The sequence below is a fragment of the Gossypium hirsutum genome, chromosome D01, assembly GCF_007990345.1.
Source record: "Gossypium hirsutum isolate 1008001.06 chromosome D01, Gossypium_hirsutum_v2.1, whole genome shotgun sequence".
Taxonomy (NCBI): domain Eukaryota; kingdom Viridiplantae; phylum Streptophyta; class Magnoliopsida; order Malvales; family Malvaceae; genus Gossypium; species Gossypium hirsutum.
In genome coordinates, this window is record NC_053437.1 from 5,864,913 (window position 1) to 5,937,001 (window position 72,089).

A 72,089-nucleotide genomic window follows, 5' to 3' on the forward strand; every position below is an offset into this window, starting at 1 on the left:
CATTTCCTATTGGCTATTTGGATAAGGAGAGTGTTAGCTGATCTTCAACAAGAGTAGAAATGTGCGACAGAGATATTTTGTGACAACAAATTAACTATCTCCATGACAAAGAATCCAACATTTCATAGTAGAACAAAGCACATCAATATTCATTATCATTTCATTCGTGATTTGGTAGCAAAAGAGGAGATATCTTTGGAGTATAGCAGCATCCAAGAGCAGCTAGCAGATGTGTTAACAAAGGCTTTATCAAAGGAGAAGTTTAGCTATTTTAGAAGTCTACTTGGTGTCTGCAACTTTGAATTAGGGGAGAGTGTTGAGAATTAATTCAAAGTAGTGGGTTGTTTAGTTGACCAAGTATCTCGGTAGAATCTTTGTTAGTTCCAGATTTTCAGTTTAATTGAATAAGTTGTTAGCTATTTTTATGTTAAGGTAGTGTCTTTCTAAGCCTATAAATATAGGCATTTATGCTTTGTTTTATTAATTCAGTGTTCACCAATAATAGAATAACTTTGATGCATATTGTAATTGTCTCTTTCACGTTTCCTTCTTCAACAGCCCTTGCACTTGCTTTATGGATTTATGTTATACTTGTGCGAGAATATGTACTCTCTCTTTTTTTTCATGTTTGTTCATTATTATGCAATATATGGGGCTTTTGGCGTGTTTTACCTTTGATTTGTTTGCATATTTAATGGAATTTTATAACAATGATATGTAAGTGGAAATCATAATTATAAAGCAAAAAATTTGTATTTAAAAATAACATACAATGAATAATAAAATATATAGGTTGAAATTAATTAATAAAAACACATGAAATAATAACAATATTAAAATTACAAAAAATTAGATTAAATTGTTTATTATTGTGTTATCATCAATCTTAAGCCCGTATCGAGTTAAGTTGTAACATTAACTCAATCAAATACATTATTAATATAAAAAATTTATTATACGTGTATGCGTGTGGAAACCATGTATTTAGAACGTATGATGACGTTTATAAATAAAATACAATAAATAAAGAAATATAAAATTTTAAACTAATAATGCATATGTGTGAAATTAAAATAAAAAAATAGTTTAAATTGTGAGTGAAAGGAAATCGAAATAGGTAAATACATCATTTCAAGAATATTAGATGTACTTCAATTGTTTACTATAGCATTATTAAGTTTCTTGAATTAGTGTTGCATGTTAACTTGATATCAACTCAATCGATAATATTATTAATAAAATTATAGTATACCCACAATGTGAGTGAAAATAATTATATAATATATTTATTAAGAATTCATGTAAAAATCATATGTTACTTTAGTTAAAGTCAAAAGATTATTTATTTAGTATTTTGGGTTCAAATCTCATTGTAAGCATAATTTTTTTTTCTAGATTTCATATAAAAGACAAAATACCTTTAAATTAATATTATTGTTTTTTTTAAATAAAGACATTTTGATAATTTAATAATTGACTTGGGATCCGATTATGGGTAAACAACAACTCAATCAAAATCTTTATATACAATTGATGGAAATAATAATAGAAATATTAAAGTAAAACTATATTTGAGTGGTAAATTAAAAATTTTAGTAATACATTTGGTTTGAGTTCAAATTCTATCATATGTATATTTTTCTTGACTTTTAAAATAAAAAGACGAAAGTATCCTTAAATAACATAACTTATTTTAATTATAGAAGGGCATTTCTATAATTTCCTTAACCGAGTGATACCAACTCAATCAGGAAGTTAAATAATAGTATAATAGTAAGTATAGATATACAATTGTTGAAAGTAATAAAATGTGCATAATAAAATTAAAATGTTGGCATAAGACAATGGTCAAATTTCAATTTTGGCATCTAGACTATGTTGAAACTTGATATGTAATTTATATACTTTAATTTTGACATAATTTAGTCCATTTACTTTTATAATGTAATTAGTTAGTCTAAATAGTTAATATTATTAACTATTTCAATCAAAATGCATATGTCAATTTTTCTTAAAAACAATACAACTCTAACAAAAAAAAAAGTATCCTGACGATTCGAATGAGTGTTTTTAAGAGAAAATCCTAATAAATATTTTCAACGTTATTTTTATTGTTACGTGACTACCAATTGATTTTTTTTAATTTTAAAATGCCATACCAAAGAGTTTAATAGAAGGATTATATTTGAAAGTAGAGGATTATATTTCTAAAAATAAAAATAAAAGGACTAAATTACAAACATGAGAAATATACAAGAAGTTAAAACATTTTTGAATTTTTGAATTTTTACTCTATAATTTTATACAAATAAATAATCAACTTAATACGAAACTTGAATCGAGAATTATTTTAGCAATTACATATAAAAGGACGATGTAATTAAAGAAAAGAATTCGGATGTCTCTTAGAAATTTATGAATAAAGAAAAGACTTGCAAATTTTGGCAGCGACTAGGAAAGTGAAGATGGGGCCAATAATTTGAAATTTATGAATAAAGAAAAGTCATTAGTCAGCGATGTATTAATTTGAAAAATTCCACAACTTTTCATTTTTAGTATTAAAAATAAACACATTTTTATTATTTTACTCATTCATTATTACTTTGTCATTATATAAATTTATTTTAATTAATGTAAATAATTTTCATTTTGATCACTCATTTTATTTTTTATATTTTTTATATACTTTTAAGAATTAAAAAAACTTGGGCTTTTACAAGAGAAAATTTGGGTTAGAAAAATTATTTTATCTTTTAAATTTCTATTATTTTTTTCCTTTTAGAATTAATTTCAATTTTTTTTCTTAGTAAAAGGAAAGTTTTGCAGATAATTATCTGGATTTTTATAGTAAGAACTTGAGTTTTTACAGGAAAAATTAATTGATCATTTCCTTTTTCTTTTCTTAGAATTACTTTTAGCTTTTTTCAGTAAAAGGGAAAGATATGAGGTTTTGTAGAAAGTTATTTGGATTTTTATAAGAAAATTCTGAATTTTTACGGAAAAAATTATTTAAAATTTTTAATTTCCTCTATTTTATCTTTTCAGAATTAATTTTAGATTTTTCAGTAAAAAAAATTATTGTTTTTCGATAACTGGAAAAAAGTTGTGGTTATAACATTTAGGTTGCCTTTCTTTTGTTTTAAAGAGTACTAGTGCTCCTTTATTTTTGTCACCTTTCTTCTTTTTTTCTTGTTTTTCCAATTTAGTGTGAATGGTGAGAAATTGTAATAAGAAACTACAGATCTCGACACCAAAGGGTCGATGTTGGGTTGGAAAAAAGACCATGACTACTGTAATTGCTATTTTTGTTTCATATTATTTGAAATGACTTAATGTTACGTAAATTACATCATAGCACATTTGTTCACACAAGTCATCATTTTTTTAATTAAGATTTGACTGCCATTTATTTGATTTTTTTCTTTTTACAAAGTCAAGGTACATCGTAGCACACTTAGTTCATACTAGCCTTGTTTTTCTTTCCTCTTTAAAGACTACTTCTACTCCATTATCTTTGTCACCCTTCTTTTTATTTTTGTTGTTTTTTCCAGTTTAATGCGAACGCTTAGAAATTGCAACAAGAAATCACTACATATTCCCACACCAAAAGGGTTGATGTGCGCTATGCTAGGATGAATGACCATGACTTTTGCAATTACTATTTAGTTTCCATATTGTTTGATATGACTTGAAGCTACATATATCTCTCACTCTCAAAATAAAATTTACATAATAGTACACTAGTTCACACTAAATTATGTTATATTTACTGAGAAAATTTATGTTATACTAAATATTAATTAAAATCAGTATTATATTAAAATAATAATAATAATAATAATAATAAACTTGAGGGGTAAAATGAAATTAGCATGTTCTATCCCGATTATGCAACTGGTTAGATGTTAAAATCTGTATTATATTAATAATTGTACAAGCCCAAATATGCCCGGGCTCAAACAAATAAACGGGCCTACATGCAGAGCTAAAACCCAATACAGTGGCCCAAAAATCAAACCTAAAACCCAATGTCACAGCCCAATACAAGCCCAAAGCTTAACCAACTAAGCAAAAACCCTAGACCTTTGCTTCAGCGCAGCCACAACAGCCCTGCGCACCGCCCCCTCCGCAACAGTAGCCGCCATTTGCGCAAGTTGCGCCTCCACGTGCGCCACTCCTCTACGCACGCCATGCCTTGCGCATCGCACCTGAAACAACAAACAAAAACAAACCGCAACAAAATAATAGGGATAGCAGAATAGATTTCATTTTTTTTTATTTCCATTTTCGGCTATAAAAGGAATATTTTCATTGTAAAGTGGGGGAGAATTGGAAAAACAGCAACAGAAATAGAAAGAAATACTGAGTTTGCAAAGAATATTTCTTTTTTCTTAAAGGTGAATCGTTTTTTTATTTTTTACTTTTTTACTTTTTTTTCATCTATTCTTTTGATTTTTTTTTGTTTTGTAAAATAATAATACAAAGAGAACGAAGGAAACTTACCCGAGAGCGTCGCGCCGTCGCCATCTCCATCGCGTTCGGAGCTTTGGCGAGGAGGCCGACGAACGGCGGTGCAATGATGCTAGGGACAAAACCCTAGCAGAGCAAAGGGAGTTTTTTTTTACTTTTTTTTTTATTTTTTTTTCTTTCCTCTTTTCAATCTGATGAAAATGTTTTTTAAAAGAAAAATCTATTTTAAGTAATGAAGCAAAACGGCGCCGTTTCATCTAAGCCTTGACCCGCGCGGTGACCCGACCCGAAGGGGAGGATCCGCGCGTTTGGCTTCAAAGGGAAAATCGCGCATTTGGTCCCTCCCTTTTGTAGCGCGCTCTAGTTAAACCCTTTTTACTGGTTTTAAAATTGGACCGCATATTTGATGTCCGTTTCAATTTAGTCCCCTGTTGCGTAACATTTTGGAAAGAGGGGATAATTTCCCTTTTGGTCCTCCACTGTTGTGCGCGCATTCAATGTGGTCCTGTCTTTTAATTTGCTTCGAATTCACCCATTTTCTTCTTTTTAATTCAGTTTAACCATTTTTTAATTGTTTATTATTATTATTATTATTATTATTATTATTATTATTATTATTATTATTATCATTATTATTATTATTTTATAACATACAAGCATTGTTTTATATAATACATATACATACGCACGTTTTTAGCATACTTGCATGGTTTTTAATATATGATGTATATATATACACATATATTTATAGTATTCACATAATGTTTTCTTATATAATATATATATATATATATATATGCATGTTTTAGGTTACACGTCTACCTATACTTTATACATTTTTTTTCTTTTTTTCATTTTTTTAAAACTTCTATATATACATATACTGTTATATTTAAATTTCAAACTTTTTTACTTTTGTAAATATATACACATATACATATTTTTGTATTTTATCCTTATTCACGATTTTCAAATACATATACATGCATTTTTTTAGTTTTTTGTTTGATATATTCCATTCTATCTTTTTATGTATCCTTGTACATGTGTGTCAAATATATGCATGCACGTATTTGTGAATTTACTTGTATATTGCACTTATATATATATTTTGTAAATTTATGTATATATGCTTTAAATTAAAGGATCTGAATCATATTGTATATTAACTTTTTAACATACCCTTTTAAAAACATGTTTTGGTTTTTACTATTCATCAAAATTATTTTCTTGATTTAAAGGTTTTTTGAATAAAAGTATTTTTGGAAGTTTGGGATTTTCGAGGGAAATTGAGCCCTAACGTATTGGGTTCTGATTTTCTTTGTCAATCTTAAATGACTGAGAACATTTTTATTCAAAATGCATAAAAATCATTTTTGGGAACTTAACTTGTTGTGCCCTAACGTATTGGGTGTGGCATGTTACTTTCTCGAAATGAAGATTTTCGTATAAAATGAAAGTGATATTCAAGTTTGGGGAATTATGAGGAATTGTACCCTAACGTATTGGGACTCGATTTCTGTACATGACTTGAACAATTGGATATTCTTTTGCAAATTTCATCATTCAAGCTTATTTTAAAATCTTTTTAACTTTCGACACAAAAGACATCAAATAATCAATTTGGCACCGATTTTGGGCGTTATGAGGGTGCTAACCCTTCCTCGTGCGTAACTGACTCCCGAACCTGTTTTCAAAATTCGCAGACCAAAATAATTTTTAAGGTGGGCCGGTCACACCTTAATAAAGGATCGGTGGCGACTCCCATTTTCGTTTTTAAAGTCAACGACTAAATTTTTGTTTTTTCAAAAAATCGGTTTCGACAATAATAAACTTGCATTTTGGTTGGATGTTAGAATAATTATGAATCTTTGAGTAGACCAATGCATATTCTGAATAATACAAGTCAATTTGTATATGGTTGGAGAAGTTAATATATTTGTATGGTTTTGCATGACAAGGCCTTTCTTTTTTCTCTCTTTTTTTTTTTGGTAATATAAGTCAATTTGTATGGTTTGAGAAGTTACTAGCCAATGTAATTTACAGGTCTTACTGATGACTTAATTATTGCCACAAAACCATGTTTTAATTCAATAATTGAGCTACATTTAGTCGCTAACTAGTTGTACTATATGTCTAGATTTCATATTTCAATGCGTATATTTTATCAACTTAATATTTTAATGTTATTGATTAATGTAGGTGCAAAAAGTTAACTCATCTGAATATTTATTTGAAAATATTTGAATTTAAATAAACTAAATGAATAATTAAAAGACGTCTAGATCAAATTAACATATGATGCAATTTAAACTTGAGATTTCAAATTTTCAAACTAAAACTTCACTAGCAATCCGAAAATTATTCTTTTATACAATGAGCCTAAAACTACTTATAACTCCTTGCCGTTCTTACATATTAGGATAAGCGCGTTTCAACGCACTCGAACCTATGTATTCCCATTTTTGAAACAATATCAATGTTAACTGAACAACACTCCAAAAACTATTTAAACTCAAAAAATCAACTGAGAAATGTGTGTTTGGATTCAAACATAGTGGTGATAAAATTAGAATTGAAAATGACCATTAAGTAGATTAAATCAACCTAAAAACCCATTTAGTCAAAGATGCCAAAAAAAAAACCTTTTGACTAGAGCCAAATCGTATGCAATAACTTGTTTAAACAACTCATAGAATATGGGAAGACAATAGCTGATTCCAAAACTGTTGCACGGAAGCATGTAAAAGAGTAAAATTATTGTACTAAAAAATCACACTAAGTTCAATTCCCAGGAAAGAGAGGTGGATCACGAGGATCACTTAAGTACCAGGTCTTTCCTAGCCAGAATATCCCTCTATCGTAATTTAATAGCACAATAAATCACTACAATCACACTCGCAAAATATGCAAAATAAACAATAAAGAACACTAGAATTTTAACGAGGTTCAACAAGTTTTGCCTACGTCCTCGGGCACTACCAAATATATCTCACTCCAAAATACAATTGAAAATTTACAAATAATGAGAGAGAACAATGCCTTAAGTAGAGAATGACATATGTGGGATATTGAAAATGAGAAATAGTTAGGCCTATTTATAGTTGAGGTTCAAGGATCAACTTGAAAAGTCCCTATACAATTAGGGACCAAAATTGCAATTATCCCATGCCAAATTTCAACCCAAAATTTGGTGCCTTAAATGTTACGATTTTCGGTGCCAATATCCTAACACCCATATCTTTGAAAAGTCAAAGATTGGATGGCTGCCAACAATCTCCACCTTGAAGATTTGATTAGGATAATCTTATCTTCACACAATTCTTTCTGTCTTTGACAACAATACTTGATAGTGCCTTCTTCAACTGTTAAACTTGCAGAATATTAATCAAGTTCAAACAATATTCGAACTTGATTGTTGTTACACCTTGGTCATCATATCTGCGGGATTATCTGCAGTCTTAATCTTCTGAAGACGAATTTTCCCCTCATCAATAATTTCCTGCACAAAATGGAATCGTACGTCGATATGCTTTGTACGTGCATGATAGACTTGATTCTTTGCTAAATGAATAGCACTTTGACTATCACAATACACGTTAATATGCTCCTAAACCAATCCCAAGGTTTTAACCATACCTTGTAACCAAATAGCTTCCTTTACAACCTCTGTTACAACCATGCATTCGGCTTCTGTGGTTGACAATGCAACTGTAGAATGCAGCGTAGACTTCCAACTTATTGGTCCTCCAGCAAGTGTAAACACATAACCGGTGGTTGATCTTTGTTTGTCCAAATCACCGGCATAGTCAAAATCAGTGTACCCAATAACACCTTTACCAAGTGTAGTATCCTGCTTGAACAGTAATCCAACATTCACGGTCTTCAAAATATACCGTAGAATCCATCTCACAACTTGCCAATGTCCTTTTCCAGGACTATGCATATACCTACTCACTATATTAACTGCCTGTGAAATGTCGGGTCTTGTACACACCATTGCATACATCAAGCTACCCACTGCATTAGAATACGGAACTTATAACATGTATTCTCGTTTCGTATTCGTTGAAGGAGATAGTTGTGCAGAAAGCTTGAAATGAGAAGCCAACGGGGTACTTACAGGTTTTGTCTGCTCGTTCATGCTAAACTGCTGTAGTACCTTCTTCAAATACTGCTTTTGAGACAAGCTAACTCTGCCATGAGCTCTATCTCTACATATTTCCATGCCAAGAATCTGTTTAGCTTCACCTAGATCTTTTATCTCAAACTCGAGATTGAATTGAGTCTTCAATTTCTCAATTTCAACTTTGCTCTTAGATGCTATCAGCATATCATCAACATATAAGAGCAAGTATATGAAAGCTCCTTCTTGTAGCTTCTGAAAATACACACAATGATCAAATTTACTTCTTGTGTACCTTTGCCCTTTCATGAACTGATCAAATCGCTTGTACCACTGCCTCGGAGGTTGTTTCAATCCATAAAGTGACTTCGTCAGTTTGCAAACCCAATTTTCTTTATCAGCAACCTTGAATCCATCAGGTTGAGTCATATAGATTTCCTCTTCCAAATCACCGTGTAAAAAAGTCGTCTTCACATCAAGTTGAATTAGTTCAAGGTCATATTGCGCAACCAAGGCTAGCAAAATCCGAATAGACGAATGCTTCACAACTGGAGAAAACACTTCATTGTAGTCTATTCCTTCTTTCTAAGCGTAACCCTTTGCTACCAATCTAGCCTTGTGTCGAATTTTATTTTTACCAAGAAATCCTTCCTTCTTTGCATATACCCATTTGCATCCAATTGCCTTATTTCCCTTGGGCAGTGTCACCAACTCCCAAGTCCTGTTTGTATGAAGAGACTTCATTTCTTCATTCATAGCTTGCTTCCACTTTACACCATCAGGGTTACTTATTGCTTCTGTGTAAGTAGAAGGAACATCATCATCTGCAATTGGAAGTGCATAGGCCATTATATCATCAAAGTGAGCAAGCTTACCAATCTCTCTTCTTGGCCTCCTATATGTAATTGAATCTTGTTGCTGTAGAAGTTCTTGGGTCGAAACTTCTTCATCATTTGTTCCTTCAATATTAGCTGGATCATCATTAACCTTTTCAAGCTCCACCTGCTGCAAAGTACTACTGGTTTTGTCATCCTTTTGTGAATCCTTGTACTTTATCATGGTTGATTCATCAAAAGTCACATCTCTACTAAAAACAATCTTCTTTGCATCTGGACACTAGAGACAGTATCCTCTTTACTCCACCAGTTATACCTACGAATAATGCTTTCTTTGCTCTTGGGTCTAACTTAGATTCTTTTACATGATAATATGCAGTGGAACCAAAAACATGTAAAGAATCATAATCAGTAGCAGGTTTACCAGTCTACATCTCCATAGGAGTTTTTCCATTTATTGCAGCTGATGGTAACCGGTTAATTAGATGGAATCATATGTAACTACCTCAGCCCAAAATTTCTTGCCCAACCCAACATTGGACAACATACATCGAACTTTCTCCAGTATAGTCTGATTTATACGTTCTGCCACCCCATTCTATTGTGGTGTATCCTGAACAGTGAAGTGTCACACAATGCCCTCATCTTGACATACTTGTAGAAATGGATCATTTTTGCATTCAGTACCATTATCTAATCGAAGTCATTTAACCTTTCGAGCAGTCTGAATCTCTACCATCTTCTTCCATTTTAGAAATGTATCCAAAACTTCACTTTTTCTTTTCATTAGATACACCCATACTTTTCTTGAATAATCATAAACAAAAGTAACAAAATAGTGCATACCTCTCAAATAAGCCACTTTGGTAGGTCCCCACACGTCACTGTGAACATAGTCCAGAAGTCCTTTCATATTATGAATTGCTAAACCAAATTTTACCCTCGTCTGCTTGCCCAGAACACAATGTTCACAGAATTCCAATTTGCAAGAATTTACACCTTTCAACAAGCCTTGCTTCGCCAAAGTCTGCAAAGCTTTTTCACCAACATGTCCTAATCGCATATGCCATAACCTGGTAGCCTTTGAATTTGCATCTTTCGTAGAAACTGTTGATGTTGATCCAATAACTGTACTTCTATTTAAATAGTATAAGTTATTTCTTCTAGTGCCTTTTATCACCGTTAATACCCCAGCTACTACCTTTAGTAATCTATCTTTCAAAGTGATTGTGAGCCCTTTAGATTCTAGGGCCCTTAATGAGATGAGATTTTTCTTCAAGCTAGGTACATAGCGAACATCTGTCAAGACTTGGATTGAGCCGTTGTGATTCTTCAATTTGATTGTACCTACTCCTATTGTCTTACAAGCACTGTCATTGCTTATAAAAACAACTTCATCTTCTAGTTCTTTAAGACTAGAAAACCAGTCCTTATTAGGACATATATGGTAAGTACATCCCGAATCCAAAATCCACTCATCCGTATGACATGTCATTGACATGCCAATCAAGCTAAAGTCTGACTACTCATCATGCTCTGCTACACATGCATCAAAAATAGCCTTGCCTTTTTGTAACTTAAGACAATTCTTTTTCCAATGCCCTTTCTCATGACAAAAAGCACATTCATCTTTGGCGGATCTCTCTTTGGACTTACCTCTTCTACCAGGTTTGTTACTGTGTGAACGTCCTCTTATTGTTAAGACTTCTGTAGTTGTATCTCTGTGATCTCTTTTATCTTTCTTTTGAGTCTCAGATCTATACAACGCACTACAGACTACATCAAATGTGATTGTATCCTTCCCATGAAGCAATGTGGTGGTAAGATGATCATATTCATCAGGAAGAGAATTCAACAACAATAATGCCTTGTCTTCATCTTCAAATTTCTTATCCAAATTTAGCAAGTCTACTAAAATTTTATTGAATGAGTTCACATGGTCATTCATCGACATATCGGGTGCATACGTGAATCGATAAAGTTTCTTTTTCATATAAAGCCTATTTTCAAGACTTTTCGTTAAAAACTTTTCTTCTAGTGTATCCCACAACTTCTTCGCTGATGTCTCCCTCATGACGGAGTACTTCTGCTCTTTGGCCAAACATAGGCGGATTGTACCACACGCTTGTCTATTGATCTTGGCCCACTCCTTGTCATCCATCTTGTCCGGTTTTTCTTCAAGGGCTATATCCAACTCTTGCTGACATAAGACATCCAGGATCTCACATTGCTACATATCAAAATTATTGGTACCATCAAATTTCTTTACTTCAAATTTTGCATTGGTCACGGTAGTCTTTGTTGATGACGATGCCTCTGCCATTTTTCTCTTCAATCCCAACTACTGTATACGTGAACAGTACCATCTACGTGAATAGTGCCGTGGATGAACAATATTGTATACGTAAATAGTATCGTAAACGATCATATTCCCCAAGTACAAATCTAGCTCTGATACCAATTGTTGCACGGAAGCATGTAAAAGAGTAAAACTATTGTACTAAAAAATCACACTAAGTTCAATTCCCAGGAAAGAGAAGTGGATCACGAGGATCACTTAAGTACCAGGTCATTCCTAGCCAGAATATCCCTCTATCGTAATTTAATAGCACAATAAATCACTACAATCACACTCGTAAAATATGCAAAATAAACAATAAAGAACACTAGAATTTTAACGAGGTTCAGCAAGTTTTGCCTACGTCCTCGGGCACTACCAAATATATTTCATTCCAAAATACAAGTGAAAATTTACAAATAAGGAGAGAGAACAATGCCTTAAGTAGTGAATGACATATGTGGGATATTGAAAATGAGAAATAGTTAAGCTTATTTATAGTTGAGGTTTAAGGATCAACTTGAAAAGTCCCTATACAATTAGAGACTAAAATTGCAATTATCCCATGCAAAATTTCAACCCAAAATTCGGTGCCTTAAATGTTGTGATTTTCGGTGCCAATATCCTGACACCCGTGTCTTTGAAAAGTCAAAGATTGGATGGTTGCCAATAAAAACCCATTTGAACAAGACATGGAACAGTCAAAATTCCCAACTTATATTACAATTTAACATGATTAAAATATAATAAAATAGAATTAAATAATTAAAATATTTTTTAAATATTAAATGCATTTATTATATTCTTAATTCTAGCTTTTATAATTTCTACTCTATAACTCACATTAATAACTAGTTTGCTTCATTGGGGAATATGGTTGACGAAGTTTTGGCTCCAAATCAAGCCATTATTTCTCTATTAAGCCATGGGGTATATGGTTGAATTGAATAAAATTGAAGTATAATGATGTGATCCCTGCTTCATTGGGGTATATGGTTGGCAACAAAGTCTTGCGTCCAAATCATGCTATTATTGCTCAACTGTCAAAGCTATGGGGTATACGGTTGGCAACAAAGTCTTGCGTCCAAATCATGCTATTATTGCTCGACTGTCAAAGCTATGGGGTATACGGTTGAAGAATACTAGGCTTGACTACTCAGGAGTTTTTCATTCTATATATGGTTCTGGATTTTTAGGATTATTTTATGCCTTTATGTATAACGATCCTATATTACTCTGTTTCTATAATATATTGCAATCATTTATATTTTTACATGCCAACACCATTAAGACTTTGGAATGCACCCATTCTTCCCCATCATCTACAATTCAAAGATTTCCCTCTGATCACAAAATTCCACTTCCTCAAAACTTCATGGGGAACGCTCGTTTCATTCCAGCTCTTACAGTCGCAGTGCTGTTGCTTAATTTTGTGGTTTCATTCTCTACCAAAATAACAACCAATATCAGTACAGATCAGTCGGCTCTTCTCGCATTGAAAGCTCATGTCATTGATCGTCAAAATCTCTTGACAACCAATTGGTCCTCGGCTTTTAATATTTGCAAATGGATCGGTGTCACTTGTGGATCTCGGCACCGAAGAGTCATAGCTCTCGATCTTTCTAACATGAGTCTCTCTGGTATTGTACCACCTCACATTGGGAATCTATCTTCCCTTACTTGGCTCAACATGAGGAACAACAATTTTCATGGCTCATTACCCGTCCAGTTGGTTAATTTGCATCGGTTGAAATACATAAGGTTGTCTTTCAATAGTTTCTTCGGAGAAATCCCACCATGGTTTGGTTCTTTCCCTAGACTTCAATACTTGTCTTTGAGCTATAACAATTTCATAGGTGAGATCCCATTAGACATGTTTCAAGGCCTACCTAGATTGCAAGTGCTTTATTTGGCTGTGAATAGACTCTCTGGCAAAATTCCAATAGGTTTATTTGAGTGCAAAGAGTTACAAGATATAGACTTGGCTGATAATAGCTTGGAGGGGATTTTACCCAAAGAAATAGGAAACTTGACAATGCTTAACACTCTTCACCTCCACAACAACATGATCGAAGGTAAAACGAAAAGCACTTGATGCAATTTTAGCTTCTGTTTTCTTTCTTTTTTTAAATTTTGTTATCTTTCTCCAAGCGTAATTAGGGGTGAGTATTCGATCGAGTCGAGTCGAATCGAGTCAAAAAATTTTGAATTAGTCGAGTTGACAAATCCTATTTTAGCAACTGAACACTCAATTTGAATTTTTTTCGAATTCAATCGAACCGAGTCAAAAAAATTCGAGTTAAATCAAGTCGAGTTAACGAATCCTATTATTTATACTTAATATTGCGTTTAGATGGACCAATTATTTAACTAGTAGATGAAGTACAAGATTATTTAACTACATGAATATAATGATTTTGCCTTTTAAATTAATGGGTAAACATTTATCAAAACAACATAGTTTTACCTTTTAACTTGATTATTTTGAATTTTAACTTTTAAAAAGTAACATTTATTAAAACGACGTAGTTTTGTCTTTTCTTATTCGGATTTTCGGGTAACTAGAATTGTGTAATTCATATTCGAGTTAAACCGAAAAACTTAATTTTTTATTCGAGTTGATCCTAATAACCTAATTAACTCAAATAACTCGAACTATTTAATTCAAAATTTAAATTTTTTATCGAGTTTTTCGGAGCGAATCAGATTTTGCTCAGCCCTAAGCGTAATAACGTACTTGTTTGGTAGGAAAACATTTTTTTCTTTTATCAAGTAAAATCGTTTAAACGTTCTTTCTTTTGATCTCCATGCTTTTCATCAATGAATGTTAGATTTTTATTTGTGGAGTTTTTACAAAATATTTTCTCTATGAATATTTAAAAGAATGTCAAATGCTTTCATATTTATTTCAACAAAGCAAACATTTTTTTTGGGGAAGAATAATTTATATAATTATCTATTACATATTTTAATTATAAAAAATTTAGATTTCTCTCTCTATAGTTTAATTATTCCACAATTAATAAATGTTAAATATAATGGTAAGATTCTTGACACAAATTTAAATTTTAGAGACAATATTATTAAAAATGGTAATTACGAACCCTAACCATGAAAATCTTCATTCTTTTCATCCATCATCATAGTTAAATAATTTCTTAATTTGAACTACCATAAATAATTTTTAAAAATTTAAAACATTTTTATATTGTATTAAGCCAAGCAAATGTGATTCCGAATTCACATATTATTATGATAATTTTCATTAAAAAAATGTATTTTTTAAGAAGATTAATCTATCACTTATTTTAATTATTACAATAACAAAAAACCAATATTTTTTACAATAATTTCGGAACAAATTGATTGGACATCACTTATTTTAATTATCACTTATTTTAAGAAAATTAATTTGATTGTGCAGGTATTCCGGAACAAATTGGAGATCTTCTCAACTTAGAAACATTAGGCCTTTCTAGTAATCAGCTAAAAGGACATCTCCCTTCATCAATTGGTAATCTAACATGTTTGAGAATTCTCAAGTTATACAATAATTCCTTAACAGGTATTATATAATATTTCTTCACTACTATTAATTTTGTTGATTTTCGTGATTGTTATTTTTTTATTAAATTTAATTTATTTTTAAGTTATATATATACAATTATCAATGTGTTAAATATTTGATAACTGCATTTAACTTAATGGTAATTAGAGATGATATAAATCCAAAATTATATGATCCCAAAATTTCTCGAATTAAAAAAAGTCAAAATCATGCCAATTTTATTATTCTTATTTATTAACTTCTAATATCAGGCTATAATTTCAATTATATTAATAATGATTAAAAATTGTTAAAAATGAATGAAATTTAACTTTATTTAAAAAACAAACTGCAAAGACATTTTTTCACATGTATCAAATAAATAATAAAAAACTAAAAAAAAAATACAGTTTTAAGATCATATTTGTCTCACACAGTATAACCAACATACAACATAGTTATAAAAAAAAATCATAATATTATATTATCTTATTATCAATTAAAATAATCTTCCATTTTTCTAAATTTTTAGTTTTCGAAATGAAACCTAAATGTTAGTTTAGTCCAAATTCAGAGTCTCGTTGTTTTCTATCAATGAAATGATTTTAGTTTCCCCTGTTTCAAGTTTGAGATTTGTTAAATTTACAAGGCCGTGTAAGTTTATTGGGATTCATACAAGTTAGTGTTGGATGGTGATAAAAATAGATAGTTATTATGTTAAAAATAAAGTAAAAATATTTTGGGTTAATTATAAAGAGGTCTCTAATTTTAGTAAAAAGTAAAAAAAAAATCACGTTAGCAATTTGTTAGTATTTTAATGACACTTTAAATAGTAGTGACCAATTTAAACAATTATTTTAATTAGATTGATTAAATTGACAAAATAAATTTAAAGTGATCAAAATAGAAACCACGGTATTTTAAGTGACCTGCAATGTAGTTTACTCTATAATTTATATTATATTATATCATGCTTTTCATTAATCAGGATAACCTCAATGTATTAAATTCATAATTTTAATAATTGTGATTAATTTTTAAAAATTTAAAACATTTTCATATATATAATATATACAAAAAGATGAACAAACTTTTGAACAGAATATAAGTCTAAATGTGTTAAATTCATTTGTGATTTTTGTTCCATTGCTGAAAATTTTATGATTTTCTTTATTATTGGTTATGGTAAATTATTATTATTTGATATTTTTATTATTATTTGATTTTAATATGCTCACTTGCACAATTATGAATGTTTTTACCATAGTATTTCGATTATGTCTTTCAACTAATAAATACTTATATTAATGTAAATTAAATGGATATTATATATTAACATTAACAAGTTGAAGTATTCAAAAAATGGAGTGTTATTTTTGTTGTCAGATATTATCCGTGTTGTTATTAATGCCAAACCAATTTTTTTTTAAATATATATTATCTAATCGGTTTTTTTCATTATTTTTAAAATAATATTTTATTCTCTTAATTACTTTTTCAAGACTAATCTACATTTAGCCTAAATTAAACTAACCCTCATTTGATTAGCACAAATTAATATATTCGTACAATACACGTGATATTCGAAATTAGTTTTATTAAAAGAAATTATATGATTATTGACTTCAACGTTAATATGTTTTTTTAGGAAGATAAATTGATATATTTAACTACTATATATTTTAATTATTACAATTGTAAAATAGAAAATTTTCAGGAGTTTTTGAGATTTAATAAGTGGGTTTAGGGTATATTAAGTGTCTATAATATAGTAAAAAAAATTTTAAATAAATGTGTCATTTGTTACGCCCTCAATCTACTTATGAAGTCTAAAAAGCTATATATGTATCAAATAATTATTTTAAAGGCTATTTTTTTTTCTCTTTTGGTTGTTTAAGTACTCTATAAACTCTTTTTTGATACTATATCCTATTAAATTTGAGTTTTTTTTTTCTATGAAAATCCTTGAGTTCAATTAAAAGAAGCACACTTTCTAGTCACAAGGCTTTAACAGGAAATAAGAATATTTAAAGATCACAATACCTTAATGGCAAAAAACAAAGATGACAATGTTTATGCGTGTTACTATGCATCATGGTTTAGTAAAAAGACTGTAATTATAATATATTTGTTGATACTGAGAAGTGGCGTGGAGGAGATTGTGGATAGTTCACTCTTCTGGGCGGAGAGGGGTATGTTTTTAGTGGAGAAGAGATGAGGGATTGGTTCAAAGGTAGGAAATTGGAAGAGGGAAGAAGTAGAAGAGCTGACAGAAGAGGGGAGAATAAATATGGGCTTAACCTCCCTATCAAATCCTTTTTATGTGGAAAAATAAGAACTCACCTAAGTTATAAGATATGTGACAAATAATAGTTGTATTATCAAAATATACAATTGTCATAGCTAGTTAACTTACCTATTTTAGAAGACCTTGCAGAATAGTACCAATGGCGAAGCTATGTGGAGCTATGTGGGCGGAGCTAATGGATCCCAGTATTATATCAGAGGCCGTTAAGTGGCGGAGTTCATATGTTAACAATATGATATAATTTAAGATATCCTTGATTAATTTTATATAACTATTTAATTATCGTTTTAATTTTCTATTTTGTTTTAAATATTGTTTGAGTGATAAAATTTGGAAAATAAAAAATCCATTACTTATTAGAGGTAAAAGCAGTAGTTAAACTAGTATGTTTAACTCAAGATCATTGCTTTAGTTCTTCTTCTAAACTTATAATTTTGTTTTGATTTTTTTTTTGACATAAAGTATTTAATTGACTTAAATTATAATATGAATATTATTCAGCTTTCATTTAGTATATGTCAGATTTAGTATAAAGTGGGTAATTTTGACCATCCTATTTATGTGACAAATTAATTTGATTGTGCAGGTATAATACCACACCAAATTGGAAATCTTGTAAATTTAGAAATTTTCAACATTCATAGCAATATGCTAAAAGGACATCTTCCTTCCTTCAATAATCTAACACGTTTGAGAACTCTCCGATTATTCAATAATTCCCTAACAGGTATCATATAACATTCCTGCATATATATATATATATATATATATTAAAAAAAATATGATTGTTGTTTTTTTCTTTCTTAAATTTAACTTATGTTGAATATAAAGTTTAATTAAGGTTATCTAAATCCAGAGTTATATGCTCTTAATATTACTCAAATTTGAAAAATAGTTAGAACTAAATGTGTTACATGTCACCTTTATTTTTGTTGTAAAGGTGGTGCTAAGATAAGTGTCTTTGATCCCAAAATAGTAAGTTTATAGTTTGATTTTTATAAAATTAAAATATGCATAAAATTACATTTTAATATTTTTAAAAATTTATAATTTAATTCTAACTTCTGCAAAAAAAACACTTCACCTCGATAAGTATGATTTTTATTCATCCAAAAAAGAAAAAAAAACTTGGTAAAAAAATTGCAACTATAATAGATCACCTATGCACCTACCCCCAGTTTCTACATGTAAAATCAGAATTATTTACAGCAATTTTGCTACCCATAATTATATCCCTAACTTTATTTCTTAACAAAGAAAATAATACCTTCACTAGTCTTAAAGGACCACCATGAAGGTTACTATTTCTTTCTCTACAGATTAAGTAAATAGAAGCATTCCACGCTAGCCTAAGAATTGTAGAGAGCAGTGATTCGTGTGTTCCCATCCTTTGAATCCATTTAAACTCATCATGCCAAGAACTAGGCACCCTATGCAACTCACAAGCCTGCATTATTTTTCCCCGAAGTTTTCTTGAATAAGAGCAACACATAAAGATATACTCTTTAGATTCAACTTCTTCATATCAACATAGCACACAAACAGAAACTGACCTGCAATCCCCAAGAAACCATTTTGTTTTTGGTTGCTAACTGTCCAAAATAGCTAACTAGACAATAAATGAATGCCTAGGAATAGTAAGATAATGTCAGACAACTTAAAGCCGTGGAACTTTGCATGTTTATGCCTTAAGAGCTCCCAGCTCTTCTTAGCCTTATATGACTCTTGAAATCCCCCAATCAAAGGAATAAGATTTTGTAGCCTAAGGAATTTCTTCCATGCCCAACGACTTTCCTTTGCTTGCATTTGTAGCACATCACGACCTTTAAGGATATAAAGATCAACCCAAGCTACCAAAAGTGATCCAACCTTAAACCATACCGACCACAAATTCTGCATCATACAAACTTAATTCCAAAGAACCAATTTTTTACTCTAAGCCTACCTTTAGTTTTGGGATGGCACAACTGTGTAACCTCCTTTATAACCTCAGAAGGAAGAAACAAAACCCTGCACCAAAAATTTTGGATACTAAAGATGATCGACTATAACAAGTTAACAACTGAAGTTTACCAGCAAATTCATGAAAGATTTTGTCATCCAATGTCACGTTAAGATATCTAACTGGTAATGCCCCCATTGTAATTCCAGACATTTAACAAATCAGAACTGTTCAGAAGGACCAATGCTAAAGAAATACAGTTCACTCTTCACTTTGTTCATTTGAAACATAGAAATGCAATAAAAGAAATCAAGAATATTACTAATTCAAACAATAGAGCCAGTTGCCCCTTCGTAAAAACCAACAAATGATCAGCAAAACACAAATTTGTTAGCTGTAACTTTTGGCATCTTGGATGATATTGAAAAGCCTTCTGCTCACCAGCAATATTTAATAAACCTAACACCACATTTATAACTAGAGTAAAAAGGCATCTTGGATGATATTAAATGTTGAGGTTAAATGTTGAATTTTGTTGGATGGAATGATTGATAACTACCCACTCCAATGCCTCTCAACTTACCTTTTAAGTAATTGATTTTGCAGGAGATATTCCAATTACCTTGGGTAATCTAAGAGATCTACAAGTGCTGGACATATCTGATAATGATTTAAGCGGTACACTTTCATCCTCGAAAATCAGCTTTCTATCATCATTAGCAAATTGCACAGACTTGAGTTTCTTGTCATTAGGAAGGAATCCATCGATCAGTGGTTACCTTCCGTCTTCTATGGGAAATGATCTCTTGGTTTCTCTTCAATATTTTTATGCTTGGAGTTGCAACATTAGTGGCAACATTCCTGGGGAAATTGGTAACCTTACCGACTTGGTAGTTTTAGATCTAAGTGACAATAATCTGGTCGGATCCATCCCCACCACCTTGACAAGGCTTAAACATATCCAATGGCTAGACTTGTCTTCCAACTTTCTAAGTGGGCCTCTCCAAATTGAAATTGGTAACTGGAATGTTGTTGAATATGTGGATTTTTCAGGAAATCATTTCTCAGGTGCAATTCCGGACAAAGTTTGTGATCGGAATAATGATTTGAGATATCTTGCCTTTAGTGGCAATCTACTGGCAGGGATTCTACCACGATCTTTGATTAATTGCGGTGAACTGGTAGTTTTTAATGTTGTAGACAACAAGTTAAGTGATACTTTTCCCCATTGGCTAGGCATGCTTCCAAAACTTCGAGTCCTTATTTTGAGATCCAACAGATTTCACGGTTCGATTCAAAGTTCGATACCAACATCTTTCTTCTCCAAATTGCAAATCATTGATCTCTCTCATAATCACTTCACTGGCCTATTGCCAACTCAGTTCTTCCAAAATCTCAAGGCTCTGAAAAAAGTTGAATACCGAAATGGTAGTTATTGGTACAATGTTAATGTAACAGTAAAAGGCTTGGAGCTAGAGTTTCCAATAACTGTACGTAAACCCATATTCACAACTATAGATTTGTCGATGAATGGATTCCATGGAGAAATTCCTGAGGTAGTTGGGGAGCTTAGTTTACTTCAAGCACTCAATCTCTCTCACAACAACCTAATTGGTCCTATCCCACCGTCATTCGGGAATTTGGTAGCAGTTGAATCATTAGATCTCTCGTTTAACAAGTTGACTGGCAAAATCCCTTCTCAATTGACAAATTTGACATTTCTGGCAGTGTTGAAGTTTCAAAACAATAATCTCGTAGGGCCGATTCCCCATGGCAAGCAATTTGATACATTTGACAACGACTCTTACAGAGGGAACTGGGGTTTGTGCGGATTCCCATTGTCGAAGCAATGTAGCAATGATGAAAGACTAGCAAAAGATGAAGAAGGTAATGGAAATGGAATAGCTTTTATATGGAAAGTTGCAGTGATGGGGTATGGATGTGGAATGGTATTAGGAATTAGCATGGCATACATTGTATTCACAACAGGAAAACCGCAGTGGCTTGTGAGAATGATTGAGAAAGATTTACAAAACAAAGTTTCAAGCTGGTTTCAGAAGAAAAGAAACTAGTCCTGCAAATCCATCTTTATCATGTGGGGTACTGAATATCATTAAAATAAATGCACTTCTTTTGCCGTGATAAATTAATTATAAGTAGATAAATCTCAATGATTTTGTAATATCAAAATTGACCATTTTTATTTTCATCCACAGGTAACTTCCAAAATGAATCCGAGAAAAGGTGAAGTTCCTCAGCTGCTATAAGAACAAGCTGACATGTATGTTCTGCATCTATAGCTTCTTCTCTTCGTGGAATGTTCTGATTGGGAGTGTTCTTTGTGATAACTTGCTTCAGTTTTTCTGCTTTTCCTTTTAGGTTATCAGCTTGTATGGTTTGGGATTTTGACACTTGGTAAGAAGTTTGTTTTGAAGTTTCGAAATAAATTGCAACACCCACTATAAATAATTCTCTATTTTAGCAGCTGTTTGTATATAAAATTTTTCTAGGAATGATAATGGAACTGGCCACAACGTTTCTCACTTGCCTTATTTCGACTTAATTTTTATGTCTCTCACTTTGATCATATGTTCCAAATTTGATTATATTTAAAAATGTAAACTTGAACCTGATCTATTGAAATGGGAAATTTTTATGCATAAATAAGACGTACTTGTATACCAAACAATAATCTTGTTGTGCGGAAGCGTGTAAAAGAGTAAAATTATTATACTAAAAAATCACACTAAGTTTAATTCTCAGGAAAGAGAGGTGGATCACAAGGATCGCTTAGGTACCAAGTCTTTCCTAGCTAGAATATCCCTCAATCGTAATTTAATAGCACAATAAATCACTACAATCACACTCACAATTCATGCAGAATAATACAATAAAGAACACAAGAATTTAACGAGGTTCAGCAAATTTTGCCTACATCCTCGGGCACTACCAAATATATTTCACTCCAAAATACAAGTGAGAATTTACAAAGAGAGAGAGAGAGAAAACAATGCCTTAAGTAGAGAATGGCAAATTGGGGATAATGAAGAAGAGAAATGGTTAAGTCTATTTATAGTTGAGGTTCAGGGATCAAAATTGCAATTATCTTATGCCAAATCTTAATCCCACTTTTGGTGCCTTAAATCCCAAATTTTGATACCCATATCTTTCTGATACCCATATCTTTGACTTTCTATAAATATGGATGATTTCCAATAATCTCCACCTTGAAGATTTGATTCAAATAATCTTATCTTCACACAATTCTCTCTGCCTTTGTCAACAACACTTGATAGTGCCTTCTTCAACTGTTAAACTTGTCTTTCATAAACTGATCAAATCGCTTGTACCACTGCTTCGATTGTTTCAATCCATAAAGTGACTTTGTCAGTTTGCAAGCCCAATTTTCTTTATCCGCAACCTTGAATCCATCTGGTTGAGTCATATAGATTTCCTCTTCCAAATCACCATGTGAAAATGTTGTCTTCACATCGAGTTGAACTAGTTCAAGATCATATTGAGCAACCAAGGCTAGCAAAATTCGAATAGACGAATGCTTCACAACTGGAGAAAACACTTCATTGTAGTATATTCCTTCTTTCTGAGCGTAACCCTTTGCTACCAATCTAGCCTTGTATCGAACTTCATTTTTACCAGGAAATCCTTCCTTCTTTGTATATACCCATTTGCATCCAATTGTCTTCTTTTCTTTGGGCAGTGTCACCAACTCCCAAGTCCTATTTTTATGAAGAGACTGCATTTCTTCATTCATAGCTTGCTTCCACTTTACACCATCAGGGTTACTTCTTGCTTCTGTGTAAGTAGAAGGAACACCATCATCCACAATTGGAAGTGCATAGGCCACCATATCATCAAAGCAAGCAGGCATACGAATCACTCTTATTGGTCTTCTATATGTAATTGAATCACGTTACTGTAGAAGTTCTTAGGTCGAAACTTCTTCATCATATGTTCCTTCAATATTAGCTAGATCATCATTAACCTTTTCAAGCTCCACCTGCTGCAAAGTGCCACTGGTTTTGCTATCCTTTTGTGAATCCTTATTCTTCATCATGGTTGATTCATCAAAAGTCACATCCCTACTGAAAACAATCTTCCTTGTATCAGGACACCAGAGACGGTATCCTTTTACTCCACCAGTTATACCCATGAATAATGTTTTCTTTGCTCTTAGGTCTAATTTTGATTCTTTTACATGATAATATGCAGTGGAACCAAAAACATGTAAAGAATCATAATCAGTAGCAGGTTTACCAGTACACCTCTCCATAGGAGTTTTTCCATTTATTACAGCTAATGGCAACCGGTTAATTAGATGGCACGCATATGTAACTGCCTCAGCCCAAAATTCCTTGCCCAATCCAGCATTGGAAAACATACATTGAACTTTCTCCAGTATAATCTGATTCATACATTCTGCCACCCCATTCTATTGTGGTGTATCTCGAACAGTGAAGTGTCGCACAATGCCCTTATCTTGACATACTTGTAGAAATGGATTATTCTTGTACTCAGTACCATTGTCTGATCGAAGTCGTTTGACCTTTCGACCAGTCTGGGTCTTCACCACCTTCTTCCATTTCAGAGAGAAAAGGAAAGAGAGTACTCACTGGAAGGATCCCGCGCATTCTTCGGCGGCTTCGACCAACATCCGTGGTGGAGCCTCGGCAGAGGGACGGTGGACTGGTGGCGGCAAGAGCTAGGGCCGAAACCCTAGCAGAGGAAAACATCAGTTTTTTTTTTGTTTATTTTATTTTATTTTATCTTTAAATTAGGGCTGCAAATGTTTTTCAAAAAAGAAAATTTAGCTTAAATAAATATTCAAAACGACGTCGTTTTGCGAGTGAAGCTTAGGAGCCAAAACGACGTCATATTGGCCACTAGCCAGCAACCCACGTGCGACCCGACCCGTTACGTGGAGGATCCGCGCGTTTCCGTTAAATGGGTTATTTACAATTCTAGTCTTTTATCCTTTTAATGATTTTGAGATTAAGTTTTGTTTTATTCCTAATTTTGCCCTAAAATTTTGCTTTGATTTCATCTCTGCCCCATGTAAGGTGTTGCGTTTAGGAGGGCGGGGATATTTTTCACTTTAGTTCCTCCTTGTTATTCGCGCGCTCGATTTGGTCCTTTTTTATTTTTATTTATTTCAGATTTGCCCCAGAATTTACGTTTACATTCCAATTTAATCATGTTTGATGTTTTTGCTATTAATTATTATTATTATTATTCTTATTATTCTTCTTCTTCTTCTTCTTCTTCTTCTTATTATTATTATTATTATTTTTTTTTTCATTATTATTAGTATTTTTACTATTACTATTATTATTGATAATATTATTCGCTTTTATATTTACCTATTATATAAATACATTATTTTATTCTATATGTATTATTGTTTTAAGTTTCTTTTAAAATTTTAATATGTTATTACCTTTTTATAATATACTATTTTTGATATTATTTGAATTTATTTTATTTTTTATCTTTATGTAAATTTGGTATGTTTATATGCTTGCTTGATTTGTTTTATTTTTTTATTCTATAATATAAACTTTTTATTCACTTTTGATATACCACTATATTTTTTATATGAAGATATTTTATATAGTATAGTACTATTTTATACATATACATATATATTATACTATTGATTTCGAATAATATTTTTTACCTATTATATATATATATATACACCTACACGTACACATTTGTATAGCTTATTTATATACATACTTATATATCTTTTTATATTTTTATATTTTTATTCATTTTCTTTATTCATTTATTTACTTATATTTTCATTATTATTTTGAGAGAATGTTTTAATTTTATTTACTTGTTATTTTATATGTAATCGATTTGTCCTTTTATTTATTTTATTTTTGTTGTTATTGCTCGTATTACTTTTACACCATCGTATCCAATATTGTTTTGTACGCATATTAACATCGAGTTTCATTTCTACCATTTTGAGTTAGATTAATTCGATGCATGAATCATGATTTTAAAATAAGCAAAATCTTGTGTTTAGATTCGAAAAAGTCGATTCCTAACTGGGTTTCGATTTTCGCAATAAATATAAATACACGAATCTTTTCAAACTCAAGTTTTAAATGATCTCGAAAATTAAGAAAAGATAGTGTTCTAACTTACTGGGCATGATCCCTTTTTTTTCAAAAAAAAATCCGGGATAGCCAAATATTTTCTTAAGTAAGTAAATTTTTCGGCATGTATTCTCGTATAGGGAATTCGATACGTTGTGTCCTAACGCATTGGATATGACATGTTATTTTCTCGATATGAGGATTCCTCTAAAAAATAATAAAGACAATATTTTGCATTTGAAAATTCGAGAAAGTGTACCATAATGTGCTGGGTTTCAATTTCTCGCTTAGCCAAATAGTTTTGAAAACCATAAGGTGATCTTGGTTTCGAGGGTTTAAAGTATCGTATCCTAACGTGCTGGATGTGATATTCTTTCGGAACAAGAGAATCCTAAATTTCAACCCATATCATTCGAAATTTTTAGGATCGTATTTTTAAAAACTCTTCACAATTTTCAATCTTCGACACTAAGACTCTAATTAATCAACTAGGTACTAATTTTTGGACGTTACGAGGGTGTTAATCCTTCCTCGTACGTAACCGACTCCCGAACCTATTTTTCTGAATTTTGCAGACCAAAAGTGTTGTTGTAATAAATCTAAACTGTTTATTAAAAACAACTGTTTTTCAAGATGACCCGATCACACCTCATCAAAAAAAATTGGTAGCGACTCCCATGTTCGTTTTTGTTTTCAAAATCCAAGTCGACCTCGTTTTCACGAAAAAATAGTGTCAACAATGAACTTAGTGGAAAAGATAGATTTTCAAGTTTTTTATAACGCCCCAAATGAAGTTCTAGAGCTTATTCAACAAAATAAGGTTAATGATGTTTTTGTCCTATTTATTGTGATGTAATTATGTTTTTTTTTTCACTAAAAAAATTATCGATTTGTTTAAATATTTTTCATATATAATATTTATATATATATAAATATAACTTCCTTACATACATATGAATATATTTTAAAGTAAATATAAAACTTAAAATTATAAATGAAGTTTTATTATCTAATATGTTTGATAGTATATTGAAAAGATTAAATTAACTGAAAATTAATATTTTCAATGATTTAATTTTTAAGGACATTTGATATTTCATAATAATAAAAAATATATACTTTTTTCAATTAAAAAATGGTAGAAAATGATAAGTAGATATGTACTTATCATTTAATATAGAATTTTTAATTATTTTTCTTATTTTAAAATTAGTCTTTAAATACTTTACCTTTAAATTTTTAAAATTATATTTATCAAACAATTTATTTATATTTCATATTTAATTTCAAGTAATATATCAAAACATATTTCATAACTTAAATTAAATATTTAAAATTTCAATAATTTTTCAATAATTTCTCGATACTTAATATTTTCAGTTTATTAAAAACCTCACTTAAACAATTATATTTTATTTTAAAATAATTATTAAAAATAACAAATAAGATAAAATTATTGAAAATTGATTTAAAATATCAGAATCTTGTACCAATTGAAACAAGCCAATACATAATGATAAACGCTGATGGTGGCTGAAATGAAGTAAAACAAGGGCTAAAATACCTCAATCATGAGTAATTTTCCCATGATACATACCATTTCTTGTCAATTTTGATGGTTTTTTCTCTTTCTGACCTTACAAGACAGGATTAGCTTAGCCCATTTGTGATGTAATGTCATCAGTGCACTTTCTACTCTTGTCAGATTTGTTTTTTTTCCAATGCATTGCCAAGTCTATCCCTTGTTTTTCTCCCCCAATAATTCCCAGTTCTAACTTTTTGTATGATGTATTTTTCTCGGAGAAAATCTTAAATCAAAATCATAGACTTTGTTTTTAACTCCATAAGTTTAACTCATTTGGTACCCTTTAAATCAGCAACCCTTTCTTACCAAACACCAACCACACCATCCATGGCTTCCACTTTCTCCCCTTTGCTCTTCTTTCTTCCCCTTCTATTTCTTGACCCTCTCTTCTGCAAAGCCAATCTTCACCATTCCAAAACCTTCCTCAGATCATCCCTTATTTCCCAACCATTAACCAATGCCACCATTCTACCAACTCTCTTTTTTGAAGTCACCAAACCCATCAATGTCCCAACTACCACGCCCTGTACCCTCTCTGTCCTTCAACATGACTTTGGTTTCACTTATGGCAAACCTCCTGTTTTGGCAAACTACAGCTTCCCATCCGATTGCCCATATCAGGAATTTTCCAAGATTGTCCTGGAATGGAATGCTACCTGCAAAGGAAGGCAATTTGACAGGATTTTTGGAGTTTGGTTATCTGGAGTGGAGCTTTTGAGAAGCTGCACAGCTGAACCTAGAGCTACTGGGATCATTTGGAGTGTGAAAAAGGATATTACAAGGTATTCCTCATTGCTTTTATCCAACAAGACTCAAACTTTTGCTATTTATATGGGAAATCTTGTTGACAAAACTTATACCGGTGTTTACCATGTCAATGTCACTCTTTATTTTTACCCTGCTGTGGAAAAACTGAACCTTTATGAGGAAAAGGCAAGAAATTTAGGGTCTGGGTTTGCTTCTAAAGCTGATTTGATCATACCCTTTTCGCGTGATTTGCCATTGAATGATGGGTTGTGGTATGAGATCGAGAATTCTACTGATGTTATAGTGAAGGAATTTGAAATTCCTCAAAATGTTTATAGGGCTGTGTTGGAGGTGTATGTGTCATTTCATGAGAATGATGAGTTTTGGTATGGGAATCTTCCAAACGAGTATATTGCTGCCAATAATATTACAGGTTTTGCTGGAAATGGACCTTTTAGAGAGGTTGTGGTTAGTTTGGATGATGAAGTAGTTGGTGCCATTTGGCCTTTTACCGTGGTTTACACAGGAGGAATTAATCCGCTCTTATGGCGTCCCATTAGTGGTATTGGTTCATTTGATCTCCCTACTTATGATATCGAAATTAGTCCCTTTTTGGGGAGTTTATTGGATGGGAAAAAACATAAACTAAGTTTTGGTGTTACAAATGCCTTGAATGTGTGGTACATTGATGCCAATTTGCATCTATGGTTAGATAGCAATAGTGCAAAGACTGAAGGGAAGCTTTTGCAACATAAAGTGGCTCCTCTTGCTGTTTCTTCTGTGTTAGATTTTAAGGGATTGAATGGAACCTTTGTTACTAATACATCCAGGTTCGTATCCTCTACTGGATGGGTCAAGTCCACTTATGGGACGGTCACAACTGAATCCATTCAAGATTTAAGGTATAGCAACTCCATGTTGATGGGCAGGGATGGGAATCTGCAGATTGTGAATCAGACGATCCATTTTGAAGACAGTGTTTATGCAAAGTTGCCAGCTTCTAATGTCGAATCAAAGAAATCACTCAAGAGGTTTCATTTATACTTATACACTGATGATGTTGATCAAGGAAATGGAACTCTATCGATGGTAGTTAATGTCACATTAGGATTCAATGAGAAGAAGTTTAAAGATGCCGATGCCAGGTCGCCTAGCAGTTCACTCAGAAATTTGCAGAAAGGAAAGGGTGTTATAGTTATAAAAGACAACCTGGTTGTGAGTGGAGTGGGAAGTACCCAACAATCATACAATTACGATAGTAGTAAATTTTGCTACTCTAGAAACATAAGCAGCTCAAACTACACCATTCTTCACGATGAAGTGCGAAACACATGTAATAAAAGAGCAAAATCTCATTTTGGATACGGTCTTAGCAGAAGGTGGTCATTTCCAGCTAGAAGAGCTTTTCTAACGTCTCATGTAGTTGATCCGAATGGAAACTAGTATTTTGACTCCTTTGATTCTTGACTTGCTTTATTTGGAGTTCTCGAATTAGATAATCAAGATTCGTGCATATGGATACTCCAAATAAATGGTAAGTGTTTCTACTCTTGCATCCTTTTCTTTTTTCACTTTTTTGCAATTGAATGAACTTAGGTGATTCTTCTATCTGACCTTTAGCTTGACAACTCAATCTAAAACTAAGCTTTTGTAGTTTATAACGAACTTCGTTGGATCCTAGAAGTATTATTTTGCAACCAAATGCCATGTATAATCTACCTGAATTAAATTCCAAGTATATTCAGATACTTTTGGTGTACTATACACGTCTATCCTTTTGACTTTATACCATAGTTTGAATTTCTCAATGAATAATCTAGATGAAGTTGAATTTTCAACCATTCATCTCTGCCAATCCCATAATCTAGTTCATGCTACATTAGAGCATGTGGAACTGTCTTTGCTAGTGCGAAATGTTTTTTTCTCTAACAGAGCCAAATATGTGTGGATATCTTTCATTTAGATTGTTAAACTTGGTCTTCCCTCACTTGGTCGGGTCTTCCATCTGAAGTTCATTTGTTCAGTATATTATTAGGGCAATGTTTTTTTGTCATGGTTGTTGCATGTATGCCATTGGATGTCTTGCCAAAAGACAGAATCCCAAGGCTGGAGAATAGGATATAGAAAAAGAAGTAGCTGAGGCTGCTGAGAAGCCACTAGACATCGCATCGGCTCTTATTAGACTATTATTTACAGTTTAACAGCCTCAAGGATTACCATTTCTTCCTCATACAATACTTGTTTATACACCAATGTGCATCATTGTAAAACATGAATCTCTCTTACTAATAATATTCACCGTCTTTTTTGTTGCAGCTAGCGTTCATGGTTTCCGTTTATGTGAAAAGGTTTCTATGGGACGTACCTTCGGGTGACAAAACTTGAAGATGATATTTAATTGTTGGTGTGGGAGTACTGGATTGTTACAAATATCTCACATTTTTTGTGTTTGATGAACATTAATGGGGAAGAGCAAATAAGCCAATTCCATTCTCTTCTCACAAGTCGTCGGTGATATTATGCTTCTAATAATTTCCTCTCATTTGTTGAGAAACTTATTGTGTGAAATTTGTTAAACCGTAATTGGAAATTATATAAATTAGATTTCTGATTTTTAATTCAATTTAGTCTCACTAATTGATTGAATTTTGATTTTTCTTTTTAAGTTTTATTAAAAAGTACTGATTATGCCTTCACTTTTCATGTGTTATTAGCTAGATTTTAATTTTTAAATTAGGTCTTTGATTATTAAAATGGTCACAAATTTAGATTTAATTAAATTAATATAGGAAGACATGAGTCCGAGTATGTTGAAACGTGTTTATCTTTATACTTAAGGGTTAAGAAATTATACAAGTAGTTTTGCATAAGAAAAAAAAATCTTAAAATTTAAAAGAAAGTAATTTTCAAAAGTTGGAAGAGTATAAGGATTGAAAGTATAATTAGACCTAATCTTTTAAAAAAACATTGATTATCTTACGAATTTATATAAATTAGACCTGTTCATAGGTTGGGTCACCCGGTCCTGCTTGAATTTCTGTCCGAAATGTGAGAAGATTTGGGTAAAAATATATGCTTGAAAAATAGGTTTAGACAAAAAACAGGTCAGCCTCGAGGAAGGTATTTTTTGTTGCCTGGGCTTAATCCAACCCGAATTTACTAAAGGGCAAAAAAATCTACTATTTTTTGCTTTTTAATGCTATTTTCTTATTGTTTTCTCTTTATTTTGTTACCATTTTACTATTATGTTGTTATTGTTTGGATATTATATAAATTTTATTGTTAATTTTGTTATTATTTTAAAGGTATTTATTAATTTTATTATTATTTTAGAAGTATTTGCTTATTAAATTACATATATTTTAGTATTAGTTAAATATATAAATTCTTTAACAGATTTAACCTTAATTTTAACATTTTTATTCAAATTAGAATTAAATAAAATTTTAAGCCTATTAGGCCCGGACCTAGCAAACTGGCATTTAGAAATTGATAGTGTGACTCGCGGATCCAAAACCTGAAAACACATATTTACTTCAAAACAGATTGTAGGGATCTGATTTATCCAATATCCTGAGGTGGCAAGATCACAAGCATCAATTTAGCTTACTAATAACAAAGTCAAACTATCGATTTCTTTTCAACGATCAGAAAACAGATTGCAGAACTTCCGCCAAACTCCAAAGTTGTGTGTCGCAAATTCTCCTCATAAACAAAAAGGAAAAAAAAGAAAAATGAGCTTCTTTACACTAAGAAGGTCAAAATCCCATTTCAGTTAGAAAATAGGATATTTGGATTTCAACTTCCTTTTAGAATTTATTTTTTCTAATTTTGTTCTACTTCTTCTTCTACTTTTCATGCAGTGCTTGCGGTTCCTTGGGAGTTCAATCCTCAAGCTTGACAGTTCAGTTGGGTTTCCACTCTAATGAAAATAATAATTTCCTTGGAGCTTTTGTTTCATCTCCTAAAAGAACGAAAATTAAGAAGTTTTCTATAGCTTGCTCTTCTACTACTACTGGTAAAGTTCATTTCATCTCTTTGGTTTTCTTTTTAGTTTAGTTTTCTGGATTTCTTTTGTTTTGGGTTGATTTAAAGTGGCTTCTGGTTGGTTATTTATTAGATTTTTTTTGGGTAATTTTGGGTGTTCAGTGATAAAAAGGTTGTAATTTTAGGAGAATTTGGTCAGAAGCTAGGATTGGCACCTTATGAGTGAAATGGGGTCAATTAAAACGCTCTACGTGGATCATGAAGACTGTTTGTTCTGAAAATGCAAACTTGGTTGGAAGATAAGGCCAGGCCGTGGTTGAAATTGATTACATTCGTTTAAAGTTATGTTTTTGAGTCGTGTAATAATTGAAGCATGGATTGGGATTTATATGCCTTGGTTTTAGGATGTAAAAATTCGCTACAAGCTTTAGTATCCAATTGTATAATGATGAAAATTTACAATCTTTTATTTATTTATTTTTAAATAGATGATATCATGATAATATGCTGAATGGTGTTAGTTATAAAATCCATGAACTTCCGTGGTATTAACTAATCAAGATGATGAATTTGAGATCCCTTTCTGTAACCTGTACAAATTTGACTAGTATTTCTCCTTGCTAGTGAAAAATTCATTTTTGCAATTATGTTGTACGCCAGGAACGGCAAGAACATTCTTGTCTTTGGACTTTAGAGATGCAATCAACCTATGCTTTTTATCTCCATTCATCTTTTCTTTTATATACATTATTGGTTAAAGCTGCAAGAGGAGAGCCTGTAAGTCGGCCTCCTGCATGGATGATGCGCCAGGCAGGAAGGTATATGTCTGTTTACAGAAAGCTTGCAGAGAAACATCCATCCTTCAGAGAGAGATCCGAGACAACTGATCTCATTGTGGAAATTTCTTTGCAGCCTTGGGAAGCTTTCCGCCCTGATGGAGTGATAATTTTCTCCGATATACTTACTCCACTGCCTGCATTTGGTGTCCTGTTTGACATTGAAGAAGTAAGGGGTCCTGTCATTCAGTCCCCGATTTGCTCTGAGGATTGCTTGAAGGCATTGCACCCTATTGACCTGGAGAAACTACATTTTGTTGGGGATTCCCTTAAGATTTTGCGCCAGGAGGTGATTTGTCTGTTTTAATAGCATGCATTGTATAGACAATGTCTTAGTAATATACAAATTTTATAATTGCCAAATTTCTTTTTCTTTCCTTTTTTATTTTTTATAAGTTCTTTTTTACGTAGGTTGGAGATCACGCTGCGGTGCTGGGTTTTGTTGGAGCACCATGGACAATTGCAACATATATAGTAGAAGGAGGTACAACCCGCACTTACACAACCGTAAAGAGTATGTGCCACACAGCACCAAATTTATTGAGGGCCCTTCTTTCTCATTTAACAAAAGCAATATCTGAATACATTATTTACCAAGTGGAGTCTGGAGCACATTGCATACAAATATTTGATTCATGGGGTGGGCAACTACCACCTGATATGTGGGAGCAGTGGTCAAAGCCTTACATAACAGAGGTACTTTGGAACTTGGTTGGATAAAGCATCATTATATTGCCTTACTGAATCATTCTCACCTTGTTGCTTAGAAATTGCAGAGCTAATTATTTTTGTCATAAAGCTAATGAAACGGTGCACGAAATGAGTAGAACAGTTGTCTTATATTTTGCCTTGACTGTTAGTTCTGTTGTTAATTTGCCAATGTGGCTATTATTGAACTATTTATGTTACTTCAGGCTCTGTTTGGATTGCTGTCTCTCTACTAACTTTTTACTTCCTGAAAAATTTGTATAAGAAACAAAATCATATTTCCCTAAAATGAGTGAACGACTAAAATGTAAAGCCAATCAAGTATATCATTTGATATAGAAGTGCAAGAATGAATTTTCTCATCCATGAAAGTTAATTTTTTTTTTTCTTCAAAAGATTGTTTCCTGTGAACCTAAAAATTTATTTTGCTTTTTGGTTCTAGCAAAAAGCAGCTAGCAAAGCCATACAAGGTTTAAGAATTTTGAAAATTAATTTATTTTAACGAAGAACTCTGCATTTTATAAATTATATAGAAAAAGGAGGAGACAGAGACATTAGCTCAGACTCTCTTCTATTACCAACCAGCAATCGACTCCTATTGAGTGGGTTGAGAAAATTTGCCTTAGATAACATATTTCTATACCTTTTAATGTCTATATTGTACTCATTTGTTGGATATCTAAAATTGCAGATTGTGAGCATGGTACAGAATAAGTGCCCTAAGATACCTCTTGTTCTCTACATTAATGGAAATGGTGGCCTCCTTGAGCGCATGAAAGGCACTGGGGTTGATGTGATTGGACTTGACTGGACAGTTGATATGGCTGATGGAAGGAAGCGGTTGGGTAATGATATCTGTGTCCAGGGCATTGTTGACCCTGCTTACTTGTTTTCTCCACTTCCAGCTGTAACGGAGGAAATCCAAAGGTTTTTCACATCCATTGAACTTTGTGTTTGAATTCCCTTATTATATTGCCAACTTTTATCTATATTTTAAGGTAGATTCTTGTTTCTTTTGTTGCTAATATTATGGGCACACACACACAAAGGCCACTTGACTAATATAAGATGGTTCGGTAGATTTATCATGTTGGAGCAGGTCACTAGGAGGGCGCCCTTATTCCTAGAAGTGGTAGTTCAAATTGTCTCCCCCGGTAGTCCCCACCAGCCACCAAATAAAAAAAGGGGGGAAATGGGTCGTAAAGAATGCCATTTTCAATTTAAATTACTTGGATTTATTCTTGCTAAAGTTTTGTACCTAACTTGAGGACTCAATTTCTAATCCTGTGTGCCTGACCAACTATTGACTTAAGGAATACTTATGAATATGTATGATGGTATATTCAAAGGCATTCAAATGACAATGTAAGAAAGTCAGTCACATTTAAATCCTGATTTTCTGTTTCTTTGTTAAATATAACTTAAATATGCTTCTAATTGGTCCAGTTGTTTAAACTAGCATTCTATTTTTCAGGGTTCTTAAGTGTGCAGGACCATGTGGGCACATTCTTAATTTGGGTCATGGCGTTCTCGTTGGGACTCCTGAAGAAGCTGTTGCACATTTCTTTGAAGTCACAAAAAGCTTAAAATACGAGAGTTCATCTCAAAATCATGCCATGGAGGAATCTAAATTGTTAGTTTGAGACCATTATGGTTAGTCTAGATCCTGAGGTTTTTTCTATAAATTGGCCCTTTGGTTTAAATTCACATCTTATCCTTGAATCACAACCTCATGATGTCAAATCAACTTGCATTTTGCAAAAGGGGTTGATTGGCGTTTGGCTCTTGTACATGCTTGTGGTTTAGTCAGATAGGTATATTTATTGTGCTAGTTATTAAATGTTAGGAATGAATAAATATCCTGATTTTTTGTTGTACATTTGAACCCTATGCATGTTCTAGTGCTTTGTTCAAGCTTTTTGCCCTTTTACCTGGTTGGTAGAGGATATGAACTGCAGGGAGGTTCAAAAGCTTTGTAGTGACTAGTAAAAACATGCCCTAAAAGGACATTTTGACCATAACCAAGTATTCATATCCGTAATGAATTGATTCTTTGATCTTATCAGCATAATGCTACCTGACCCCAGCTATTTGATAGATTGAGTTCTTTTGATTAGCTGAAAATAAGACTTGTGAAACTGCCATACAGGACATTTCTCTAATATGGTTGACTGCTTTAACCAACTCAGTAAACAAAATAATCTTGCGATAGCTCTATATATTTTAGCTTGGAAAATATGTATGCGTCTATGTATTCATGGGCCTATTAGTGAGATATATCTTTCTATAGATGTTTGAGTGATATTCTTTTTGTAACTTTTAAGATGGCATATGTATATGTTAATGTCTTTGTGTTTGTGTTTGTTTGAGCCTGCTGGCTTCTTTGAATTTACTTTTATAGATGGTTTCTAGTGAAACTCAGATTTTGTTAGAGATGATCAATTAATTATTAGCATTGACTGGTCTGGCCCCTTGAGAGGAATGCATCACATTATGCATGGACATGCATTAAGTGGAGATATCACCATAACAATGGAAGAAACAATTTTATTGAAATCTGATAAATATAGCATCAAGTTTATTTTTCCCCTTATTTCTTCAAGATTCTAAAATTCAAGGCACTGTTCCAGAGGTTTTTTTAAAATTATTTTTAATTTAAAATAGATAAGCAATGTTAAGTCAATAGGATACTAAATTTTGCTTTAAGTTCTTTTCTTCATATTGTCTACTTATTATTGCAGCTAAGATGCAATCCAACTGGGTTAAGTTTCCACTTTATATGCGAGCTTATCAGTTCTTGTGGATCTTCATATCATGGTTTCTCTAATGTTTTTTGTTTGTGTCTTGCTTTAATATGCTAGTTGTCCTCAATAATGTATTACCATTTTGAAGTTTTTATTGTATTTGTAATGTAGTTACCACTGTTTCATGTCATTTTCTGGTCGGGTTACTCTTCATATGAATAGATTAATATTTTACTAGCAGCTGACTGTAGATGCAGAAAACTATTTTATTTCTTCCTAGTAAGTGATTTTTCATGCAGATTTTGCTCCAAAATTGACACACCTCCAAGAGAATATTTGAGCTGAGGCCCTTCCTGCAAAAGGAATGTAGGTAGCAATGGTTTTGTCTTCCCTACTTCGAATTTTCTATCTGGGAGTGTGAAAGCTCTCTTTCTGCAGGTTTGCTCATAAATTTCTACTAAGCTACTAGTTTTAAACAGTGAAGTTAACCTGAAGTAAAGGTCATTCAGAATTCCGTAAGTTTTACTGCCTTTTGCATGCTTGATTAATAGCAAATGGCTGAAAGAGAGAAGTGAAGTTACTATGATGATTGGGGGTATGGAGTCCATGGCAAGAACTTTTTTTTTTCAATGAATCCATAACAAGGTTACTTGAGAAAGAGCAGTCTTTCTATGTACAGCAAGGCTTGAGGCTTCTAAAAAATCTCCTTTTCTGCAGCACAAAGGGAGCGGACTGCAAGAATATGCTAGAATATGGACTGCATCGAAGTGTTCTGAAATGTGAAAATATCATGGTTGATTTAGTTGTTTCTTGTTGAGATTCTGCGCACAATGAATTAGTGCATATTACAAGCTCGTTCCCATTGGATAAATGCTCAATTTGGGCCACCTAAACCTTTGAGGCTCTGCTCTCATAAAGATCAAATTTTCAAAGTGGTCAAGTAAAGATTAAGCCTTCCTGCTTATATAGGCATCAAACTTTGTCAGAGTTGCAAATAAGAATTGGGCCTAAGGTTTGTTGTAATTATTTTGTATTTCTTTAGTTATATGGTGTGAAAAGATAAACTATATATGCTTTACGTAGTTTCATGGTTATTGAACATAATAGTATTGTAATATATATTTTATTGGTCATTATGTGTAGAATGGTTGTTTGAGTATGTCCAAAAAGATTTGGTCGTTCTTTAACTACTTTAAAAGGTTTGATCTTTATGTGAGCAGGCTTTGAAAGAGCCTAAATTGGCATATAGCCTATCCCATTTCAGGAGCCAAAATCTTGAAGTCAGTGGAACTAAAGTGCACCTAACTTATAGGAGAATAACAATCAATATGAGTAGGTAAGCAACTCAGCACAGAATGGGACGTGAGATTTAATGCGTTTTGATCATGTATTCTTTCAAATATCTGCCTGAACAATGTCATTCCTTAGTGCAAGGGGCAATTCCTTCCTGGTTTTGAGAGATGAAATAGTTCAACGTCTTATGAGAACTGCCTGAATGATAATTGTTCCTAAATGAAGAAAGATCCATGTTTTTCTTGTGATATAATTGGATGCAACAGGCCAGTTCTTTGGAGTTATTTTCTTGACTATTAATATAGATTGATGTCTTCTCATAATAGTTGCTCAATTTGAACTCTAATTTCTGACTCTTGGCTGAAAAAGTAGAATATTGGTTGATTAACAAAATGGCTTTGCGATGTTTCCTGGTTCCTCTAGAAGCTGATTCAAGACTTTGAATCCAGAAATGATCTCCACTTTTGACATCAAAACCTGCTCTATTGAACCTGCAGCAGGCGAGTATTCCCTAATGTAACAAACCCATCCCCTGAGCAGAAATGCCACTCACTTTTTGTATCTATCTGCAACTATGATTGTTGATTGTAGAGATTCAGCTCCCTAGCTTCAATATATGTGTTTTGAGAAGTAATTGAGATAAATGCAAATTCTTGAGCCATTTCTTATTAGTTTAAGCAGCAAGGAAAGTGTTGGTTTATCCTAAAATAAACACCTTAATTTTCTTCAGGTGATTTGAGCTTAAAGAACCCGTTTTTGGTTGGTATTTGCACTATGGGAAGTTAAACTACTAAATAATTCTTTGTTGGCATCCCAAGAATCAGAATTCGATCCTCGTAATTGTCATTCCTTTCCCCCAAAAATATGGCTGCTTTGTTGGAACATAAAATTGAATAATTAATAGAAACTTGTATTTTGCTTCCTTGATATATGTATATATATACCCACACTACCATTATTATCTTTCATTTTCATGGAGTCAAGCCATCTTAATCCCTTGTCCATCAACAGCATTATAGAAAGTCTGATTAAATTATTGGTTTGAAACCTGCTGCAACAGTGCAACTTTAAGAGCCCTTCAAAAAACCTGCCATATGACTAGGACAAAGGTAGGGTCTTTGAAAAAGAAATGGAGTGGGAGGGAATTGCATTCTTTTACCTATTTGTTTTAGAATACTATGAAATGAGTTTTAGGGCATTTTTTTAACTTTCTTGGAGAAGAAGAAAGGTTTGAGGTTGAAATATATCTTTTCATCTTTCAGATACTATTGAAGATCTTGTTTGTATATGCTTTCCGTATTTAAAATATATTATGGGGACACGCTTTAAGCGAGACAGATTTTCTAGTGATTGGATAATATCTTTAGTAAATCTATTAATGATTATTTTATCATAAAAGAATCTTATAAATAGATGATATATTTTAAAAGTAGCTCTTTAAAATAAAAAATAAAATAATATCTTTATTAGTCAAATCATATCTTTCTTATCTCGTCTGTCAGAAAGAGAATCTGAAACGATATAAAGATAAAAGACAAATTTCTTGACAATAATCATTCAAGAGCATTATTATGTGATTTTTAAGTTTGAATCCAACTATTTACAAATAATGCTGTCAAAACTAAATTAAATTTTAGAACATTGATTTCTCATATCTTGTAAGACACTTTAAATAGCCTTGAATGAACTAATTAGACAAGAATTTTAGCAATATTTTTTTTAATACGAATCCTATTACTATTTATACTCCCAACCCTTAAAACGAAAGATAATAAGTACTTAAAGTGTGTTGAAATCCAAATCCTTCCGATTATTGCAACAATAATGGTATCAATTGAAATAATACTCAGTTCGTAAGAATTTTAACAATTCTATTTAAGTATCAATACAGATTTCTTTCTTTGAAGCAGATCAGTAACATTTATGAAGTTCACCCATAACTAGTTGTAAACATTAATTACACTTCCCATAGCCTACAATGATTCTATATGTCTATATAAGTATTTGCATTTACTTTCGAACTTTGCTTAGAAAGAAAGATAGAAAGGAGTGAAGATGAAGACTTTGTTAATAAAATAGTTAGATTAACTACTCTCCATCCTTTCTTCTTTCCCTCCTAAGTGTTGCAATTTCTGCAACATGGGAACATATATGCATACAAGAAAAATGCATACAATATTTAAAGAGAAATTTGAGGCAAGGGAATAGATTAAGCAAATGAATGTACACTTCTTAATTCTAGCACTGAACAAAAGAACAAACAGATAAAAGAGTTAGATTTATTGAAGGTATGATATTTTATGCAGCATTTTTCACGCTTGTATTTGCTCCTTCTGATAATATCATAGTTCTCATTGTACCATTGATTTGATCCATGGTTTAGTGCTATGACTATATTCCATTTTCAAGTACTTTCACCCTAATGGAGCATTTGATTTTTTGAAAATAACATGAAAGCCAATACCCAATCCCTTTTCCTCCCCCTACCCCCCATTCCCTATTTTTATGATACTTGTCTAATCGCTGGCCTGTTTGACAGAACATTTTGGAGCAAAAAATGCAAGCCAAGTTGCAAGTGTGCTGTCAATGTTCTATGGATTTTGCATCTAATACACATACACACACACACACACACACACATATCATGTTTCTTCAGCAAATTCATGAAGAAATTTGTATAGAATAAGGTGTCATTAGTGTTAGGGATGCCCCCCACTTTTTGCTAGTGCTGAGAATTGAAGCAAATGTAACATCCTTAATGCATAGGCATTGGCTAAAAAGATGCTGCTATAATGACTGCAAAGAAATATCTATCTGAAAGTCCAAACTGCAGTCTACAAATCAAGATAACTTCATCTTCCTAGTACAATCTGAGAGACATCCAATGTTTGTGGCTGTGAAATACCATTGAACTAGCCTAGAATAATGGTTAGGTACACATCAGATTGATAGAAAGCAACTTAACTGGTTTACTTGAACTGTATGGGAAAGAAAATTCAAAGTTTTAACTCCGCAGATTCATGTAATCACATTTAAGAGACGATATCAAACATGTTTGAGATTCAAATCTTAGAATCTACAACCCTTTTTCCTATTCCCACACCCTCCTTTCTAAAAGAATGAAAGAGAAATTATACCATAGTCTTATGATGATAAGTAATGAGACAACTCTATAATGTAGCTATATATGTTCACCAATTTCTTTCCATGGCCCCTCAAGGCATATCAGTCTCTCCTGGTTCTAAGGAAATTGCTTTTTTTCAAGTTGCATTAGGTTATTGCAGTTTCTGTCTCTAAACTTTGTCAATAATTGTCAGCAGAACTTTTTATTGACTTGATTTTTTTTCCTTTTTTGCTATCACTTCAAGAATCTTTACTTTGCATATATTTTCCAACTTTGATAATTGTACATTATATTCTCAATGTCCCACCTTTAGTATATCAAATTTCCTTGAAATTTAATTCCTAGTACATGTATAGTTTTTTTATATGATTGACTGAAGTTGATCAGATATGATACATGTACCATGATGTTATTTCTTTTTTTCTTAGCATTTTATAATGATTACCATTTACTTATCTTTCTAAAATGGGGGCCATGGTGTTTGCAATAATTAATTCTAAACTAGGTATTTATAAATTTTGGAACTATTTCTTAATTAGGTATGTAGGACAAATAAACAATCAATACTCTTAATCATTAAAGTATTTCCATACTTGTATTCACCATATCAATTCAAATTTTAGTTTGTACATAAAGAGGTTCATTTTTTATTTTCTTACACTTTCTAGAGTTTGACACTAATGTTCATAGACCTACAAGTTTTATGGTTGATTAATTTAGAATGTTTTCACCCCAAATTATCATATATGATTAGTTCTCAACTCATTTATGATGCTATATGTTATGAATACAATGAAAAATTGAAAGGAATGGTAACATGTTCATAAAGGTTGATCATCTTATACTTAAAAGAACAAAAATGAGAGGTAAAGATCATACTCATCATGAGTGCAAAAACATAGAAAATGGTATGCAGAGTTTAATTTATTCCTCTAGATAGGAAAATAATTAATAGGAGGTGCTTATATATATATATAGTAAGTGTTATGATCAATCTATGAGGTCTCTCAAAATTGTTGCTTAGTGTGTCTCTAAAAAAGATTTGAACCCACCTCACAATAGGTAAATGAGTGTACTCTATTGAATGTATATCAATTTATCTACTTGATGACGTGAATTTAAATCTTTGGAGATATATTTAAAAGTTACGAAATTTTGAAAGACCTATAAATATCTAAAAGAAAGAAAATAATTTTAACTTATATTATCACAACTCAATTCATATTACGTAAATTGATTCGAGTCATGATAAATTTTAAAATCCATATGGAAATATGCTGGACAAAAGAAAAAGGAAATATATGTCCTATTTAATACTCTATCCATTGATAGAAAAATAATTTAATACTCTTCCATAAAAAAACAATATTGCTCTCTCTATCTATCTATATATTCAATCTAATAATTTAATATATATATATAATAATTATAATACTCTATCTATATCTATATATTCAATCCAAAAATTTAATATATATATATATAGACATGGAAATTTCCAGATGGGAGGACTCCCACCTCATAAAGAGAGGTATAAGCATTACAAAAACCACATGAAGTGTTGTTTTCTTGAAAACATCAGAAAAAAAAATGGCCATTGCAGATGAACTAAAGCTAGTTAAGGAGCTTGAAATGGATGGGTTTTGCACTTTAAAGTTCAAAATGGTGGGAATTAAGAGAAATTTGATCATTGAGTGAAGGATGGAACATTAAACACAGTAATTACTAGCTTATGTAATTTTTTATTAACCCTGAAGAGGGATCCAATGATGCACTGTATAAATCAAAGAACATTATGAAGATGTGGGACAAGATATTTAAGTGGGGGAATGGAAACTATGAAATAGGAAAAGAAAATATTTTAAAAAAAGGGTCTCCAATAATCTTATATTATTTTGACTCCCATGACCCTTCAAATCCTAATATTTAAAACACAACTCATGGAATTAACATGCCTAATTGCTCATGCTATAATTTTATATTCATACATATTTGGTATATTATTATTTGTACCTTCCAGTGATAATCTAGACTAAAGATAATTGTATATATATATATATAGGTCCTAGAGAGCTAAGCACTTTTCATGTAATAATTTAATGTGCAATGTACCATCCTCCTAGTCCTAGATGTTGAAGAAGATCCCCTTATATACAAAATCATAAAAAGAAAATTTGGAACAGTTGAAGTACAAAATTATTGTAGTCATTTGCATCATCAAAATATACATATACCTGGAGAATAGTTTCATGTGACAAACTTGACTGCATTTAACAAAATACTAATTAACTTGACTTGAAATAGAAAAGAAAATATAAAATATAAAAATAAGAACAAAAATAAAAATAAAAAGCAACTTACCCTCTTCAACTCCAGTTTATATATATATTTATATATATATTGCCCCCATTTCCTGCTTTGATTCTCATTTAAAAACAATAAACACAGTGCTGATAAACTAGCTATCTACCAATATCTTGATGAAGGAGCTTTGGCCATGATGATTTGTAGCAGTAGCAAACTGATTCAATACTCTTGGAATTTTTATTTTAGGACCTGAAAAACAAAATGAAATTATTCAAAACATTGGGGGGTTTTTGAGCTAATTTGAAAGGATATGATAGTGAAATTTTGTTAATGATTTGAGGCAATTTCATGATCATAGATAAGCATAATTATGATGCTTTTGCAGAGGGTTTTTTTTTCCTTTCTTTTTTTTTTGTCATATTGCTTGACACTAATATTAGCTGCAGAGCATTTATGGGTTATAAAATAGAGAAACAATTAGCACTTTTATGATACAGACAAAAGAAAATCTGATTCTGGTCGATTGCATATAGAATTATCATCAAAGAAAAAGACATTCATATAATGGCAAGTTAAATTATAAGATAAAAAAAATGGTGCTATTATTAATATAATTATTATAAATCTAATAGATTTTAATCTTATTATATATCCAGTGTAGGATATCTTAGTGATAGCTTATTTATCCCCAGCAAAAGAACAAAGACAATGAGCAAGCATTTTGGGTTTATCCTATTGTCCTTAGATCTTCAATCATGAAATTTTGTTAAGATTATAAAAAGGACATTAATATATATACATATATTATATTTAAAGTGTTATGGCCATTAATGGAGAGCACAAGTTAGTGCAGAATCCTAAAAGCTTGAAAATGGGAAATTATATTAAATTTACAATACCATTAAAACTATACAGATTTTTGCATGTAAGTGAGATTTTTTAAGGCGAAATTTCTGTATGTTGAAAGCAAACAATGTCTGTTATTCATATTTATTATATTTTGTCTTTCTTAAAACAAAGCTACTATACAAATTAGGGTTTTGAAGCACTAGGGTTTATAGCTTTATATTATCAATGGAAAAAGAACTTTAAAATGTTTGGACTGAATGCCAAAGTTTTATACAGGCTTTTTCAATATTTTTCTTCCTATAAAGTGATAATTAAAGCTTATTTAATGTATTAATTACAGTAAACTTCAATCATTTTTCTTGTATTTGGATGTTTATGGATAACAGTAGAACAGATCTTGTACTGTAACTAAGCTAATATGACTTATGATGAAAGGGAAAATGAGTAAATTAATTTAATTACCACTATTTAATACCAAGAAGAAATCAAGGTTGCTGAATGGGGAAGCTTGTTGAGCTAACTTCAGTAGCCTTCAATGGATTCCGCTTCTTCTTCTTCTTCTTATAAGGGATTCCCCGAGCTTTCGCTTGTGAGTCCCTCACTTCACGAAGGTAAATCCGAATAGCTCCGCTCGCGAAAGGGTTGGTCTCCGGCAAACCGCCATTCTCTTCGTAAGCAGCTCGGAGTCGACCGATGAGAGCGTCGAGACTACCCCAAGCTTGTCTAAGAGGACATGTACATGGCCCCGGCGGCTCCGGTTGCCCGAAGAACACGCAACCTTGTAAGTGCACCTTAGTCTTACCGAACTGATCGAGATAACGAAGGAATTCAAGGACATGATTAGCGTTACACTGAGAAAGTGCAACCGGTGGCCTTTGGTTCCTTAAGTACTGACCAAACGTGTTCCAATCCCGTCTCTTCTGCGACTCGTACCTGCTCAACGGCGGTGGATTCCGCTGATCACCCCCACCAACACCACCAACACCACCAACAACAGCACCAACAGCAACAGCAGCCGGTCCCGAAGAACCTTCAGCTATTTCTTTCCCTTTGTTAATTGACATCATTGTATCTGTCTACACAAAGAAGAAGGAAAAAAAGAAAAGAAAAGGAAAGAAAATTTGCAGGGAAGATAGGGAAATGAAGATCACATCAATGGAGCTAATTGAAGGGACAAGCAATGGGGCCTATGAAAGTGCTTTAGTTCTTCTTTTTCTAGCTATCACAATATTTTCTTCCTTTAATCGTACAATTAGCATTAACTATGCTTTTTTTAAAAAAAATTTTCTATATATTTATAATTATGCTTCCATCATCCAAGCAATCATTATAGACTACATTAGTCTAATTACCACTAAGTTTTAAAATTTCTGACCTGTTCTTTTCTTTTTTTTACCTTGAATTAAATTAACCCTAGTTAGAATTTAGTTGATTAATAAGAAATTTTCCAATTTTGGACCTTACCAAAAATTACACTCCATAGAATCTATAATCTTAGAGAATATATAGGATCATAAGATGATAAAAGGTTGCATTAATTATATTCTCCCATCACCCTGCAACCTTTACTTTGATCAACGAAAATTTTATTTACTATAGTCTTAATTCGATTGGTATGGGTAATATTGCTAGTGTAGGAGAACGTGAGTTCGAGTACGTTGAAACACATTATCATCCTATTTATGGGTTTAAGAGGGGTTATGAGTAGTTCTAAGCATTGTAACCTGCACTTTTATTCTTGTGGGTTTTTATATAAATAAATTCTTTAGTCAATAATGTTATCTTATTAATTATCATGTACATGTATATATTGTTGCTTTTTAAGATTTGATCTATAAATTAAGAAATAAATTAATCCATTTGGTATTTGTGGAATTAATATTGGCTGCCCTTTTTTGTATTTCATGACTTAGTACACTTTAGGTCAAGTCAGATAACTTTATTTAGTAGAACTTTTTACAACCACTGTTTCATTAAAAAATTTTGTTTATTTTTATCTTTTCCAACTCGCCTTTATTATATTAATATCTACAACGTAGTCCTTTTACTTTAATTTATTTGAATTTAATTATTTTTACTTTACTAAAACATAGAAATTAATCCAATTGGACAAAACTGTTAAACCTTTGCCATTAAATCATTGACCTAAAAATCAACAATTTAAACAATTTACATTATTACTTAGCAAAAATCAACAATTTAAAGGGACTAATGTTTTAGTTCTTGTAAAGTACATGAATCAAATTCTAACAAATAAATTAGGACTAACTTCTTAATTTTCATGAACTAGAGGGACGAAATTAAGAATTGGACATAAGACAAAAAAAACAGTGATACATACAGCTTAAAAATAACCTCTCCTTGTTTTCAACAGTTTGATTTTGACTCCGATGATGGGGTAGGCACGAAAATACAGTATACTTTAGATTAGCTGGTTGACCCTCAAAAAGGATTTTCGTGTATATTATAATGAGCAATGATGGAGTAACATCTAAATCCCATACCAAAAACCATGAATGCCCAATGAAAATGGTTAAGCCGCCACCACGTTTCAAAGTTCCAACGGAGGAATTCAGGGTGTTTTCAGAATTCGCCTGTCACTGTAGCAACTTTTCTTCAATATGGAAGTCACTACCATCACTATGCCCCATTGACACCACCATCAACACATCTCCCACTTCTGTTCATGACATTAAATATATATATATTTGACAATATATGATTATCTCTTCTAATAATATTATCTTTAAAATATACACTAACACGTTACCAATATTACATTATATATATACACATTACACACTTATGTATGATTTTAATAATATTACAATATTTGATTACAAGTGATGGTTTTAGTTGTTTCCTTTTACTTTATTATAATAATTTCTTTTTTCTAATTTGGCATTTGGATTCAAAATTTGAAGCATGCTTCCAAACACTCTGTATATATCATATTTTCCCAAGAATGCCTGTAATTTGCATGCAGTAACATGCTTTCTTTTACTTAAATACAATTGTTAACTTTAAATTCAAATTTTCCATTACAACTTGTTACCCTATTAATCTCAAATAGGGATGAATTCAAAAATTTTATCAAAGGAACCAAGATAAAATTTTAAGAGGGGTCAAAAATAAAAATTTTATTTTAAAAAAAATTAAATTAAATTATTAATTTAAAAAAATGTTTAAATTATAATTTTTCAAATTATTTGAATGATTAAAAAGCTTAAAATGAAAATTCAATACTATTAATTAAAATTTCCCTTTTGACTAAGGGTTAAGTCCTTGCCCACCTCTTGGCTTCATCTCTGATTTTAGAGATGACTCTTATTGTATAGCACTTAGCTCTTAGATTTTGTTTAGAGATTACTTATATACCAATTATGGATGCCAACACTTAACTTGAAAAGTATTATCCATTTTAATTCAAAAATCTCATTATGGTATTTCACATAAATTATCTTACAAGTATAATTTTATAAATATATATAGGGTAAACTATAAAAATAGTCACTTTTGTTTGCCTAAGTTTACATTTTAGTTACTTATGTTTGAAATATTACATTTTAACCACTTACGTTATCGCTTTGTTACGACAATCCTATGTGGCAATCCAAATGGATTTTAAATGCCAACTTGGATATCCAACTGGGATGATAATACGTTTTTAATTTAATAAATTTAATTAATTCAAAATTTTAAATTAATTACACCTTGAATTGAAAAAAAAAACTTTTCGTCTCTTTTTTCTTTTAGTTTTCTTTTTCATTTTGACTGAAAAAACTAATTTCATCCAAGTTGACATTTAAAACCCATTTGGACTGTCATGTAGGATTGCTGTTAGGTAGGTAACGAAGCTTAATGGCAGAGTGACTACTTCGCAACAAAACGATAACATAAGTGACTAAAATGTAATCTGAAGCAAACAAAAGTGACTATTTTTATAATTTACCCTATATATCATAAATTCCAATGGGATGTTAAAATCTTTTCTTACCATATATATACAGTAAAGCTAATAATAAAACCAAAAAAGAAAAAAAAAAAGAAAAATGAGAGAGAGAGAGAGGAGGATACTTGTAGAGGAGGGAAAAGGGCTGAATAAGAAAATTTTGTCAATTAGTAATCCAGATTCAATTATTCATAATGTATCAAACAATTATGCAAAGAAGATATGATAACATAAAAGCATATCGCATGTTACAAGAATGTTTTAAATCGATAAAATCATGACACTAATAGATTGCATTAGTGAAAAGAAAATAGAATTTTCTTCATCAGCACGTTTCCCAGGGCTTGAAATCAATCTTCCCTATTTCTGTATTTAATGCAACCTTTGTTAATTTAGCTACATTATAAAACAAAATTATATCCATCCTCCCTTCCTCAAATGTAAATACACCCATTTTAGACTTTTAATGACGACTTCCAATTATAAGGTACTCTCTCTCCATGGGAAACTCGTTTATCATATTTTAATGTGATTACTATAAATCCAAATTTAGAATTTCGGTGGAATAATTAAATTTCATTAAATAGTAAACACAACTTAAACTTAATTTCTCTAAATTAAAAAGATTTACATAAAATATTAAACTCGAAAAATAAGTTTAGAGAAAAAAAATAGACTCGTTTATATTAAAAGCTACTATGAACTCTAACATTCAAAGTTGAAGTTCAACTCGACTTATTTTCAAGACTATGTAATGTTTTTTTTATACATTATGTAATTTCTATTATATAAAAATTAGATATACTGTATTATTAATATAAATATTAAAATATATATGTTAAGTCATTTATGTTTAAAAAATTAACATATATATATATATAATGATTGTAAAAGATATATATATGATTAGTAAATATTAAATGGAAATCATTATACTTTTTAAAACATGAGAGAGCTTAAATAAACTTAAGTTTATCATTTACAAATAGAAATAGGCTTGGACAAAATATAAAAATAATAAAAAATATAAATACGACAAATATTATAGAAAAATATATAAATTGAAAATTATGATTAAAATTATTTAAAATGTTATCAAAATTATAATATATATATATAAAAGAAACTTGTAGGAAATTTTTGTTATTTTGAAGGTTTGCATTTGGTTTTAATAGGGAGCTTGAAGTATGATATTGACCAAATTTATATGGGTAAGGGGTTTGATTTAAAGTGAGTGATGAGTAATGGTTTTGGTTGAGGAAATATGATGCAATGGACTTTGATAAGGATGATTTAAAGTATGATGTAAGATAGTGTATAAGGGGAAACAAAAAAGAGTAGTAATTTTTTGTTAAAAAGTTTTTAAACTTTATCAGAAATTATAAAAATATTATAAAAATTATAAAAGTTATTAAAAATTATTAAATCTTATAAAAATTTTAAAATACTCCTTTTATAAACTTTAATAAATTTTATTATTTTTATAAAATTTTGAGATTTTTTATATAATTCCTAAAAATCATTTAAGCCCCCATAAAATAATTAGAAAACCAATTAAACCCTTCATGTCATCAATGTGTCCACGTTAGATGCCATGTCAATTGCCATGTCAGCAATTAATGGTTCGTTAGGGGCTTAATTGATTGCTAACTCTCAATTAAGGGCTCCAATTGATTGCACTTTTTCAATTGATTTTTCAATTATTTTACAAGGGTTTTTAGTATTTAAGTCCTTTTATTTTATATTATTTAACTAAAAACCCTTTTTTATAACTTATTTCTATGTTAAGAAAACGATTCCATCGAATCCATTATTTTAAACTAGTAAGATTTTCGCTCACACTTCACGTTGGGTTAATTATTTATTTCTTAACTAAATTATAGAGTGAAAATTTAAAGGTTACAATTTGCTTAAAGTTTTTGTACTCTTGGTATTTGAAATTTAGATTTATTTGCTAACACAGTTAGAATTCTTTTGGGTTGGTGTGGCATTTTGAAAAAAAAAACTTAATATTCACGTAACAAAAAAAAATATTGTAACAAACCTGAATTTAATAAAGAATTTTAATAGTGCTAAAAATTCTTAAAAATTCACATCATTAAATTGAAATAAAGTATTTAGACTATGATATTATAAAAATTGAGGTGTGAAATTATATCAAAATTAAAGTATATAGATTAAATATCAAATTTAAGCAAAATATAAAAATTAAATTGAAATTTAACCATTCTTATAATCGAAAAAGTAGAGAAATTGGAATTAAAATTTACCTATAATATTTTCATGTAAAAAAAATGGACAGGTGTCCATTGTGGAATTATATATAATTGTACAGATATCAATACAATTAATTTATGATATACCGCTTTTATAATAAATTATTTTAAAATTTGATTTTATATACAAATTAATTGTATACCTTTCGGCGCCAACAAATATTGAATTTAAAATACAAATACAAGCAATTGTCATATTATAACAAATGTTTATTTAAAAATTAATGAATTAATAACTTATTTATGAATTCTAAATACTTAAATTAAGTTATAATAATTATATTTAAACCTAAATCCTAAATCTTAACATTAAACGAGCTTCCTTAGAAAATTTTAAAAAGAATTATTTTAAAATAATTTAAACTCAAAATTATTTAAAATTTTCATAGTTAAAATTATTGTTAATATCTAAATTATAAAAGACCCTGAATAAAAAAATTATAAATGACCCAAATTTAAATCTATTCAATTGAATCTTAACTCGATTAGCACGAACATTGTTGCTTACGTAAAAAAGAATGTGAGTTTAAGTATATTAAAACGCATTATCTTCCTATTTATGGATTGGGAGGTTATAAGTAATTTTAAGCATTGTGCCAAACAGAATAGATATGATTAAAACTTATAATGAGATTATTCAAAAAAATCTACTCAAATCGACCTCCGCTCATATTTAGCAAGAAAATAATTAATTAATTAATTACATTTTAAATTTAAGTTTGGAATTAAATTACAATTTGAAATAAATTAGCGTAATTGAAGTGAAGTGAAAGCCTCAACTACAAAGGTTTACATTATTGTTTTCTGCTGAAGGCCGGTAATTGAGATGCACGTGAAATGTCTCCTAGGCTGCCCAGCTTGTCAATTGTGACAGCTGCGTGTTCAATCTTTAATTTGGATCTTAATTTGACTAATTACTTTTTTTTTCTCATTAACTTCATATTTTTTTTGAAATTTTGAATTCAAATTCTTTTATTTAATTAATAATCAAGCAACATTTTAATCAATTAGCTGATTTTTATTAGACTCTTAAAAGATTAAGAGAGTGTTTGGTAAACAGAGTTTTAGATTTTTTTTAGTTGATTTGGGCAAATGGCGAATTGGGTAGTCAAATCTTCTAATTGTAGTGTTTAGTGAATGGAGGTTTGCAAGAACTTGTTAAGCTAAAACCTCAAAAAAAAAGCTGGGAGGGACAATGTTTTTCACAGTTGATTGACAATGAGATATATGGAATGACATATCTAACGATACTTGCAAAAAAATTATTCCCTTTGCCACATGTTCTTATTTGTGGCATACCCTTATTTGTCAAACACTTTTAAATAAACAGTTAGTAGAATCGGTTGGTCAAACTAGTCACTACAATCAACAATCAATTATCAACTGTCGGTCAATTGCCAATTAAAACCTAAACCATGCACATTAATATTAACCAAACCCACACATAATAAAATTTAAATCAAAATAAATAAATAAAATCACATATAACTTAAACATAATATTTCAAAATTCTTAAAAGCCTCAATCTTATTATTAAATCAAAACTTCATTTACATTAAATAAATATTTTTTTATAATATAGTATATGAATAGATATATACATGTGCATATATATATATGTGACGTACGGAGCAATTTTACCAATTTTAGCTATAATGCAAGCTTATGTTCAATAATGTTTTTGTCTGTATTGTCTTATTATTATTAGAGGTACAAAATACAATATATATACATACAACTTCTCTAGATTTATCGCTTTTTCATTTTTATTTAAACTCAAAATTTTATTCGAAATAAGAATTTAAATAAAAATATAAAATCTAAAAATTGGGCATAGAGAAATGTTAGATTTGTTTAAAATATGAGTCTAGCTTGAATTTTAACATTTAAGATTCGAGTCTGGTTTAACTCAACCTATTTTTTAATTATCTAATACATATTATTTTATTGTTATATACTATATAATTTGTATCATATTAAAATTAATTTTATAATAATATATAATTTAATGTAAACATTAATAATATGTTAAAGTTGTCTATATTTAATTTTTTATTAAATAAAAAATATATTAATTTATTGAATAATAAATTAAAATTAGTTTTTTTTAAATTGAAAAATAATATAAACAGACATAAAACAGGTTTGAGCTAATTATTTACAAATATAGATATATTTAAATAAATTTTAAAGCTCTTATTTTAAATTTAATTAAATTGATACAAACATGAAATACACTCATATAATATATAATCGTACCCGACTCGATCCGCCCAAAATACGTACTATGGTAATAATATAAAAAAAGGATTTCATTTCTCCTTTTATTTTTTCTTTTTATGTTGTTTTTCATTTCTAAGCTAGTGTAAAAACTACTACATTCTATTTCGATTAAAATATCTAATATATATATATACACTCTTAGTCTCTTACTTGTTTAATACTACAAGTATTACTATCATTACTAACTTGATTTAATCCATTAACTAAACATAAACTCAGTTAGTGAGATTAGTCAAAAACATAAGAAAAATATTAAATATAAATTAAGAATATTTATGTTCTATATGAAAAAAAAACACTACTCATAATTTTTTTTTAAATGTATACATTTGTACTCGCATTTTCTTAAACCACCCACCTATGGTTACAAAATTAATGTGATATTATTGATGATTTTTTTATAATGCTTAAAACTTTTCATAATTCCTCTCTAATCTTTAAACAGTAGGATAAACGTGTTCAACATGCTCAAACAAACATCCTCCTACACTGGTAATAAAGGTGATGTCAACCAAGTTAAGTCTTAATCTACTTTTTTTTTATTAATTTTATTATAAGTTCTGATCATATTTGTTCTTTTTGACATAATGCCTAAAACTACCCATAGCTCCTACCCAACCCATAAATAGGAGAATAATGTACTTTAGAGCACTTGAACCCACGTCCCCCTGCATTGGTAATAATATCCATTACAATCGAGTTAAGATTCAATCGATCTTAACCTACTACTTATATGACATAAATGGGGATGACAGAATTGAAATATAAGGGATAGTAGTTGTAAAATATAACATTATTCTAGATTTTGGAATAGTTCAACTAAATTTATCAAGTATTATCTCAAGTCAGAAATTAGAACGAATTAAAATTGAAACAATTTAACAGCCAATTTTCTAGAGAAAAACAAGAGCTTGAGGTAGCACTCATGTTAGATCAACAAATGTGAGAAAAACAAGAGCTTGAGGTAGCACTCATGTTAGATCAACAAATGTTTAAAAACTATGTAAAAATTTGAAAACAATTTAATAGTCAATTAAAATTCCAATTCTATAATAGAAAGCCTAGGAAAGGGATAACTTTTTTTTCTGAACAATAACAAAGGGACAAAATTAAGTGAATGAAAAAAAAAACCAAAGGAAATAAAAAGAAATACAAACAATGATGATATTAATCCTGTTCATAAGTTAGATCATCTGTTAAGTTTATAATTATAATTTTAGTATTAGGTACTCTTTATGGGTCAGGTCATCTGTTAGGTTAATAATTCTGACTTTAATATTAGGTACGATTTTATAAATATGATTTGATATGGTGCAATTTTTTTATTTTGTTTAAATTAATTTTAAATATAAATATATAAAAGAGTTACTCTAAATTTTAAACAAACGTTTAAAAATGTTAAATCTGTCCCAAATAATTAATCCCTAAGATAAAAATTTGGCAACCATGATGAGCATCTTGTCTTACCTTGAAAGAAAATCTGATTGGAGACAAGAAAATAATGGAGAAGCATTCTATTTGTCAAACATATATTAACACATCCATACATACATGTTGTTTATTTATAGACTCACTGGGGTCCATCAAGTTTAATTAAGAGGAAACTATAATTGGACTTATAATCTTGATGCATTGCAAGTGATGCAACAATCATTGAGTTCAGACCCTAAATTAAGATGGTATATATACGCACACAAAGGTGGTCTCATACGATAGAGGAATTGATTGTAAATTTCAAGTTTAAACTTCAAATTTATATAAAATTTAATCGAGTAATCTTTAAATTAATATTATACATAAATTTAACCTGAATCTGATTCAACTCAATTTATAAACACTTCTAATGGGTAGATGCCTTTTTAAGGAGAAAAGGCAAATAACAGCTTGGGAAAGGAAGATCTTTGAATACAAATCTTGAGCCTCTTATATTGGAAGAGAAAAGGTGGATGCTCACCCAATATTTGGGCTTCAAATGTAAGGAAAAGAGGAGAAAAAAGGTTTATATACTCACCCCATTCCCATGCGCTTTATTAATTGGGATTTCATTTTCCTTGGGATTCATGCATATAAAAGGCAATGAATGCTACTAATTGCTCTACAAGAATATATGACAAGAACAACTACCAAAAAGATTAAATGGGATTTTGGAATGTTGGCCGAAGAAATGAAAACAACCATCCTTTTAGGGGAAAAAAGAAACATTAATTAACTTCCATTGATATTGGTTAAAGTAATCTTCTTCTTCCTTTTTTAAAAAAAAATTACAATATAGGAGTAGTTAACCATATCTATAAGCAATAATTAACCAAAAACCTTTAAAAACTATTTAAAAAGTTAATATATATATATATATATGTTAATATAAAAAAAGATTAAAAGAAAGTTGTGGCAAAGAATTGCTATGGGTTAATGTAGGAGAATCAATGCCTATTGCCTACCCATATTTCAATGTGTTAGAAGGTGGGGGAAATGGTAAGGTGTCTTCTTAGGATGGAAACCTAAGCCAATAATACCAAAGAAATGATGACACAAAGCTGGCTAATTGACCATGTAATAATTAATTAATCTAAAAAGGTATTTGTGGTAGAATTTTTTTAAGCATTAAAATTGTCAACATCACCTTCCAATAAACCTCTAAATCAGAGGTTAATTTAATTATTCCATTCAGGTAGTGAAGGGTTTAAAATATTATTCTTAGGAAAAAAAAAGGTAAAGGTAACCCACCTTTCTCATATCCAAATCCTTGACAGATTTGGGATTGGTTAAAAGTTTCATCATATTCATGTAGAAATTGATGCTCAAATTATTGGAGAGCGGCAACCTTTGCGAATTATAATTTTTGCTCATAATATTCATGTAGAAATTGATGCTCAAATTATAGGACAGCGGCAAACTTTGTGAATTATAGTTTTTAGCTTTTTTTGGTTGGATTAAATCATGGTACGGTCTTAATGTATTTTATATATCTTTATTAAAATTGTAAACATGAATAACCTAACATTTTTATATTATTATAGGTTTAATTTTTATATAATATAATATAATATTAAAAACAGATAAAGCATGGTTAAGCTTGAATCTTGAATGCTAAAGACTAAATTCGACCCATTTTTAAATAATTTTAATCTTTTTGTTCAAATTCATTTTTCGAATTTATACTCAAATCCTTCCAAATATCAAGTTGGACTTCGAGCTTGAACAAATAACTTAACTTAAGAGAAGATTAACTTTTGTTTTACACTAGGATACAAGCAATTTAATTTAGAACGTATGGATGACTAGATATATAAAGGGTTATCAGTATGCTTTATGGAATTCATATACTCATATAGTACATGGCATTCTCTATTAATCTAATTCATGTATAAGTTCTGGTATATTGTAGTATGAAATGTATCAACCCTTATGTATTTATGACGAAGGGACCTGTTTCACCCAACAACAGGAATAAGAAAGATTAGTAGCTTAACTAGTTCTTGAAGAATTAGAATTATCAAAAATCTATTATTTGTTTTGATCTTTCTTTGTTTTTCTTTACAATATTTTATCGACATGATGAAGTCTCTAATAGTACTGTAGCAAAATCACTCCAACTTCTTTTCATTATATCAATGTAAAAACCTAATTCATTTGACATATTTTATCTAGGAATTTAGAATACTTAGATTATGGAATTCATCTTAATTCTATGAATCTGGGAGATGCAATTAAAGAAGGAAACCAAGCATTCTTTCAGGATTGCTTGAGAGCAATGTGGGTCAGGCAGGGGGCCCTTACCTCAACCCCCTAAATTGAAAAAATTTGCTTTTGGTCCCTCAAAGTGATATGTTTTTATATGTTAAGTCCTTTTAGAAAATATAAAGTTATGAGTTAATATAATAGTAAAATTGTATTTTAACTCTCATAAAAATTTATAATTCAATCTCACTTCTCTTCCACTCGAAAAAGATTTCTAGCTTTGTCTTTGATTATCTTCCATCACCATCTAGAAACTAAAAACCTTAGTCTTAAGGACCCATTAACCCTTTGGAATGTTTTAAACGAAATGTAAAGAAACGATGACCAAAAAACGGTGATTTGTCTAAATGCTCAATATGAGTGGGTACACTTATGGTTACAAGATTTTAAAATTGTAAGTGAAAATAATTTGGTGGTGTTTAAAATTATTTCTAAATTAAAATTATATGAAGAGAAAATTAATTAAGAGGATAGGTTAGAAAAAATATATTTGACTTTCCATGCATCGAATGTGCTTTTGTAGGAGCAATATTGAGAACGTAGATTCACAAAATATTTGAAGTTAATTTTTCAATCTCGTCCAATTAGTTCATTATCATTCCTTGAAGTGAAAGTGACGTTTTCTCAAAGTCGTGGATGAGATCATGGTGGTAAAAGAGTTCGCATTAAAAAAATTAAATATTAGATATGTGAGTATCGATCTTTTGAACTTTCGAGATAAAGTTACTAAAAAGAATTCAATGAAATGGATCAAACATGAGATAAATTCTAAAACGAATAATATGGTGCAAAACAATGAAAATATTTGTTATGAATGCAGAACTAAAGGTTATTGGTCTCAAATATGTCGTACTCCAAAATATTTAGTTGAACTGTACAAAACATCTATTGGGACTTTAACTGCTTGTGGTGCATTGTTTCATTCTTCGTTCGAAAACACTTGAGATAACAAGTTAGGATAGCACTTGAGACAGCATGTTGGGACAGTTAAAGTGTAGTCGATGTATTTGATTGTTAGAAGCTTTTGCTTCGAATGAAAGAAGGAAGAAGAAAGTTAGATTGAAAGTAAACTTTATCCTTGTTATTATTCTTATCTTTTAAGAGTATTTGAAGTTAGTAGGAGACTTGCTTATTAAAGAATTTATGAGATAATTTATAGAGATAATTTAAAGGATAAATTCAGATTTTATATGAGTATTTCAAGCCTATCTAAAGGCCTGCCTGATGAGGACTTGAAGAAAGCCTATAGAAAGGCAAATGTTTGGCATCACTTAAAGAGTAGTTTTTGAGTATCTTACTAAACCATTGTTTTGTTATTCTAGCTAAGTATTTTCGACACTCTTTCTAAGTATTTGTTGAAGAGAGTTTTATTATTTATATGTGAGGATTTTTTTGGGTGAGTGATTGTAACAGTTGGATTGCTTCTTAGTGTAAGGGTAGAGTGGGTTTTAACCAATAGGTTTCCAAATCCATTGTTGAATAAATCATTCACTAAGCGCGGCTCAGCAAAACAGGATTGGTGAATCCGAAATACGTTAACAAACATCACGTATTGATTTCTCTCCTTGCATTAGTCTCCTCTTATAATCTATTTGTTAAACTGTCTTGTTCTAATCTATATTGAAACAGAAGTTGGGATATCGAATTAAAACAACCAACAAATCGAAAGCTCCATCACTAAAGGAAAAATAGAAAAATGTTGTTGTGAATTTATCTAAACTTGTTGATCCTACTTATAAATCCCCTTCAAATGTTTATTTTTTATGTTTTTAACTTGTTCGAGGATCACGGCGGCAATCATTCACTTGAGGGTAAAAATGTTTAAAGATTTTCATTTTATCATATACATATAGGAAGGGATCCATTTATACCTTTGTATATTTTTGTATGTTGAATTTATCAATACAATTGTACTTGTCATGCATGCAAAATTTTGAATTTAATTGACGTCAAATTTAACATGCACAATCTATATTAATGAAATATGATGATTAAATCGTTAAATTATCACTTATACTCTTTTTAAGTTTTAATCACTTAGTTATATTTTTTGAAGCATACTATTATGTTATTAGATAATATAAAATAAAATTGAAATTTCTATTTTTAAATAATTCAATCCGATCGACGAAAAGCTTTTAATTGATTCGATCACTATTTTAATCAAATTAGCATTAAAAAAAAAACCTTTTGTTTTGTTGTTTTTCTTCCTTGGTAAATTTTTGGACGTCTTCATAACAAATTTTATTGGATTGTTAAAAAAACTCAAATTTAGTCCATCAAATGATTAGCCCAAATCAACTAATTATATATGGGTCCAACTGATGAATATTCCGTTGCCCAATTAGAGAAAAGCAGAAGAAATTTGATAAGCCCAGGCATTTGAGAATCAAGCTATTGCACTAGAGATGGGCCAATATGGAGTAAGCAAACTGAATCCAATAACATTTAAATAATTAAATTTTAATTTATTTATGGTTTAATGATAAATTTGGTCATTAATATTTGCATAATTTTTAAAACGGTCCTAATTGTATTTTTGAGCCTTTCTGGCCATCAACCTTTGATTTTTTTTCAAACTGCTTTTTCTGGCAAATTTAATAAATAAATTCAAGGTTTTAATCTTTCTTAAGGTTTTAATCTTTCTTAAGGTTTTAATCTTTCATAGGTTTATTTACTAAGAGATCTTTCTATTGAATTAATTTTTTTAGATAATTATGTTTATTTTCTTTAAATTAAGAGTTATTTTTTTAATTTCATGTATTATTTATTTTATTATTTTCCACATGTAATTATCTAATAAGGTTATTTTAAGTAATAAATTACATCTCATTAAAAATATTTCACATAACCCCCATTAACCTTTTAAACGGTATTTTTATTAAATCTATTAGAAAAACAATTTAAAAAAAAAGAACAAAAGTTGATGGCCAAAACAGGCTCAAAAATACAGTTAGAATCATTTTGACAAAACATGCAAACATTAATGGCTAAAATTGCCATTAAACCTTTATTTATTCAGTTTCTAAGTTCATATCATAGTAATTTGGGAATAAGTTTATGAAATTACTTGTAAGGATATATATTGTACAACGTTGTACTGAAACGCATACGACATTTCATCATTTATTTAAGTATTACACGAAAATTATTTGAGTTCTTAATGACCTAATACTCAATAAATAACCTTGATTTTCACTAAACTTTAATACAAAATCACAAAATAATTAAATCTACTTTGAGTACTTAATATATCCCACAGAGGTAGTATTAACATCTTTGATCAAAGTCCCAAGCACCGGAGCCGTCAAGCACCTTGACGCATCTTCCTTGTAAATGAATCCCTTACATTTGCAATCTTTGCTGCATTTGTCCCTGCATTGTTCAACCTTCATTGGACCTTCTCCATCATCCAAATATGGGTTCAAAAAATGTTCCACCCCCACGATTTTGTAGTAATCGAACTTAGCTCCGGCCCGGCAAGGTACCGGCTTCGGTGGTTTACAGCTTTCGCTCCAACCCAACAGCCCGTTCGGACTTGGGCAAGCCACGCACATTCTCTGGTCACATAACCCGTATGTGCCGCACTTGGATGGCAAAGCGCATTCCCTAACGAAGTAACTTGAGAAGAAAGCAAAGCTCTCTTCCCATTTTAAGTAACTCGCTGGGGGAAAATATGTGAAAGCCCTTAGGTTTCCATCGGATCCGAGTCTTAAGAATGAATATGTGCCATTGTAGTTGACTTTATTAAGGTTTATTGTGCTGCCTCCACCTATCGGACGAACTTGGAGGAGTCGCCGGCCGTTGCCTGCCGGGGAAGTGCTCGGTTGAGCTTGTAGATGTGTTAAACTTAACACCAACTCGTAAGGGGTATTTGTTTTATTAACGTCTTCAGGCTCGGCAGCAAATGTCACAATGTCAGCAAAATCCTTTGTAGGCCAGCCCCCATAAATAAGTTGCTGGCCCAAATTATTTAGATACATAATGAACCCATTATGGTCTAGTATCAGACTATACGGTCCATCAGAGCCGTCCATGTCAGATTTCCGGCTAACGAGCTTGTTCCGACCGTTGATTTTAACCGATTGACCCACCAACAAAGTATCAGTAGGGTAATCAAAGCTTTGCCAAATGAATTTCCCATTTTTATCAAACAGTACCAAGTTACCATTTGGTAGTAACCTAATCCCAGTGACACCTTTGTTAGCCGTATTGGTTTGCCACACAACACGACCATCCGCATCCGCCAACACGAAATTCCCGTCCTCGCCAAATTTGAGGGTGGCATTTTCATGAACCGGATCGTTCCGGTTAGCGTCCCACACCCATCTCATTAGGCTTTCGTCGTTGGGAATGCCAGCTCGCATGGCAAAAATGTAAGCATCAGGAGTGGTATTATAGAAGCAAAGGCGAAAAGGGTAGGTGTAAAAAGTGTACACATCGTTTCGGATCACTCGATAGCTAGCGTCGTATTCGATAATCCGATCTCCGAACTCACCTTCGTTGATGAATTCAAAGGTTTCGTTTGCAGGGACTTTGGCTAGAGTGGTAGCAAAAGCAAAGACAGAAATGAAAATGAATTGAAAGAAAAGGGAAGATAATTGAGAAGCCATTAAAGCTCAATTGTTTTTTCCTTGTGAGTAAACTTGCGTTTGGATGAGATAATAGGAGTGGTATATATAAGTAGTGGTTTTCAAAGGGGGATTAAATGTGGCATTCAAAGTCAAAAAAATCAGGTTTGGCTTTATGATTAATTTCCTCAACGTGTGCCCACTTGAGCTTAGCTATCGTTATCGAATCATGCTACAAGACTTTTCAGTGTGGGAGGGAAAAAACCCGTCCGGGTTCGGGTTCGGGTTCGGGTTTGGGTTCCGGGTTGAGGCAAGGTAGGTGCTATTCTAATATTAGTCGGAGTGAAACAGGACAGGACGGGTTTAAGGAAAATCCCCTCCATCTCGAATTTAAATCAAAATAAATTCATAATTCCTTACAAAAAAAGTTGATTACAACTAACGAGTTAGCACATAGTTAATGTTAATCGTCCATGGAAGTCCATCTTAAAATGAAGAAAATGTAAGCTATTGTTGGGTGGAGGGAATGATTATCTTTAGATTTTGGAATCACAGAGCATATGCTATTGTATTGAAGTAATCTATGGTCCACTGAATTCAAGATAATGTCCCCATTTTATCTTCAATTAGCTTTGTTGCTGCCGAGAAATTTAATACTGTGCCCATCAATGGAGACATACACACCCCAGATTCTATGTATTACTGTCAAAGAGATGACCACGCGTTTGGCCTTTCTATACCCCATTTAATTTTATACAAGTACAACGTGAAAAAAATATATCTATAAATCTAATCAATCTTATAATACCAATCATTCGTTTAAATATCTCACATTTTGTTAAGAATTAAAATTCTAATTCCTTAGATATCATCAAAATATATATTCTTTACAAATGTTTATCAGTAATATATTTAAAATAATAAGATTTTTTTTAAAAATTGACTATAAAGAAAACAAAATTGATAAACATTTAATGGTTCCGAAGAAAACTACTGACTTTTTTAGTACATTTGCCTCAACAAGTTGTAGATTTAGCTGTAAAAAATTCATTGACTGCTATTTTCCCTTTCATCCCAGTCCAAGATCTAATTGGATTTCATGATGCTTTGACTGTTTCCTTGATTTTTTATCATACACGTGTTATATATATATATTTATATCATACACACACGCTACATTCAAAAAGAGTTGCTTAAATAAAAGTCTATCATTTATTCACCTGAGGCTCGAATCTAAATGAAACTTTTTTTTGTTTAAAAGATATGAGCATTTCAAACTATTACATAATAATTAATCTAGGAACAGATAAATCAGGGGTTTGAGACCAAAGGTGAAAGCTGATGTTCATTCCTTCTGCAGCCTTTGCTAAACAATCAGCCAACGTTACGTGTCAGTTAAACTGGCATTCTATTCATGCCTCAACAAATCTCGAATCGCATTTACGACATGCGATTTTGAGTGATTAATTATCATGTTCCCCTTAATATGGTGTAGCGCTTTCAAACAATCTGATTCTAACAACACATCTCAACAACCAAGCTTCCAAGCCTGTTCAAGATCAAGTATGCCACAGAGTTCTACGTTATATGCGCTACACAATCCTTTGTTCCTTGCAAATCTCAAACACGACAAACCATCTGTATCTCGGATCACACCACCAGTCATACCTATTCCATATTTCTCAAATTCTGACCACCATCCACATTAATTTTCCTAAATGAAACTGATTTTTTATAACATTTTAAATATAATAATATTGGTAAAATTCTAGATATAAGTCCTTGTTTTATACAATTTTATGAATTTAATCTCTCTATTATAATTTTGTTATTTCTAATATTTACTTTTCAAAATTGAGCATTTTCAATCCCCATGCCAATTTCTTTTTTTAGTATCAAATATTTTGACATAACTTATTTTTAAAAATATGTAATGACATGACATATATTTTGATATATTTTGTAGTTTAATATTTTTTTCACATTAAAAGAAAAAGAAAATCATGAGGCATGGCGTGGTGGTTGCTCACCTTTAAAGACGAAGTCAGAAAATTTAATTTTTTTGGAGCGAAATTAAATTGTATATTTTTACAATAGTAAAAATATAATTTTACTATTTTAATAGCCTATATCTTTATACTTTTTATAGGATTAAATCAAATTTTTATCATTTTAGGAGGTCAAAGTGTAATTTTACCATTACCAATTTAACATTTTATAACTTATAAAATGGCCTTTAGGGGGTCGAGGCCTCTGCCAACCCCACTGGCTTTGCTACTGCTCACCTCGTCCCCTAAACATGTAGTCGGGGGTTCAGTCCGCACTTATAAGAATAAAGCACATATCATAACCAGTTATAGAGAGCACCCACAGCGAACATATTAGTCACTGATACCGGTAATGGATACACTAATTTTGACCAAAAAATAAAAAAAATATAATATTTATCTAACTATACAAAAAAACCAAGGTATATATATTATATCATGTGTTAAAAAATAAACTTCGATCAAATTATTTAATTAGATTCACACAAAAAAAAATGACATCAAAATTGAAAATGCACATTTCAAAAAATAAATAAATAAACTAAAAATATTCAAATTGTAATAGAGGGACTAAATCAATTAAAAATGCGTAATACAATAACATTCCATATTGATAAATAAATCTAATCTTTAAACAAATTTAAGTCTAAATATCTTATTCCTCATGGTTTTCGAAATTAGAAAAGATTAGCCAATCAAATTGGTCGGATTAGTAGGATCAGGAGTTAGTTGAGGGATTAGTTCGGATTAATTAACTTATGAATCAGTACAAATCAATTAAATTAAACTAAAAAAAATTAAACTGACAGTCAAACTAAATTTTTTACTTTTTATTTTATTTTTTATTTTCATCGCTTTTAATAATTTATTTAATAGAATCAATAACCTCACCAATTGAATCATTAATTCAATTTTGAAAACCTTGCTATTCCTCGTATTTATTTTTTCTAAAATAAGAATATTAAGTATAGATTAACTTTGAAAATGTCCTTAGATTCGCTTAACCATAAGGTGAAAGAAGAAAACGACCTCAGCAATTTGCAATTATGCTCCCGACATTATCCAAATCAAAAGCAGGCCACGTGTTTTTCTCTAGTAATACTAAATCTTTTATAATAAAAATTGTCGACAAATTACATAATATATTCTAAAATTAAATTTTCCTTTTATTTTCTTTTTTAATTTGTATATAAAAAAATTATTTGATTCCAAACTTAAGTATTATATATGAAAATTAATTTCTATTTCTGTACAATGTATGGATAAGTTGTGTGTATTAAATTTTTAATATTTTTTATAACATAGTTTTTGTTTAATTTTTTAATATTTTTTGAGAATCATTAATAAATTATTGTAACTAAAAATATTATAAAAATATTTAAATAATTTAAATTAGATTATATTAATGCTATTTAATCTTTAAAATATCTCCAAAAATATTATAAACTAATGATATTCTTTTTACTTTTTATTGTAATTAATCTTTCTCTTTGTAGTTTGTGTTGATATTTACCGTAAAGTTTATTTTTTTATGATAATCCCAAACCATTTTTATTAGATGAAATACATTAATATTTTTACTTATTTTCATAATTCTTTTTTATTTTAATTAATCTTTCCCTTTTTGCTAAATTAAAATATAAATTTACTTATGACATATTTTAACATAAACTCTAAACTATTAATATTTTATTAAGTAAATTTAATATACACTATTTTAATTTACTTAATAAAATATTAATCTTTCCAATTTTTATTGTAACTTATAATCTTGTCATAATTCTTTTTAATCATTTGTTGGGGATCAACCTGTATAAACAACGAGATAATAAAATTGGAGAAGAATGAACACAAATATTTTATGTGGCCTATGGTCTGAAATAGGGAAAAACCATAGATAATGGAGGTTTCGACTTTTCAATAAATGAGTAAACAAACGATAATACAATATGGAGAAAATTAATCTAAATGTACTAAACATACATTACCTAAAGCCTCGAATACAAAGCTCAAAGTCTCAAAGAGCAAACCGATAAACAAAAACTTAAATCTCATAGGGCACTCACAAAAAAGGGCACTATAAGATACCCTCCATAATTACCACGAAACTCTCACCAAAACTCATATGCGGTTACAATTTGTTGCCCTAAAGAAAAGCCCATTTTCTTATTGGCCTCTTAAAATAAGGATACAAGGCCCCTTTAAATAGGCTAAGATTAGAGTTGTAATTATACTAAAATATCCTTGGAATAATTAGAGTTTAATTGGAAAAAATAGCAGAGTTTAGCTGAGAGAAGAATACAAGGCACACCCCACAAAATTCCACCTTGACTCATATTTATCACGCCTCCTTTTCCGTTTCCGTTATGGGCCTAACTCAGATTTTGAATAATGTCAATCAATTCTAAACCGTACTCGATCTTGGAAACTGAAAGACTCTTAGTCTTCAAATCAAAGTTGTATAATGTAACAAGGGCCAGTAATACTCGAACAGGAGAGAAAAGATCAACTCTCTCCACCTGATAAATGCATTAGCGCCTAACCATTCAATCTATGTCTTATTTCTTGCTTATTTAAGTCACTCAATTGTATATATTTATTTTGAGCTCAACTTACATATTCTTCATTAGCTTACACATTTACTCAATTTTTTTTCTTATTAACTTATTTAACTTTATATTTTTTAACACATTTCTATTTTAGTTTATATACAATAATTAATACTCATAATTAAGTCTCATTATTAATATTTCAATTCATGTTACCCATTTTCCAATTAGGTCCTAACTTAATTAAAACACACTACTTTCAAATTAAACCTCGTAATCAAGTTTTGTTTTAAATGAATTAATATAATCATACTTGATTATTATTTTAATACTTTAATTAATTATTTATGACCCTTGGGTATCTGTTTCAAACCCTCGATTTTATAAATGTTCAAAGATAACCTTACAAATTGGGGCATGACCACTTTCGATTTTCACAAACCTGATTCTTTTAACCCGATTTTTGAGGTCTAACAGTTATTATCTTTAGAGATAAGTGTAGAAAAAAAAAGAAAATTATAATATTTCAATATAAAATTTAATAGAATGATATTTATTTTTTGAACACGCGTATGTTAAATATTTGGTAAATACTACTACATTGTAAAGAAAATGAATGGACTGAATGAGGGAAGCCTTGAAAGGGCAACTAAGAAGGTCAAGCAACAAGAGGAGGATCCACTAGATGATGGGGGAAGGGAAGATCCTATGGATCCTTTTACTCCCAAAATGGTTTCATTTAGGGACATGGTGATGAATTCGTCGTTAGCTGACAACTCTAAGGAAGACTCCTAGGCAGAGGATGATATTAAATTAAGATATGATAATGTGAGGAAGGAGATCATTGATGGTGTCCCTTCCATTGATTTCTCTGAGTGAGTTCATTCACTAATTGAGAAAAACATGTCCAAGACTATTGTTGTTAAGTTGTTTGGAAGGAAAATATGTTATAATGCTTTGTGGAACAAAGTGTGCTCCTTATGAAAACCAACAATGTGCTTTCAATTGATAGACATTGAGACTGATTATTATCTCACAAAGTTTGAATCTTTTGAGGCTTACACTAATTTCCTCTCTAGAGGACCATGGGTGATCTTCGAACACTATTTGACGGTTCAACCATGGATGCCTCAATTTACACATTACATCCATACCCCCACAAAGTTGTAGCGTGGATTCGTATTCCCAATCTATGAAGAATGTTGTACAAGAAAAGTATTCTAAAGGAGATTGGAGAGATGATTGTAACTGTAATCAAGATCGATCTTCAAACTAATAAAGATTCAATGGGACAATTTGCTAGATTTTTCGAAGCCTCTTGTTTCAAAAATTTGGATTGCCAAAAGAATCCACAAAGTTAAGTACGAGTCTCTTCCAACAATATGCTATTAATATGGATCCTATGGCCACTTGAAAGAAAGATGTCCCTAGTGTCACGGGGCTAGACCTTTCGTCTCGCAAACCGTACGGCCTTAGGCGATCCGTTCGCTCCAAACTCGCCCAAGTTAGCCTTTACGCCCAAAAGTGAGGATTCCTTAGAATTCCTCCAAGGCACCAATTTGTATAGCGGAAGCGATTGTGCCAAAAGAAGCTACAAAAGAACAACAGAAAGAGCGCTCGCAAAGTGTTTGAGTAAATGCTCTCAATTCTTATTCACAAAGAATAATGAAACAATTCAGGAGTGAGTACAAATGAGGGGGAGGCTCTCTATTTATAGTTGAGCTCCCCCAAAACCGACGGTCAAGATACAATTACATCGACGGATGAGATTTAACCATATCCCTTAATTTTAGGGATTTACAAGATAAGCCTTATTAAATCTAATCTAATCTTTACAAGATATGATTCCCTCTATCTTCTAAGATTAGTTACCATATTAGCCTAAGTTGCCATCTCTTCGCTATCGGGCCAACTAGGCTTTAATCTGACAGGCTTCTCCAATATCTCTTTGAATTGGGCCAGTTCTTGTGGGCCAAATGACCCCCATCTGAGCAACAGACCTCCATTGGATGCATTTGGTGCGCTGGTCACAGGCTTTGAACTGCAGCCCGTGACACTAGTACCAAAATAAGAAACCTTTAGAAGAAGTAACTTCTGTTATTCATGAGCCAAATGTTCCTAGTACCAAATTGTAGCATCCCAAATCTGGCCTAGACGTTATGGTCGTATTTGGTGTGTTACATTGAAGTGTCTCTCAAAAATTTAGCTTGTTGACAAACTTGTACCAATCGCGAAAAGAAAAATCGAAACTGACCAAAATTTCAATTGCGAAAGAGAGAATTCTCTTCAATACAGAAAACTTTAGCAGCCAAAAGACCAATTCGGCACGAGTAACCCCCTAGCCGAATTTCCTAGAGTGCTAGAGTCCAGATTCGGCACAACGCTTCCACTTATCAACTCATTGATTTTCTCCTCAAATCTCTCCCCTTATCACTCCACCGATTTCTCCTTAACTCCCTCTATGATCAGTTCAAACTTCCTTCTGCAGTATTTCACTCCAACTCTGCCACTTACACGGCTCGAGCAGGAAAATAAATACCCCATTGCGCAACCCAAGACTTGAACCTCAAACCTCAAGGAAACTCTACACACCACCTTGCCACTAGACCGCAAGCTCTTTTATGACATAAAACTAACAATAAAATTTATAAGGCCTACCTGTCTATGTCCAGATTCACTTAAGGGCAAAAATTAAAAATTTTGCCAAGGCCAAGACTTGAACCCAGGCTCCTCAAACACTCCCAAACACACTCAAATCACTTAGCCATTAAAGCAAACAAGCAAACAATGTCAAAACATGCAAAAATTAGAGACATATTTTAGGGCGTTACACAAATGTTCCACTACACTCGATATACTTTGCTACACTTACATCATTTGTCTAAAGACATTTACAATTATTATATAACTACAACTCACCAGAAAAGACCTTGCCAAAAGACAATACCTTACCCTACATGGCTATAATTAGCTATCCCTTAAGTGTCTTGCACGTGGCCCCTCACATGGTCACATCCCTAACCTAGCCAAGGGAGCCTACAAAGACAACACCTTCTTATCTCTCAAGAACACGTATGGTAGACTCCCAATCTTCAAGACGTATATAGCTTCTTAAGATTTACAGGAAGGACTCCTTAAAGACCTTTGGGGTTAACCAACATCAAGACCATGCAAACACTATTAAAGACCGTACTTTCTACCACCACCTTCTAAAGACCCTCCATCACTATTTCACTCTTGTATAACTCTTGGGCACCGGGGAATCATCATCAACCTTTAACCCATTTGTTTGTATCTATAATGCTTGCTCAAGTTGTAGCATTTTCATCCAAAAATGTCCTATATGATATAGGGATTGTATTTGGGTCTAACCATGTGCAATTGCACATGATTCATCTTCTCAGGCATCGTACAAGGCACTCCCACTATGACCCTATCACATTTTATGGCACTTGGACTTTCAACAGGACCACTTTGTGAACCCACTCGAGCTCTTGATAGAATCAAGAGATAAAACCCTCCACCAAGAACAATATCTAACAATTGTTGGTGCATCCCTTTACCTTTAATCCATAAAATTCTCAATAAAATCAAAGCACATCATCTAAAAAAAATTACAACCTTGAAACATATTCTCATATGAGTTAAAAGGTTATTTATTTTTTAAAATTTGTAGCAAAATTTTTTTGAAAAAAAGTTCAATAAAAATTATTTGAAAATAATAAAATCTTCATAGCACTTATATCATCCTTTACTTATCAACATCATTTAGGTTGAAGGCTCGATTATTATTTGATGTTTAGTGAACTTGTTTTCCAAAAAAATTTCATTTCCTAACCCTAAATATATTTTCAGGAATTAAGTTTAATTTTCAATTAAGTTCTTTTTTTAATTTTTTGAATTTGGATGAGTATCTAATTTTTTATTAAAATAAATTAAATAAAATTGATACATAATAATTCATGAACTGAAATCTCATGATGGAAAACTTTTTTGATGCATAGACTTTGATCAGTATGACTAGTACATTAATGAAAAATAAATAAATTTTGAATTCAAAGATAAATTGAATCATAAATTTTTTAGAGGTTAAAATATAATTTTATCATGTATTAATTTATGATTTTATTATTTTTTTAAAAGGATTTAAACTTTTTTTATTTATTTTGAAATATTTTCATTTTGGGGCCAACTATTGCTTACCTTTTTACCTTTATCTCTGTTTGAATTGATGTCGTGAAGAGCAATGATACAAATACGTGTCGACTTGATTCTACAATCAAACATTTGAAGCAATAGTTGGAACATTGTTACCAGATACAGCGTAGCCAAAACAACATGCTTGAGTTGCCTTATCTTTCAACTGGCCCGCCATTCGAATATAACTGCACCACAGCTAAGCTAAGACTTTCAAAGCCATCACAAAAGACTCCACTCACAGTTTGTTGCCTTTGCTCGTATTTATCCATTGTGGTTGCAAAATTCTGTCGGTGACGACGGTCTATAATCTTATGAGTTTACCCATATTTATTAGAATTTATTATTTTCTTCTAATAAATATACATACGGTTATAATGATATTTCTAGTATAATAATAAAAATTTATCATGCAAGTAAAGTATATTGGGTTTCTTATTTTATCCATTAATGGAAGTTTTGTTCAACTTCAAAATTTTGTTTGATTGCTAATTATTAGACACATTTATAACTCAATTCATTGAGTTCACATCAAGATTTAATTAGACACTAATTCAATTAAGTAATAATTAAATAATTACTTTTTTAAAAAGTAAATTATATTATTTTGAGGATATATATTTTTTTTATTTTTTTACATTTTTAATATATAAAAATATACATAATAAGATTTAAACTTAGGACACAATAATCTTAAATATCGTTATTTTACCATTTCAACTACAACATTATTTGTATATAAATTATATATTTGTTACATAAATAAATTTTATAAATATTTATACTATACATTAAGTATTTGACCAAGTTAATATGCCACTCATCAACTAGGTTAATTGATGGATCCCGACTTAATTGTAAAGTAATCAAAATCTCAATAATTTTATAAAACAATAAATATTATCTTGTAGGTGTCGAAACCATTTTTTTGAAAAAAAACAAAAATTTTAGGTTGTCGACTTTAAAAAATGAAAATTGGGAGTCGCCACCAATATTTTATTAAGGTGTGATTGGGTCACCTAAAAATGACTTTGGTCTACAAATTTTAGAAAAACAGGTCCGGGAGTCGGTTACGTATGAGGAAGGATTAGCACCCTCATTACGCCCAAAAATTGGTACCTAGTTAATTAATTAATGTCTTAATGTCGAAAATTTGAAAATCGTAATCCTTAGCAAAGACTTAAAACGTTACATATTAAGACCCTTATCATTTCAGAGAAATAAAATACCACACCCAATACGTTAGGGCACGACATTCTAATTTTCCCCAAAAATGAATTAGGGCAAAATACTAGTGCAATAAAAAATGTAAAAGAATATCCATTTATTCAAGTTTTAATAAATCGCGGCCCAATACGTTAGGGCACAATTCCTCTAAAATCCCAAACTCGGAATATTTCCTTTATTATTTTTTAAAAAAATATTCATTTCGAGAAATCAATGCATCACATCCAATACGTTAGGACACAACATGTTGAATTCCTAATAATGAGTTCTTATTTTTTTGATTAAAGAGAAATCCTCGATTGTTAGATTTTCAAAAAAATCGGAACCCAATACGTTAGGGCTCAATTTCCTTGAGAAATCCTAAATACGAGTATTACCTCTATTTTGAAGCGTTTTATTTTAAAATTAAATAAGAGATAGGGTAATGTTATGTTGAATATGAGAATGAATGCCCCTTAAACAAATATCAATAATAAATACAACAATTTCATAGAAATAATATGAATAAACAAATAAATAAACAAAATAATGACGTGCAAAATATCAAATAAATAGGCAAGATAATAATAAAAATATGCAAACATAAATTAATAAGCGAATAAAAAAATATACTTGTACACATAAAAAATACATAAGTTTTAAACAATTAATATAATATTAAAATTAATTAAATAAATTAAACATGTGTATATAAAATATAAGTATGCGAAAATTTTAGTATAAAAAAAACATAAATACATGCTTAAATATACATATAAAAAAATAATAATTGCATATGAGAATTATAAAATAAAAATTAAAAGAATACAATTGCATTATCAAAAATATTGATTTTTAAAGAAAATATGAAAATGGACTAAATTGGATCGCTAGTAAAGATCCGGGGTAAATTCGTAAATAAATAAAGGCTGGAGGACTTAATTGAACACTCGAATTACATAGAGGGGCTGAAAGGGCAATTTTCCCTTCTCCTCTAAACGACGTCGTTCAAATTAGACCAAATTGAAATAAAAATAAATAAAATGGTAAATTAAAAAAATAAAAAAATTAATTACAAAAACATTAAAAGGCGGAGGGGCTAAATAAAATTCGCAGTGGTATCACCTTCTCCCTTTTTTTAAAATCGTAAATAAGTAAAAAATAATCAAAAGAAAAAAAAATAGTAAGCCACCTTTAAAAAACTGCCAATCGTTTTCTTATTTTATTCCTCATTTTCTTTTTACAATGAAGGGAGAGGCCTCTATTTATAGTTGAGCCTCCCCAAATCTAACGGTACAGATCAATTACATCAACGGCTGAGATTAAAGGGTATCTACAAATTAAATCTCTAAAATTACAAAATCATATCTTCTAAGATTGCATATCATATCTAA

At 30.8% G+C, this 72,089-nt stretch overlaps 5 protein-coding genes across 24 annotated transcripts; 3 read left to right on the forward strand and 2 right to left on the reverse strand.

Moving 5' to 3' along the window:
- The first annotated feature begins 12,965 nt into the window (after positions 1-12,965).
- LOC107917085 (receptor-like protein 35) lies at positions 12,966-22,110 on the forward strand. Of its 5 annotated transcripts, none has more exons than XR_001689691.2 (6): positions 12,966-13,845; positions 15,195-15,335; positions 18,212-18,352; positions 20,174-21,667; positions 21,784-21,848; positions 21,947-22,110. XR_001689691.2 is itself a non-coding variant. In XM_016846469.2 (5 exons), the coding sequence occupies exons 1-4, from the start codon at positions 12,984-12,986 to the stop codon at positions 21,637-21,639; spliced, it is 2,610 nt and encodes an 869-aa protein (XP_016701958.2). In that variant the 5' UTR covers positions 12,966-12,983; the 3' UTR covers positions 21,640-21,667; positions 21,784-22,110. The 5 variants fall into 5 exon arrangements, 2 of the variants coding, with proteins under 2 accessions (XP_016701958.2, XP_016701959.2); XR_001689692.2 differs by having other exon boundaries at positions 20,174-21,662; XR_005909208.1 differs by having other exon boundaries at positions 15,195-15,284.
- Positions 22,111-27,293: 5,183 nt separating this feature from the next.
- Positions 27,294-30,650, forward strand: LOC107917818 (peptide-N4-(N-acetyl-beta-glucosaminyl)asparagine amidase A). Its single transcript, XM_016847155.2, has 2 exons — positions 27,294-29,561; positions 30,344-30,650. The coding sequence occupies exon 1, from the start codon at positions 27,608-27,610 to the stop codon at positions 29,468-29,470; it is 1,863 nt and encodes a 620-aa protein (XP_016702644.2). The 5' UTR covers positions 27,294-27,607; the 3' UTR covers positions 29,471-29,561; positions 30,344-30,650.
- Positions 30,651-31,623: 973 nt separating this feature from the next.
- LOC107918050 (uroporphyrinogen decarboxylase 1, chloroplastic) lies at positions 31,624-38,239 on the forward strand. Of its 15 annotated transcripts, none has more exons than XR_005909211.1 (9): positions 31,624-31,784; positions 31,891-32,045; positions 32,675-33,139; positions 33,262-33,546; positions 34,250-34,485; positions 35,033-35,211; positions 36,602-36,740; positions 37,020-37,314; positions 37,523-38,239. XR_005909211.1 is itself a non-coding variant. In XM_041086875.1 (8 exons), exons 3-7 carry the CDS (start codon positions 32,809-32,811, stop codon positions 35,199-35,201), a joined length of 927 nt encoding a protein of 308 aa, XP_040942809.1. In that variant the 5' UTR covers positions 31,625-31,784; positions 31,891-32,045; positions 32,675-32,808; the 3' UTR covers positions 35,202-35,211; positions 36,602-37,879. The 15 variants fall into 15 exon arrangements, 5 of the variants coding, with proteins under 5 accessions (XP_016703039.2, XP_016703036.2, XP_040942809.1 ...); XR_005909215.1 differs by having other exon boundaries at positions 31,625-31,784; positions 32,675-32,832; positions 32,927-33,139; positions 37,020-37,879; XR_005909212.1 differs by having other exon boundaries at positions 35,033-37,314; positions 37,523-37,638; positions 37,731-37,879.
- Positions 38,240-42,908: 4,669 nt separating this feature from the next.
- Positions 42,909-45,141, reverse strand: LOC107917034 (protein LIGHT-DEPENDENT SHORT HYPOCOTYLS 10). Of its 2 annotated transcripts, none has more exons than XM_041086876.1 (2): positions 44,338-45,141; positions 42,909-43,275 (listed from the first exon to the last, which is right to left on the reverse strand). In XM_041086876.1, the coding sequence occupies exon 1, from the start codon at positions 44,940-44,942 to the stop codon at positions 44,361-44,363; it is 582 nt and encodes a 193-aa protein (XP_040942810.1). In that variant the 5' UTR covers positions 44,943-45,141; the 3' UTR covers positions 42,909-43,275; positions 44,338-44,360. The 2 variants fall into 2 exon arrangements, with proteins under 2 accessions (XP_040942810.1, XP_040942811.1); XM_041086877.1 differs by having other exon boundaries at positions 44,351-45,085.
- Positions 45,142-59,103: 13,962 nt separating this feature from the next.
- Positions 59,104-60,784, reverse strand: LOC107915843 (EP1-like glycoprotein 2). Its single transcript, XM_016845043.2, has one exon. The coding sequence runs from the start codon at positions 60,735-60,737 to the stop codon at positions 59,358-59,360; it is 1,380 nt and encodes a 459-aa protein (XP_016700532.1). The 5' UTR covers positions 60,738-60,784; the 3' UTR covers positions 59,104-59,357.
- Between the last annotated feature and the right edge of the window lie 11,305 nt (positions 60,785-72,089).

Coding starts and splice junctions, on each gene's coding strand:
- LOC107917085 (XM_016846469.2), top strand. CDS start 12,984: ATGTATAACGATCCTATATTACTCTGTTTCTATAATATATTGCAATCA. Junction 13,846..15,194: donor CCACAACAACATGATCGAAG/GTAAAACGAAAA, acceptor TTGATTGTGCAG/GTATTCCGGAACAAATTGGA. Junction 15,336..18,211: donor ATACAATAATTCCTTAACAG/GTATTATATAAT, acceptor TTGATTGTGCAG/GTATAATACCACACCAAATT.
- LOC107917818 (XM_016847155.2), top strand. CDS start 27,608: ATGGCTTCCACTTTCTCCCCTTTGCTCTTCTTTCTTCCCCTTCTATTT.
- LOC107918050 (XM_016847547.2), top strand. CDS start 32,711: ATGCAATCAACCTATGCTTTTTATCTCCATTCATCTTTTCTTTTATAT. Junction 33,140..33,261: donor TTAAGATTTTGCGCCAGGAG/GTGATTTGTCTG, acceptor TTTTTTACGTAG/GTTGGAGATCACGCTGCGGT. Junction 34,486..35,032: donor GTAACGGAGGAAATCCAAAG/GTTTTTCACATC, acceptor TCTATTTTTCAG/GGTTCTTAAGTGTGCAGGAC.
- LOC107917034 (XM_041086876.1), bottom strand. CDS start 44,942: ATGATGTCAATTAACAAAGGGAAAGAAATAGCTGAAGGTTCTTCGGGA.
- LOC107915843 (XM_016845043.2), bottom strand. CDS start 60,737: ATGGCTTCTCAATTATCTTCCCTTTTCTTTCAATTCATTTTCATTTCT.